Genomic DNA, 72,089 nt, shown 5'->3' on the forward strand with positions numbered 1-72,089 from the left:
GTTGAGTATGATGTTAGCTGTGTGCTTGTCATATATGGCCTTATCATGTTGAAGTCATTCTTTCTGTATTCAATTTGTTGAGCTTTACCATGAGAGGATGCAGTATTTTGTCAAATGCTTTTTCTGCATCTATTGAGATGATCATATGATTTTTTTATCTTTCATTCTATTAACATGGTGTATCACATTTATTGATTTGTGTATGTTAAACCATCCTTCCATCTCAGTGATGAAACCTGCTTAATCATGGTGTATGATTTTTTTAAGGTTCTGCTGAATTCAGTTTGCTAAAATTTTGCTGGTAATTTTTGCATCTATATTCATCAGGGATATTGGCATGTAGTTTTATTGTTTTGTAGTGTCCTTATCTGAATTTTGTATCAAGGTAACATTGACCTTGTAAAGTAAGTTTGAAAGAGTTCCCTCCACTTCAATTTTTGGGAAGAGTTTGAGAAGGTTTTGAGTTAATTCTTTTTTTACGTGTTTGGTAGAACCCATCAGGGCAACCACCTAGTCCTGCTTTCTTTGTTGGGAGGTTTTTGATTTCTGATAAATTCTACATACTCATTATTGGTCTGTTGAGATTTTCTGTTTCTTCATGGTTCAGGCTTGCTAACTTGTACATTTCTATGAATATATTTCTTATAGGTTATCCAATTTGTTGGTATATAATTTTTCATAGTATATGAGATTTTGTATTTCTGTGTTATCAGTTAAAATGTTTCCTTTTTCATTTTATTCATCTGTTCAAAAACCAGATCTTGTGGGTTTTTTTTTTTTTTGATATTTACTACTGATTTTCTGCTTTCCACTTCATTTATTTCTACTCTGATCTTTATTATTTCTTTCTTTCTTCTGATGCTGGACTTGATTTGTTCTTCTTTTCCTAGTTTCCTGTGGTGTAATTTAGGGAGCTTATTTTACATCTTTTTCTTAGTGCAGGTATTTATTACTAAAAATTTCTGTCTTAAGACATAAAGATGGCCAATAGGCATATGAAAATGTGCTCAACATTACTAGTTATTAGAGAAATGCAAATCAACACTACAATGAGGTATCATCTCACACCAGTAACAATGACCATCATTAAAAAGTGTACAAATAGGGACTTCCCTGGTGGTCCAGTGCTTAAAACTCTGCACTTCCACTGTCTGGGGCATGGGTTCAATCCCTGGTCATGGAACTAAGATCCCACATGCAGCATGGCCAAAGGAAAAAAAAAAAGTCTACAAATAATAAATGCTAGAGAGATGTGAAGAAAAGGGAACCCTCTTACACTGTTGGTGGGAATGTAAATTGGTACAGACACTATGGAAAACAGTATGGAGGTTTCTTTAAAAACTTAAAATAGAGTTACCATATGATCCACCAATCTCACTCCTGGGCATTTATCTGGACAAAACTCTAATTCAAGAAGCTACATGCACCCTAATGTTCACAGCAAGCACTTTTTACAATATCCAAGACATGGAAGCACCCTAAATGTCCATCGACAGATGAATGGATAAAGAAGATGTGGTATATACATACAATGGAAAACTATTCAGCCATGAAAAATGAAATAATAACATTTGCAGCAACATCAATGGACCTGAGGATTATTATACAAGTGAAGTAAGTCAAACAGGAAGACAAATATCATATGATATCACTTACACATGGAATCTAAAATATGATACAAATAAACTTTTTTACAAAACAGAAACAGACTCACAGACATAAAAAACAAACTTATGGTTACCAAAGGGGAAAGGTGGGGGAGAGAGAAATTAGGAGTTTGGGATTAGCATATGCAAAATACTATATTAAAATAGATAAGATCCTACTGTATAGCACAGGGAACTATATTCAATATCTTGTAATAAACAATAATAAAAAAGAACCTGAAAAGGAATATATCCATATCTATATCTGTATCTATTATCTATATTTGTCTGAATTACTTTGCTGTATACCAGAAACTAACATAACATTGCAAATCAACTAACCTTCAAGAAAAATAAAAAAATAAAAATTTCCCTCATAGAATTGCTTTTGCTGTAGTTCATAAGTTTTGGTATGTTGTGTGTCTATTTTGTCTATCTCAAGATTTTAAAAAATTTCTTCTTTGACCTATTGGTATTTCAGGAGTGTGTTGTTTAATTTCCACATATTTGTGAGTTTTGCAGATGTCCTCCTGTTATTGATTTCTAGTTTCAAACAAATGTGGAAGGAAAGACACTTGGAATGATTTCAGTCTTCTAAAATTTCCTAAGACTTGTTTATGACTTATCATATGATATATCCTAGAAAATGTTTTCTGTGTGCATTTGAGAAGTATTTTTCTGCTGTGGGACAGTATATTCTGTATATGTCTGTTAGGATGATTTGGTCTAAAGCATAATTCAAGTTTAACATTTCCTTATTAATTTTCTTTCTGGGCAATCCATCCATTGTTGAAAGTGGGGTATCATAATCCTATATTCTTTTTGTATTGTTGTCAATGTCTGCCTTCAGCTCTGTTAGTATTTGATAAATATATTTAGGTGCTCTGATATTTAGTGCATATAGTTTATGGTTATTACATCTTCTTGATGAATTGGCCTCTTACAATTACATAATGACCTTTTTTTGTCCCTTGTGACCATTTTTAACTTAAAGTCTGTTTTATCAAATATAAGTAAAGCTAGTTACTCTAGTTCTCTTTCGTTTTCCACTTGCGTGAAATATCTTTTTCCGTCCTTTCAAAACTTTGACCCCATGTGTGTCCTTAAAGCTGAACTGAGTCTCTTGTATGCAGCAAATAGCTGGGTTTAATTTTTTTATTCATCCAGCCAATCATGCCTTTTGATTGGGGAATTTAATTCATTTACATTAAGAGTATTGTTGATAGGTAACAAGTTACTAATGCTGTCTTGTTAATTGTTTTCTGGCTATTTTGTAGTTTTTTTTTGGTACATTTTCTCCTCACTTGCTACCTTCCTTTCTGAATAATTTTCCACAGCGGTATGCTTTTCTTCCCTTCTCTTTATCTTTCGTGTATCTTTTAGGTATTTTTCTTTGTGGTTACCCTGAGGCCCACATAAAATATTTTATTGATATAAAAGTCTATTTTATGCTGACAGCAGCTTAAGTTCAACTGCATACAAAAACTCTACCTTTTACTCTCTCCCCTTTAAGTTCATGATGTCACAATTTAGCTCTTTTCACATTGTGTATCCATTTACAGGTTATTGTAGCTATAGTTATTTTAATAATTTTGTACTCTAACCTTTATACCAGAGTTAAGTGGCTTAGACACCACCATATTACAGTATGAGCGCATTCTGAGTTTAACTATGTACTTACATTTACAATTACCTTGTGTATTTTCATATGTTTTCATTTTACTAAAATTAATGCCTTTTCATCAGCTGGAAGAACTCCTTTTAGCATTTCTTATAAGGCATGTTTAGTGGTGATGAACTCCTTCAGCATGTGAGTGTAGCTTCAAATGCAAACCAATCACTCCAGGGCCCATAGACCCAACAATCCCATTCACTGAGCTCTCAAACTCTGGGCCACTATCCGTCTGCCCTAATCATGCAAAGCCAGCCAGGTTCTAGACAACTGGTGACAGCCTCTCTGCCTTAGAACCAGTTGAAATTATTCAAACTAGCTAATCCTACACCTGCTTACTCTACCTCACTCGTTATTCCCTGTGGAAAACACAACAGTCTCTTGTCAAATTTCCCCCTCTCTTTTGGCCTCATAACCAATGCTAGTGCTTTCTTGTGTGGCCCCATGGTGTGGCATGCTTTCCTCTCTTGGTAACTGTGTATAAAAACTATTAAAAAAAGACATTATTTTTCTTTGGAGCAGATTAAGGCTCACAGTAAAACTGACCTGAATGTACAGAGATTTCCGACATATCTCTTGCCTCTTCACAGGCATAGCATCCCTCATTATCAACATCCCCCATCAGAGTGGTACATTTGTTACAACTGATGAACCGACACTGATACATCATCATCACCCAAAGTCCATAGATTACGTTAGGGTTCACTCTTGGTGTTGTGCATTCTTCCAGTTTGGACAAATATATAATGACATATATACACCCTTAGAGAGTCATACAGAGTAGTTTTACTGTCCTAAAAATCCTCTGTGCTCCACCTGTCCATCCATCCCTTCCCTAGAATCCTGCCAACCACTGATCTCTCTGACCATAGCAGACACATCATCAGAGAAAATGTGCAAATGGCAATTCAGCATATGAAAAGATGCCACATATTACCTGTCGTCAGGGAAATGCAAATTAAAACAATAATGAGACATCACTGCACACCTATTAGAATGCCCAAAATCAAGAACACTGATAACACCATGTGTTGGTGAGGATGCAGACTAACAGTAACACTTATTCACTGCTGTTGAGGATGGAAAATGGTACAGCCACTTTGGGAGATACTTTGGCAGTTTCTTACAAAGCTAAACATACTCTTACCATACAATCCAGCAATTGTGGTCTTTGGTATTTACCCAAAGGAGTTGAAATCTATGTCCACACAAAACCTGCACACAGATGTTTATAGCAACTGTATTCATAACTGCTCCAAACTTGGAAGCAACCAAGATGGCCTTCAGTTGGTAAATGGATAAATAAGCTGATATATCTAGACAGTGGAATATTATTCAGTGCTAAAACGAAAAGGCCTATCAATGCATGAAAGGACATAGAGAAAATTTAAATGCATATTAGTAATTGAAAGAATCCAACTCTATGACAATCTGGAAGAGGCAAAACTATGGATCAGTAGGGATATCAATGGTTGCTAGGGTTCCGGGGGAGAAAGGAATGGGTAGGTAGAACACAGAGCAGTTTTAGGACAATGAAATTATGCTCTATGATACTACAATGGTCATATATATAATGGATACATTTTTCCAAACCCACAAAATGACAACACCAACCCGAACATGTAAACTATGGGCTTTGGGTGATAATGATGTGTCAGTGCAGGTTAATGAATTGTAACAAGCATACCACTTTCATGCAGGTTCATGAATTGTAACAAGCATACCAGTTTTGTGGAGTGCACGTGTGGTAGAGAATATACGGGAAACCTTGGTACCATCAGCTCAGTTTTCCTGTGCACCTAAGACTATTTAAAAAAAAAAAATTTTAAAAATAGGAACGAAAATACTGTGAACACTTAGTTTCCTCTATTAAATCCCTTTCTGCTTGAGAAATTTAGGATTATTCATTTTTCTATGCCTGAGTGATGAAGTAGCGTACCTAAAATAATTAAAAATGACAAAAGACTGATAATTAGTTCAATATGATTCTAAAATACTTATGAATGACAATGAAAAGAATGCCCACAAATCTTTGCAGTGTGAGGTACATAATTCTTTAACATATTGTTACAATCAAATAGTGGAATTCATTTTATCCCATGCCAACTGGATTTACTGAGTCAGACTGATAGGTGTTGCAGAATGTCAGTTAATTTAGGGGTGAGAAAAGATTACAGGATTGTCTAATATTCCTTGGCTGTCAGGGAGCGGTGGGAAGATAGTGGAAGAAAGGGAAGTTATTTTCAGGAAACATTTGAAATTGGAAGGTTATAATTATGTTCAGATCAATAGGATGCACAGAGAGACTGCTGGCCAAGAGAGGGGATGATGAGCTCTTGGTGTGATTCTCAGTGTTAATTGTTTACCAGCTATGTAATATAAGAAAGTTATTTAACCTCTCTATGCCAAAGTTTCCTCATAAAAGAAATGAGATAATTTTGTAAAACTCTTAAAAAAGTGCCTAACATCTGAAAACGTGAGATGTGGTGATGATGATGGTGATGGCAATAGCTGGGTGAGGAGACCATTTAAATAATCTTGGCAGGAATAATATAGTAACAGAACAATAAAATAGAGGGAAAAGGGATAAATCTGGCTGAGAAAGAGACTTTTTGCTATTTCTTGTGACTTTTGAATTCATCTCTATTTGTCGGTGTACTCTCAAGTGTAAACTTTTATTAGTATGGGTAATATCGCTTTATAGAAAAGGATAAATCAATGGACAGTTCCCTTAAACGCATTGCTGCAAGTTCTACATATATATTATAATCAATATACATGTTTACCATAGGGCAAAGGATAAATTATATAAACAAACAGCTGATCCCAAAAGGAAAATAAAACAAGAACTTCAAACAAGCAAGATTCATGGCATGAGAGACGTGAAAGGGAAAAAGAGAAGAAGAAAAAAATGAGTAAATATATTCAACATGTCATGCTGAGAAGTGGTTGTTCTCTCCTCACGTGTGTGTAAATTTTTAGAGGGCTTTACCCCTGTATTTCTCTCCCAATTGTCAACATGAGAAAGAATGGTGACATTTGCACCCAAAGAGTTTTCTCCTCAGAATTTTCCACATGGCAGCATTTACCTCTTTGTTTCTCAAGCTGTAGATGAGGGGGTTCAACATGGGAATCACTGTGGTGTAGAACAAGGAGACCACATTCTCCTGGGTCAGGGAACTGGCCGTGGAGGGTTTCAAGTACAAGAATGTGGTAGATCCATAAAATAATCCCACAGCTGCAAGATGGGAGCTGCAGGTGCTGAAGGCTTTGGACCTACCCTCTGTGGAGTGGATACGGAGGATGCTGGAGAAGATGAAGGCATACGAAATAAAGATTGTTAAGCTGGTGAATATGATGTTAAATCCAGCCAAAAAGAAAGTTGTTATCTCAATATGATAGGTGCTAGAGCAGGAGAGCTTCATGAGTGAGACTACGTCACAGAAGTAATAACTGATGAGGGTGTCACAATAGGAAAGTTTCAGCATGAGGGCAGTCTCTGTAGTTGAGCCAATGAGTCCCATGGCATAGACCCCAGCCACCAGCAGGGAGCAGACTCGATGAGACATGATGATGTTGTAAAGCAAAGGATTACAGATGGCCACATAGCGGTCATAGGCCATCACTGTCAGCATGTAACACTCAGCAACGACAAACACCAGGAAGAAGTAGAGCTGGGACATGCACTCTGCATAGGAGATGATGTTCTTCTCTGACACAAAGTTCACCAGCATCTTAGGGGTAATGACAGAGGAGTAGCAGAGATCCAGTAGTGACAGGTTGCTGAGGAAGTAGTACATGGGGGTGTGAAGCTGAGTGTTCAGACAAATCAGTGTTATCACACCCAGGTTCCCTATCACAGTGACCGAGTAGATCCCAAGGAAGAGGAGGAAGAGAGGGAGCTGAAGCTCTGGCCAATTTGTTAAACCTCCAAGAATGAACTCTGTCACTGTAGAGTGATTTTCTCCAGCCATTCTCCTCTGTTTGGAAGCCCTGCTGAAAATAAGAAAGAAGAGCCTATGAAAGGATGTATACAGTCAGTCCTTGGTATCAGTGGGAGTCACAGCACAGGATTCAATCAACTCAAGATGGAGGACACAGAGGGCTGACTGTCTTCGTTGTACTATGTCATTTTATATAAGGATGTTGAGCATTGGTGCAGCAGCCCCTGCAGATACTGAGGAAAAACTGTGAAAGAGCCTATTTGGCGAGGCTAAGTATCAGCCTCTGTCTCTGACCTTGAACTCACTTTTTCATAATTCTTTGTCTCTTTACTTCATTCAATATTTTCTAGGATTTAGATGATTTTGGCAGGGCTTGAAGAATATGAAGGTGGGGAAAAAAGACCCCTGCCTGGAGCTTTCACCACCCTCGTTTCTCAAGTACCCTGGAGGTAATGACAAGTGTGTTTTATTTATGGGTTTGGAGTTGAAATTTTCTCCAGAAAGTTCCTTGTCATCTATGCAATCTCAAAATATTACCCATAAAATGAAAACATGTGGTCACCTTATCTCAAATCCAGGTAGTGTAGGCTGGTAGTTAGAGCCTTTCCAATTACTGAGTGACAAATCAGTTTCCACACTGGAGAATTAAATGCAGCACAATATTAATTTATAAGTTCAAAAATATAACGGGGAGCTTCCTAGGTGGTGCAGTGGTTAAGAATCCGCCTGCCAATGTAGGGGACATGGGTTCGATCCGTGCTCCAGGAAGATCCCACATGCTGCGGAGCAACTAAGCCTGTGCGCCACAACTATTGAGCCTGTGCTTTTAGAGCCCATGAGCCACAACTATTGAGCCCATGTGCCACAACTAATGAAGTTCATGCCCCTAGAGCTTGTGCTCTGCAACAAGAGAAGCCACGGCAATGAGGAGCCTGTGCACCACACAACAAAGAGTAGTCCCCGCTCCCTGCAACTATAGCAGAGAGCACGTGCAGCGATGAAGACCCAACACAGCCAATAAATAAATAAATAAATGCATAAATAAATTTGTAAAAAAATAAAATGGAATAATATACCTGGAAATATTTTACAAATATTCAGTTGCTATACAAATATAACTTTTTATTAGGTATCTGGAATTTGTCCAAATTTTTCCTTGAATCTGAGGCCCAAGGATAGTTATTCTTAGTTCTGATTACACATGAAAATCACCTGATGAGATTTAAAAAATAATGATATCAGGGTTCTACTTATAGTAATTCTGATGTACTGGCATTCTCTGGGCATTGAGTTCCATGTTTCTGGGCAGGTGGCACAGTTCAGCTAAAGGTTGTAAAAAATTTTTTTAAGTTTTGTGTTTACTGGAACCAGAATGATTTTGTTTTGTAGCTTGAAATTTTGGCATGGAATACAGTTTATCCTGAGTAAAATAAGCTCCTGAGGAAGAGTTTGAGATTGATTGTTCTTCACTGTGTTGAAAGGACTCAGGAAAAGTTTAGCTTTGATCAGGATTAGGAGTAGGTGGAAGTAGAAATAGAATACAACTTATAGATCAGGAGAAAAATGATTTGAGTGGGATGTGGACATTTTCCTTTGTGCCCTTCTCCAGTATCCTTAAATCCTGGTGTCTTCAGTGGCCAGTGGATCCTTGGCCACTTTCTCTCCTCACACCAAGTATATCCTCTAGAATGATCATGGTCTCTCTGGTTGCTTCACCATTTTTCTATTTCTATGTTGTTGACTTCCAAACTACTAGTTATTGTTTGTCTGTTTTAAGAATCAACATATTATCAATGCAGAGAAGATTTTTAGCTGATGGTAATTATATATAGATGTTCAAGAGACTCCCTGAAAGGAACCTTGGTCTATCTATGTCTAAATGGCAATTTAAAGTTAGTCTTGAGAAGCAACTCCTGTCACTGGGCATATCTTCTTGCGATGATTTTTCTTCCTGTCATTTTTCTTTCCAATGAGGAAAAACTGAAGGAAATATAACATATAAGAGCAGAGTGTATTTTTCTGCTGATAAATTGCCTTCTAGTTGTAATTTGGTTGATTCTGTTGAGAAATTGTCAAGTTGTATATGTAAGCCCCAGGAAGATCACCTTCTTGACCCTGGCTAAAGTTTCCCATATTCTAAACTCAATTGGTCATCGGATGAAAGGACCTTAAAACCACTCCAGTCCTTAGCTTTTATTATTCCAATTTATGGACGAGCAAAGAAAAGTTCCACGTGAGTGAAAAAAGACTTTTTTTTAATCTGAAGATTTCACAACATATTTAGAGTAAAGTTAGTGAGTGTGCTGGTACTTCCACCCATGAAGAGTGAACTCATACTAGTTGTATTTACACCATAAACAAACAGAAAACCAGACAAGGCATATGAAACAACCATTTCCAGACATTTACAGGCAGCACCAAACTGATTCCTGAGAGCAGGGAAAAATATATTGGAAGCCCTATGATTGCACCAGTTCACCCACCTGTAGGAATTTTCCATGCCACACTCCAGGTGGACAAATCCAGGAAGAATGCATATTATAAAATGTAGAACAACAATTAAATAATTAAAAAACTATAGCTAATGAGCTAATAGTGGAGATAAAATATAACCATCAAAGCAGTCAGTCCAGAAGTAGGCAAAGAAAAAGAAAGTGGAATAAAGGACAGCTGCAAGATGGTAGATTTAAACTCAACCATATTGATGACTGATTTAAATGCAAATAGTTTAAATATTCTAATGAAAATGCAGAGATAGTCACATTAGATAAAAGGGATTACCCAACTATATGCTTTCCCAAGAAATCCATTTTAAATTTAAAGACATCAATGGCTAAAACTATAAGTATTGAAAAAATATACTGAGCAAATATCAATGAAAGAAAGGTGAAGTAACTATATTAACATTAAGCAAAGTAGATCTCAACGTAAGGAATATTACTAGAAATAAGAAGGAACATTTCAGGACAATAAGGAAGTAAGTTCATTAAGGTGACATAAGATTCCTAAACAAGTTCACCTATTAACAGGGTTTCAAAACACATGAACCAAAACTGACAGAAGTGAAAAGACAATATACAAATCCACAATATGCAAGTCCAATATACAAGTTCAAGATTGCAATACTCTTTATTGTTATTAATTGACAGAACTAGTAGAAAAATTAGTAATGACATAGAAAATGCCCACAAATTGGCATTTTTGGAACACTCCATGCAGAAGCAGCAGAATACGCAATCTTTCAGGTACCCATGGAGCAGTCTTCAAGATAAAACCTATTCTGGGCAATAAAACAAAGAACTACACCTTTAAAAAATGGAAATCACATGTGGTATGTACTCTTAACAAAACAAACTATAAATAATTTATAGAGAGATATCTAGAAAATCATCAACTATTTGAAAATTAAACAGCTTACTTGTAAAATATCTTCATGTTCATTCAGTCCAAAAAGTTACAAATTAAGTTAGAAAATAACATTTTGAACTGAATGAACATGAAGATACATCAATCAAATTTTTGGAATGCTGTTAAAATAACTCTAAGAGGGAAACTTGTCATTAAATGCCATTTTAAAAGAGAAGGAAATTCTAAAATAATTAATTTGGGTTTCACCCTATTGAACTACAAAAAACATCAGAATTAAGAAAATATACACATATAATCACAGAAATCAATGAAATAGGAAACAAAAAAACAGTAGAAAGAAATCAGTGAAATAGAAATCAGTCTTTGAAAATATATTAAAAAAATGACAAGAAATATCTAGTCAGAGAGAGAGATCGGGCAGGGGGAGAGAGAGAGTGGGGGAGAGACAGAGAGAGAGAATTATATATAAAGTATAAAGAGCAGAAATGAGGTGGCATCTCAATGTCAAGACTGGGACCTAGGATAGAGGGGATCCAACAGCACAGGGGAGCAGCAAAGGGAGCTCTAGGAGAGTGAGTCCAGAAAGGACAGAGCATGGAGGCCTTCCACAAAGAAATGAAATTTGGAGATTGTCTCAATGTTTCAACACTTGGAAAATAATATTACTGGGTACTTAGATACTATGGAGCATGTGAAGCTATAAAAGAGTGATATTTATTACTAGCCAATTATTACAATTCCAGGAAACTTACAAGTAGTGCAAACAAGGAAACAATCAAAAGTACAATATTTGGCTCTGCAGTGATGATTCACTGAAGAATTAAGTATGATAATGAAGTCTGCATCACCATATTTCTAGTCTTGCAGGTGTTAACTACTGAGAATCAAAAATTGTGTTATAACTGTTTGGGGAGAAGAGGGAGAGGTACTGAGGCAGAGGAGTGTTAGATAATTCTGCAACTACATTAAGTGGAAGTAATGCATTGAATAATTATTTATTAATAGCTATTATATCTTAGGTCCTGTTTTAGGCCATGAATAATATCTAAAATAGTAAACTCCTCAAAGAGCACACTAAGCATATAATGGAGAAACACAGAGGTAAATACCAGAGGAAACAGATCTTTGAAAGTGGTTTCCTCTGGGTAGCAGAGTGGATGCAGGGGTGCTTGAGAAAGGTAACTGTTAGTTTTCATTACTACTCTTTTAGTAGCATTTGAATTTTAATCTATATGGCTGCATTATTTTAAAAATAAAAATTAATTAAAATACTGTATTCCCTTATATTTTTTTACTGGTGTCATTAATGTAGATCATGCTTTTATATAAAAAGCATAATTGTGTTAAAATATTAATTTGACATTTAATGTGGTAAAGATGTAGACTCAAAAGTCGGGGAGATCTGGGTTAAATTCCAGCTCTGACTTTCGCTATGTGATCTTAAGCAAGTTATGTAATCTTTTTATTTCTAATTATTTTTGTCTATAAATAGGGGATAATGATAATAGTAATATCTACCTCACAATGCACAGTTCCTAGCACATAGTAAGTACATATAGTAAGTAGTCAACAATATTTATTATTTTTAATTATAGCATTAGATCATACTATCAAACCATGGCTCTATTGTCTTCAAAGAGACAAAATACACAAGTAACAGTCATGCTCTCCAGGAGGCATGCACCAATATGTATAGAGATGATACTTAGAGACATCCTATCTCTGAGATGTATTTCTAAGCTGAAAAAAATTTATATTTCTGTTACTTTAATTTCCTCCTCAAATAATTATTATTTTTACAATCCTTTCTTGTATACACATTTATTTCAGTGATTAGTCTGAAGTGTGACTCAAAATCCTTAGTTGGGGAGAGAATATCTTTACAGCAGTAATTATTATCCCTATTTTAGTAATGGGAAGCTAAAGTGCTGAAATTTTTTTTACTCATTTGATAAAGTTTTATTAGAAACTATAAATCTTAAGAATTGAGGTATTAAATAGAAAAGAGACAAAGTTAAAATCAAACTGCCTTTCCCTTACTTTTATTTTTTTATTGAGGTATGATTGAGCTACAATACTATGTTAATTTCAGGTTGAAATGCTGAGATTTTAAGACTTCCTTAAAGGTCACAGAACTGCTTTCCTGGTAGAATGGCAGTTGAGTAGTAACAACAGAGATATTATAGACTGTAGCACCTAAAATACTTACTATGTGGTCCTTTGGAGGAACACTTGGAAACCCCTGCTCTGCGAAACATACTCAAGTTGCATAAGTCACCCACGGTCATGTGGCTAGTGAAAAGTAGAACTGGGCCCAGAACCCAGGAGTTGTGACCATCAGTCTGCTTTGTTCTCCACCAAACTGTGCTGTCATGCTATAACGTATTTCTTATGGCAGTTTATGTTTATATTTTAAGTACACTTAATTTAGTACATTAAGGCCAAGAAGGGATCTTATTGTTATATTTCCATGAACTTTTTTTTTAAGAATAGAAGCAATATCTCTGCGTTGTAGAAAAGTAACCATACAGATGGTAAAATTCAAATCATATTCTAACGACTGAGAATCTAAAATTGCTATGTATGTTCTACCAGATCTTCTTCTATACATATATGTATTTACATACATGTGCACTGATATACATGTTTCTTTTTTACTCAAAGCAAGCATACTATACATGTTGGTTTGCAGCTTGCTTTGTTGTGCAGCATTAAAAGACTGGCTCACTTGCTGTGTGACAACAATAACATTACTTGTGTTCACTTTGGTATTGAAGAAAAAGTCTGCATTCTCATAAACTTTATACCTTATATTATTGGCAGTGAGATATTTAACTTCTTAGTAACCAGTAACAGAATTTTGAATTGTATTTCAATTTTTTTAAAAAGGAGATAAATTTCATCTAGATAGTAAGAGTAGATTTAAAAGATATCTTACATATCCCCTTCCCTCCAATTTGTTGTCTCCTAATATGGTAAGGAAAAGAAAATCCACAAAAGTGTATCATTACCAGCATTCAAAGTTCCATGTAAAAGAAAATATTGCTATGAAGTAAGGATTTTATTACCTGCCTCTTGATGTGAACACCTTTTCTATTGAATAGAAAATTGTGGGCAACAAAAATCCAAGTTTTATTCCTGTAATCATCTAGCTAACTTGAAAATGATCCCAAAATTTTTTGTTAGTTGATAAAAATCTTACTATTAGTTTTATCAGCTGACCAGAAGCTCAGATTTGCTGCTAAACAACAGAATCAGGATTATAAAGACAACTATATTTCCTTTGCAAGTGGGGAAAGAGCACTGAGGAGAGAGATATAGGATAGAAAATAGTATGTATAGAAGTTAGAAATGTGAATTCATGGAAGATATCTTATTCTCATCTTACACAATTGCCTTAAAACTATAAGTGAATACCTGCATTGAGGAAAACTGGAACACTGTTACCTGGAAATCTTGGGAGGTGCTTGGTTTCCAGCAACCAAGAATTAAATATCAGAGAATAGAAACTACAAGATTTACAATTATTTCCAGTGAAAGGGGTCAACACACTGAGACTGGGAGTGCTGAGTATGTTTATATAGACAGGTAGGCTCTCTTCTGGAATGTAGCTGTTCCAAAGACTGGGTCCTCATTGAATGAGCAATTAGTGTGGGTTTACAGTATGAAAGATGTTTTACATCCCAGGTGTGTTAATGTTCTTCCTAGTGGGAGAGTTACCCTGCAGCCTGCTAAGTTTGGTACCTAACGCCAGCTCTAGGACATTTTTAGCTTCATCATCATCATCATCATTACCATGACCACTTCAGTCGTTAGCATGGATATCATCATCACCTTCACCAACAACATTGCCTTTGCCATCAGTCACCACCATCCTGGTTAATATTAATTAGCAGTTTTTCATCTTTATGTACAATGAACTATATTTATAATCTTTATTATAAAAAGGCTTTATTACTCTTTTTATTGAACATTTCTCCAAAAACAAATTCACTAAGTTTAGTAAAAAAGAAGCCTGTTTAATTTTAGTTAACTGTTTTTTTTCCAGTGAAATAGAATAAACCTTATTTTATTTTTTTATAATTAAGCTTGCTTAGTTTTATTATTTTTTATTTTATTTTTTCAGCTTTATTGACATATGATTGACAAATAAAAATTACATACATTGAAGTTGTACATGTGATTTAGGTGTACAGTGTGATGATTTGACATAAATATTGTGAAATGATTACCACAATGAAGCTAATAAACGTATGCATCACCTCAAATAATTACCTTTTTTAGTGCTGAGAACACTTAAAATCTACTCTCTTAGGAAATTTTAGGTGTGCAATACAGTATTATTAAGTATATGTACTATGCTGTACATTAGATCCTAAGAACTTATTCACCTTATAATTGAAATTTTGTACCCTTGATGAACATCTCCCTGTTTTCCCCATGCCCAACCCCTGGCAATCATCTGTCTTAGATTTAAAGGTAAATAAATACTTAATCCTACCCATGTATGTTTAGAGATTTTGGTTATCTAAATTTTGATTATAGCCAGAAGATCCCCTGAGTTTTTGTCAGTTAACAGTAGTGTATCTGCAGCTTTTATATTTCAACTCAGATTGGCTATGGAAAAAGTAATGATCTTTGGTTCACATTTAACTTTTTTGAGTATCTAAAATGTATTCATGCATTGACCTGGTATTGCAGTACCTCCGGGAATGGTGCACCCCTCTGGGAGACCAGATAAAGATGGCAGAGTAGAAGGACACGCGCTCACTCTCTCCTGCAAGAGCACTGGAATCACAACTAACTGCTGAACAATCATTGACAGGAAGACACTGGAACCCACAAAAAAGACACCCAATATCCAGAGACAAAGGAGAAGCTGCAACAAGATGGTAGGAGGGGTGAAATTGTGATAAAATCAAATCCCGTAACTGCTGGGTGGGCGACTCACATACTAGAGAACAATTATACCACAGAAGTCCACCCACTGGAGTGAGGGTTCTGAGCCCCACGTCAGGCTTCCCAACTTGGGGGTCTGGTAATGGGAGGAAGAACCCCCAGAGAATCAGACTTTGAAGGCCAATGGGATTTGATTGCAGGACTTCCACAGGACTGGGGGAAACAGACACTCCACTTTTGGAGGGCACGCAAAAGGTACTGTGTGCACCAGGCCCTGGGGGAAGGAGCAGTGACCTCCATAGGAGACTGAACTAGACCTACCTGCTGGTGTTGGAGGGTCACCTGCAGAGATGGGGACAGCTGTGGCTCACCACGGGGACCAGGATGCTGGTGGTGGGGGTTCTGGGAAATGTTCATGGGTGTGAGCCTTCCTGGAGTCTGCCACTAGCCCTGCAAAAGAGTCTCTAAGCTCCACTGCTGGGTCGCCTTAGGTCAAACAACCAACAGGGTGGATACTCAGCCCTACCCATTGGCAGATAAATGGATTAATGTTTTACTGAGCTCTGCCCACCAGAGCAACACCAAGCCCTACCTACCACCAGTCCCTCCCATCAGGAAGCCTGCAGAAGCCTCTTAGATAGTCTCATCCACCATGGGGCAGACAGCAGTATCAAGAAGAACTATAATGCTGCAGCCTGCAAATGAAAACCATAGCCACAGAAAGACAGAGAAAAGGCAAAGGCAAAGGCAAAGGACTTTGTACCAGATGAATGAACAAGATAAAACCCCAGAGAAACAATGAAATGAAGTGGAAATAGGCAACCTTCCAGAAAAAGAATTCAGAATAATGATAGTGAAGATGATCCAGCACTTTGAAAAAAGACTGGATACAAAGATTGAGAAGTTGCAAGAAAAGTTTAACAAAGACCTAGAAGAATTAAAGAACAAAGAGATAAGCAATACAATAATTGAAATGAAAAATACACTAGAAGGAACCAATAGCAGAATAATGGATAAATGACCTGGAGGACAGAATGTTAAAAATCACTGATGTGGAAAAGAATAAAGAAAAAAGATGGAAAAGAAAGGAAGACAGCCTAAGAGACCTCTGGGACAACATTAAATGCACCAATATTCACATTATAGGGGCCCCAGAAGGAGAAGAGAGAGAGAAAGGACCTGAAAAAATATTTAAAGAGATAATAGTTGAAAGCTTCCCTAACATGGGAAAGGAAATATCTACCCAAGTCCAAGAAGCACAGAGAGTCCCAGGCAGGATAAACTTAAGGAGAAACATGCCAAGATACATAGTAATCAAACTGACAAAAATTAAAGACAAAGAAAAATTATTAAAAGCAACAAGAGAAAAACAACAAATAGCATACAAGGGAACTTCCATAAAGTTAACAGCTGATTTCTCAGCAGAAACTCTGCAAACCAGAAAGGAGTGGCATGATATATTTAAAGTGATGAAAGGGAAGAAACTACAACCAAGAATACTCTACCCAGCAAGGATCTCATTCAGATTTGATGGAGAAATCAAAAGCTTTACAGACAAGCAAAAGCTAAGAGAATTCAGCACCACCAAACCAGCCCTACAACAAATGCTAAAGGAACTTCTCTAAGTGGGAAACACAAGGGGACCTACAAAAACAAACCCAGAACAATTAAGAAAAGGGTAATAGGAACATATATATTGGTAATTACCTTGAATGTAAATGGACTAAATGCTCCAACAAAAAGACACAGACTGGCTGAATGGATACAAAAACAAGACCCATATATATGCTGTCTACAAAAGACCCACTTCAGACCTAGTGACACATACAGACTGAAAGTGAGGGGGTGGAAAATGATATTTCATGCAAATAGAAATCAAAAGAAAGCTGGAGTAGCAATACTCACATCAGATAAAATAGACTTTAAAATAAAGACTGTTGCAAGAGACAAGAAAGGACACTACATAATGATCAAGGGACCAATTGAAGAAGAAGATATAACAATTATAAATATATATGAACCAATATAGGAGCACCTCAATACAGAAGGCAAATGCTAACAACTATAGAAGAGGAAATTGACAGTAACACAATAATAGTGGGAGACTTTAACGCCCCACTTACACCAATGGACAGATCATCCAGATAGAAAATTAATAAGGAAACACAAGCTTTATTTTTTTTTATTTTTTTAATTTTGTTTTTTATTTTTTTACAATAAACTGAATATATTTAGAGCATACAATTTGGTATCCCAATCTCCCAATTCATTTCCCCCCCCCCAACCCTCCCTGCTTTCCCCACTTGGTGTCCATATGTTTGTTCTCTACATCTGTCTATTTCTGCCTTGCAAACCAGTTGATTTGTACCATTTTTCTATAGTCCACAAGGAAACACAAGCTTTAAATGACACAATAGACCAGATAGATTTGATTGATATTTATAGGATATTCCATTTGAAAAAAACAGAGATTGCACTTTCTTCTCAAGTGCACATAGAACATTCTGTAGGATAGATCACATTTTGGGTCACAAATCAAGCCTTGGTAAATTTAAGAACATTGAAATTGTATCAAGCATCTTTTCCACCCACAATGCTATGAGATTAGAAATCAATTACAGGAAAAAAAACTGTAAAAAACACAAACACATGGAGGCTAAACAATACACTACTAAATAACCAACATATCACTGAAGAAATCAAAGAGGAAATCAGAAAATACCTAGAGACAAATGACAATGAAAACACAATGATCCAAAACCTATGGGATGCAGCAAAGGCAGTTCTAAGAGGGAAGTTTATAGCAATAAAGTCCTACCCCAAGAAATAAGAAAAATCCCAAATCAACAATCTAATCTTACACCTAAAGAAACTAGAGAAAGAAGAACAAACAAAACCCGAAGTTAGTAGAAGGAAAGAAATCATAAAGATCAGAGCAGTAAAAAATGAAATAGAAACAAAGAAAACAATAGCAAAGATCAATGAAACTAAAAAATAGTTCTTTGAGAAGATAAACAAAATTGATAAACCTTTAGAAAGATGCATCAAGAAAAAGAGGGAGAGGATTCAAATCAATAAAATTAGAAATGAAACAGGAGAAGTTACAATGGACACCGCAGAAATAAAAAACACCATAAGAGACCACTACAAGCAACTACATGCCAATAAAATGGACAACCTGGAAGAAATGGACAGATTCTTAGAAAGTTATAACTTTCCAAGACTGAATCAGGAAGAAATAGAAAATACGAACAGACCAATCACAAGTAATGAAATTGAAATTGTGATTAAAAATCTTCCAACAAACAAAAGTGCAGGACCAGATGGCTTCACAGGTAAATTTTATCAAACATTTAGAGAAGAGCTAACACCCATCCTTCTCAAACTCTTCCAAGGAATTTCAGTGGAAGGAACACTCCCAAGCTCATTCTACAAGGCCACCATCACCCTGATACCAAAACCAGACAAAGATACTACAAAAAAAGAAAATTACAGACCAATATCACTGATGAATTTAGATGCAAAAATCCTCTACAAAATACTAGCAAACAACACATTAAGAGGATCATACACCATGATCAAGTGGGATTTATCCCAGGGATGCAAGGATTCTTCAATAGACACAAATCAATCAATGTGATACACCATATTAACAAATTGAAGGATAAAAACCACATGGTCATCTCAATAGATGCAGAAAAACCTTTTGACAAAATTCAACACCCATTTATGATAAAAACTCTCCAGAAAGTAGCATAGAGGGAACCTACCTCAACATAATAAAGGCCATATACAACAAACACACAGCAAACATCATTCTCAATGGTGAAAAACTGAAAGCATTCCCCCTAAGATGAGGAACCAGACATGGATATCCACTCTCACCACTACTATTCAACATAGTTTTGGAAGTCCTGGCCACAGCAATCAGAGAAGAAAAAGAAATAAAAGGAATCCAAATTGGAAAAGAATTAAAACAGTCACTCTTTGCAGATGACATGATACTATACATAGAAAATCCTAAAGATGCCACCAGAAAACTACTTGAGCTAATCAATGAATTTGGTAAAATTGCAGGATACAAAATTAACCCACAGAAATCTCTTGCATTCCTATACACTAACAATGAAAGAATCCACACTGTGAAAATGACTTTACTACCCAAAGCAATCTACAGATTCAATACAATCCATATTAAATTTCCAATGGCATTTTTTACAGAACTAGAACAAAAAAACCTAAAATTTGTATGGAGACACAAAAGACCCTGAGTAGCCAAAGCAATCCTGAGGAAAAAATAAAAAAAATGGAGCTAGAGGAATCAGACTCCTGGACTTCAGACTATACTATAAAGCTACAGTAATCAAAACAATATGGTACTGGCACAAAAACAGAAACACAGATCAATGGAACAGGATTGAAAGCCCAGAGATAAACTATGGTTAACTAATCTACGACGAAGGAGGCAAGCATATGCAATGGAGAAAAGACAGCCTCTTCAATAAGTGGTGCTGGGAAAACTGGACAGCTACATGTAAAAGAATAAAATTAGAACACTTCCTTATACCATACAGAAAAATAAACTCAAAATGGATCAAAGACCTAAATGAAGGCCAGATACTATAAAACTCCAAGAGGAAAACACAAGAAGAACACTCTTTGACATAAATCACAGCAAGATCTTTTTTGACTCAACTACTAGAATAATGGAAATAAAAACAAAAATAAACAAATGGGACCTAATGAAGCTTAAAAACTTCTGCACAGCAAAGGAAACTACAAACAAGAAGAAAAGACAACCCTCAGAATGGGAAAAAATATTTGCAAACAATCAACAGACAAAGGATTAATCTTTAAAAGGTACAAAGAGTTCATGGAGCCCAATATCAAATAAAACCAAACAACCCAATCAAAAAATGGGCAGAAGACCTAAATAGACATTTCTCCAAAGAAGACATAGAGATGGCCAAGAGGCACATGAAAAGCTGCTCAACATCACTAATTATTAGAGAAATTCAAATCAAAACTACAATGAGGTATCACCTCATACAGTTTAGAATGGGCATCATCAGAAAATCTAAAAACAATAAATGCTGGAGAGGGTGTTAAGAAAAGGGAATGCTCTTGCACTGCTGGTGGGAATGTAAATTGATATAGCCACTATGGAGAACAGTATGGAGGTTCCTTAGAAAACTAAAAATAGAATTACCATATGACCCAGCAATCCCACTACTGGGCATATACCAGAGAAAACCATAATTCAAAAAGACACATGCGCCCCAATGTTCATTGCAGGACTATTTACAATAGCCAGGTCATGGAAGCAACCTAAATGTCCATCAAAGATGAGTGGATAAAGAAGATGTGGTACATATATATGATGGAGTATTACTCAGCTATAAAAAGGAATGAAATTGGGACATTTGTAGACACATGGATGAACCTAGAGGCTGTGGTACAGAGTGAAGTAAGTCAGAAAGAGAAGAACAAATACTGTATGCTAACGCACATATATGCAATCTAAAAAAATGGTACTGATGAGCCCAGTGGAAGGGCAAGAATAAAGATGCAGATGCGGAAAATGGACATGAGGACAGGGGGACGGGAGGGGGGCCACAAAGGGGATGCTGGGATGAAGTGAGAGAGTAGCGTTGACATATATACACCACCAAATGTAGAATAGATACCTAGTGGGAAGCTGCTGCATAACATAGGGAGATCAACTCGATGATTGGTGATGACTTAGAGGGATGAGATAGGGAGAGTGGGAAGGAGTCGCGGGAGGGAGGGGATATGGGGATAAAAAAAATAAAATATGTAAAATATAAAAAGAGTAAAGTGAAGAAAGTTTTGTTTTGTTTTGTTTTGTTTTCCTTCAGACAGTTAAGAGCTTAGAGAATTCATTGCCAGCATGTCTGCCCTATGAGAAATGTTGAAGCCAGTTTCTGAAACTAAAGGAAAATGATACCAGATGGATACTTGGGTATACGCAAAGGAATGAAGATTGCTGGGAATATTAAATATGTGTTTAAATATGAGATTTCTTTTCTTCTTTTAAACTTTTAAAAAAGATAACAGTTTATAGTAATTTTCCTTTTCTGTTTATCTCTACTTGCTAATTTTATGAAGTGAACACATAGTGCATAAAAAAAAACCTGAAAGTAAAATGAAACACAGCAAATTGGCCATTTTACAAATTAGCTATTCAGTGAGCTACCTTTTCACAAATTGCCTTGTTGGTAAATTAGTTTCAGTAATTGATTTTCAGGGAACTGGCATAAGTTCTTTAAAAGATAAAATCAACATAATTTAATTATTGATGGAGAATGGGAAGCGAGTACGAAAATGGTGCCATATTCTGAGGTAGGTTAATGCAGGAGGAGATCTTTTAGAGAGAAAATAATAAGCTCAGTATATTGAGTTTTTGGTGTCTGTGGAGCATTCAGGTGGAGACACGCAGTGGATTGCTGGTATTTCAGGTATAAAATCCCATCTAGAAACACAGATTTGTATTTCAATTGTCAAATCATTCAATGTAAGGAAGTGGATGAGATGGTTCAGAAAATGCAAGTAGGACAAGAGGAAAAAAGTTGAGGAACTGTTATCAACATTTATGGGCAGGTGAACAAGGAGCCTTGAAAGAGAATGCAAATAAGTGGCTGGAAGTTGGAGAAAAATCCAGAATGTTCAGGTCTCTTGAAAATGAAGTAGTCAACAGTATCGAGTAAAACGGAACCTCAAAATATCCACTTGGTTTAAAGCATCTGATTTAATTCATTCAACAACACTGTGACACAGACAAATCAGGTTTAATTATTGTTATTCTGTAGAGGGGGAAATAGCTAGTGAAGACAGCTTAGCTTTTTATTTAAGGCAGTACAATGAGAGCAGATCTTTAGATCTGATTCTTTCCACAGTAACACATTGCTTCTTGATTTGAGCTAGCCACCAGAATAAACTTACTGGGAAAATGCTTTGTAAAATTCTGAAACACCTTAAAGTGTGGGACTTCCATTTTCAATAAAGCTCTATAAATTGCAGATAATCTGTAGAATCTTAATTTCTATTGTGTAATACATTTGTTTTTAAAAATATTTTTGCTTGTCCATGGAGATGCCTTGTGTCCTCCAGTCCATTCTCTGAATCTGCATCCTTATTCTTGTCTTGTCACTTGGTTCATCAGTACCATTTTTTTTTTTTTTTTTTTAGATTCTGTATATATGAGTTAGCATAGAATATTTGTTTTTCTCTTTCTGGCTGACTTCACTCTGTATGAGAGACTCTAGGTCTATCCACCTCATTACATATAGCTCCACCTCATTCCTTTTTTAAGCTGAGTAATATTCCATTGTATATATATGCCACATCTTCTTTATCCATTCATCTGTTGATGGGCATTTAGGTTGCTTCTATGTCCTGGCTATTGTAAATAGTGCTGCAATAAACGTTACGGTGCATGTTTCGTTTTGGATTATGGTTTTCTCTGGGTATATGACCAGGAGTGGGATTACTGGATCATATGGTAGTTCTATTTTTAGTTTTTGAAGGAACCTCCAAACTGTTTTCCATAGTGGCTGTACCAACTTACATTCCCACCAACAGTGCAGGAGAGTTCCCTTTTCTCCACACCCTCTCCAACATTTGCTGTTTCCAGATGTTTTGATGATGGCTATTCTGACCGGTGTGAGGTGATACCTCACTGTGGCTTTGACTTGCATTTCTCTGATGATTAGTGATGTTGAGCATCTTTTCATGTGTTTGTTGGCCATCTGTATGTCTTCTTTGGAGAAATGTCTATTTAGGTCTTCCGCCCATTTGTGGATTGGGTTATTTGCTTTTTTGGTATTAAGCTGCATGAGCTGCTTGTATATTTTGGAGCTTAATCCTTTGTCCATTGCTTCATTGGCAAGTATTTTCTCCCATTCTGAGGGTTGCCTTCTAGTCTTGTTTATGGTTTCTCTCACTGTGCAAAAGCTTTTAAGTTTCATCAGGTCCCATTTATTTATTCTTGATTTTATTTCCATGATTCTAGGAGGTGGGTCAAAAAAGATCTTGCTTTGATGAATGTCATAGAGTGTTCTGCCTATGTTTTCCTCTAGGAATTCTATAGTGTCTAGCCTTACATTTAGGCCTTTAATCCATTTTGAGTTTATTTTTGTGTATGGTGTTAGGAAGTGTTCTAATTTCATTCTTTTACATGTTGCTGTCCAATTTTCCCAGTACCACTTATTGAAGAGGCTGTCTTTTTTCCATTGTATACTCGTGCCTCCTTTGTCAAACATAAGGTGCCCATATGTGCTTGGGCTTACTTCTGAGTTCTCTATTCTGTTCCATTGATCTTCCTTTCTATTTTTGTGCCAGTACCATACTGTCTTGATCACTGTGGCCTTGTAGTATAGTTTGAAGTCAGGAAGCCTGATTCCACCAACTCCATCTTTCCTTCTCAAGATTGCTTTGGCTATTCGGGGTCTTTTGTGTTTCCATACAAATCGTAAGATTTCTTGTTCTAGTTTTGTGAAAAATGCCGTTGGTAATTTGATAGGGATTGCATTGAATCTGTAAATTGCTTTGGGTAGTACAGTCATTTTCACAATGTTGATTCTTCCAATCCAAGAACATGGTATGTCCCTCCATCTGTTTGTGTCATCTTTGCTTTCTTTCATCAGTGTCTTAAAGTTGCTGCTGGATATTTACCAAAGTGAAATGGAAACATATGTGCCTAAATATTCATGGAAGCATTATTTATTTTAGTCTCAGATTGTAAACAATATAAATTTCCCTCACCTGGTGAATGAGTAAACAAATTGTGGTATAGTCATATGATTGAATATTCCTCAGCAATAAAATGGAATGAACTACCAATGCATGCAACAACCTGAATTCATTTTAAAACTATGCTGAGTGAAAGAAACTTAACACAAAAGAGTACATACTGTATGATTACATTCTTATAAATGCCAAAAAAAACAGGCAAAAATAATATATAGCGAATAAAATCAGAAGTCACCAGGACTAGGAGTGGGGGGTCATTCATTGTACCAGAGAACTTTTCAGGGTAATGAAAATGGTATATATCTTGACAAAGTGGTGATTGCCTGGGCTTAAACATTTGTTAAAAATCAATGAACTGGGACCTCCCTGATGGTGCAGTGTTTAAGAATCAGCCTGCCAATGCAGGGGACATGGGTTCGAACCCTGGTCCAGGAAGATCCCACATGCTGCAGAGTAACTAAGCCCATGTGCCACAACTACTGAGCGTTTGCTCTCGAGCCTGCAAGCCACAACTACTGAACTCACGTGCTGCAACTACTGAAGCCATGCACTTGGAACCTGTGTTCTGCAACAAGAGAAGCCACCTGCACTGCAACGAAGAGTAGCCCCTGCTTGCCGCAACTAGAGAAAGCCCACGGTGCAGCAACGAAGACCCACCCAGCCAATTAAAAAAAATCAATGAACTGTATAAATCCATAAACTGTGTTCATCTTATTGTATGTCAGTTATACCCCAATAAAGTAGATTTAAATACTCAAGTACAACATATGAATGGCCCAGGCAAAGAAACATAAAGTTAAATTCCTAAAGTCCAACATTATTTAAAGAAATATGAATTAAAATAATATCATGGCATTTTGGAGTCAAATTGGCTCAATTTGTTAGGAAACTGTTAGGAAAGACATGGCGGGGAAAGAAACACTTATACATTGCTCGTAGGAGTGTAATTGAACCTTTCATGAGAACATTTCAGCAATATTCTTAACAGAGGGTATATCTTTAGACTTAGCAATTTAACTTCTAGGAATTTATTCTCAGAAAATAAATGATTAGGTTTGCAAAAATGCACATTCAACTCAGCAGTATTTATCTTAGTCAAAATTGGACATAACAAATGTCAAAGAACTGACATACTAAATGATGGTACTTCCATTGAAGGCATATTATAAAACCATTAAGAACAATGCTGTTGAAGTTTATTTACTGGCACAAAAAAATGCCAAAAATATATACTTTTAATGAAAATGCTTCAAGGTAGTATACACAATATGATCTAACATCAAACATCATGCATCCAAAAGAAGATGTGGCACATATATACAATGGAATATTACTCAGCCATAAAAAGGAATGAAATGGAGCTATATATATGAGGTGGATGGACCTAGAGTCTGTCATACAAAGTGAAGTAAGCCAGGAAGAGAAAAACTAATACTGTATGCTAACGCATATATATAGAATCTAAAAAAAATGGTACTGATGAACCCAGTAGCAGGGCAAGAATAAAGATGCAGATGCAGAGAATGGACTTTAGGACACGCGGATGGCAGGGAGAAGGGGAAGCTGGGATGAAGTGAGAGAGTAGCATAGACATATATACACTACCAAATGTAAAACAGATAGCTAGCCGGAAGTTGCTGCATAACATAGGGAGATAAACTCAATGATGGGTGATGACTTAGAGGGCCAGGATAGGGAGTGTGGGAGGGAGTCATGGAAGGGAGGGGATATGGGGATATATGTATAAATACAGCTGATTCACTTTGGTGTAGCTCAAAAACTGGCACAACAGTGTAAAGCAATTATATTCTAATAAAGAGCTTAAAAAAATCATGCATCCCAATATTAATGATTGCGGGGATTTAATTTGCAGCTTAGACAGCTGATAGAAAGATTTTTGATCCTCTTCCTTAGTTCCCCTGTCCCTGGCGTTCAGCTTTGGTTTTGTCCCTGCCTCTGCGTGTGGTCCAACCACAGGAGTCTGGTGGTGTGGCTCTTGTGCTGAGTTCTTTTCCCCTATCTTTTTTTTTCTTTATCTTTAATACATTTTTCTTTTCCTTTCTTTTTTCTTTTTATATTTCCATTTATACTTTGCTTTGTTGTTGTTCTGTGTTTGATCCCTTTTTATTTTATTTTACGTTATTTTATTTTATCTTTTATTTTTAATCATCATTATTGGTCTGTTCTGCTTCCATCTTTATTCTTCAGGTGACACACTGCTTTGATTTTTGTTTTTAGGTTTTATCTTTATCTCAGTTCTAATTCTAATTGTTTGGTTTCATTTTGGGGATCTTCAATCTATCTGGTTGTTCTCGTGCTCTTTTAATATTTGGTCCTTGTTTCCGTTTGGTCCCTGTTATATTTGGTCCTTGTTTTCACCATTTCTCTGGCACTTTGTCATTTTTTTTAACTGTTTTTCCTTTTTCTTTTTTCTTCTTTAAAAAATTTTTTAATATATATTTCCATTTCTAAGTTGCTCTTCTGTTGTTCTGTCTTCTCTCCCCCTTCTCCTTTTTTTCTTTTTTTAAAATCATTCTTGTTGGTTTGTTTTGTTTCTCTGCATCAGTCTTTATTTTGTACTCTGCTTTTGTTTTGTTTTTTGGTTTTAAATTTCTGTTGGTTTTCTATTTAATTGTCTGATTTTGTTCTGGGGTTATTTTCTCTAGTTCTAGTGCTTTATGTTTTATTGGGTTCTGTTTTTGTTTCTCTTATGCATGTACCTGTTTTTCCTTGTTTCAGTATTTGTTTGTTTGATTTAACTTTTTACCATTGTTCTGGGGCTTGGTTAGTCTTTTTTAATCACCTTTATTGCTGGGACGAGTGACCTGCAGGGTCTTGATTCCTCCACCAGAAGTCAGGCTTGAGGCTTTGGGGTGGGAGCACTGAGTTCAGGACACTGGACCACTAGAGAACCTCTGGCCATAGGGAATATTAATTGCAGAGAGCTCTCATGGAGACCTCTATCAGAGTCTAATACTGGGCTCTGCCTGACTGCCTGCAATTGCCAGTGCTGGAGACACCAAACAACAAACAAGACAGGAACACAAACCCACCCATCAGTACACAGACTGCCTAAAGTCATACTAAGTTCATAGATACCCCCAAACACACCACCTGACATGGCCCTTCTCATCATAGGGAAAATACTCAGATCCACCCACCAGAACGCAGGCACCAGTCCCTCCCATCAGGAAGCTTACTCAAGACACTGGACCAACCCACCACAAGGGGGCAGAGAACAGAAGCAAGAGGAACTACAACTCGGCAGCCTAGAGAAAGGAGACCTCAAATACTGTAAATTAGACAAAATGAGAAAACAGAGAAATATATTGAATCAGGCTCCCTGACTTCAGACTATATTACAAGCTTACAATGATCAAGACAGTATGGTACTGGCACAAAAAGAGAAATATAGATCAATGGAACAGGATAGAGAGCCCAGAGATAAACCCACACATATATATCACCTTATCTTTGACAAAGGAGGCAAGAATATACAATGGAAAAAAGACAGCCTCTTCAATAAGTGGTGCTGGGAAAATTGGACAGCTACATGTAAAAGAATGAAATTAGAACACTTCCTAACACCATACACAAAAATAAACTCAAAATGAATTAAAGATGTAAATGCACAGCCAGACACTATAAAACTCTTAGAGGAAAACATAGGTAGAACACTCTATGACATAAATCAAAGAAGATCCTTTTCTGACCCACCTCCTAGAATAATGGAAATAAAAACAAAAATAAACAAATAAGAACTAATGAAACAAAAGCTTTTGCATAGCAAAAGAAACCATAAACAAGAAGACAACCTTCAGAATGGGAGAAAATATTTGCCAATGAGGCAACTGACAAAGGATTAATCTCCAAAATATACAAGCAGCTCCATATCAAAAAAACAAACAACCCTATACACAAATGGGCAGAAGACCTAAATAGACATTTCTCCAAAGAAGACATACAGATGTCTAACAAACACATGAAAAGATGCTCAACATCACTAATCATTAGAGAAATGCATATCAAATCCACAAGGTATCACCTCACACTGGTCAGAATGGCCATCATCAAAAAATCTGGAAACAATAAATGCTGGAGAGGGTGTGGAGAAAAGGGAACCCTGCTGCTCTGTTGGTGGGAATGTAAATTGGTTACAGCCACTATGGAAAACAGTATGGAGGTTCCTTAAAAAACTGAAAATAGAACTACCGTATGACCCAGTAATGCCACTACTGGGCATATACCCAGAGAAAACCATAATCCAAAAAAGAAACATGTACCATAATGTTCATTGCAGCACTGTTTACAGTAGCCAGGGCATGGAAGCAACCTAAATGCCCATCAACAGATGAATGGATAAAGAAGATGTGGCACATATATACAGTGGAATGTTACTCAGCCATAAAAAGGAATGAAATTGAGCTATATGTAATGAGTTGGATAGACCTAGAGTCTGTCATACAGAGCAAAGTAAGCCAGAAAAAGAAAAAGAAATACCGTATGCTAACTGATGTATATGGAATCTAAAAAAATGGTACTGATGAACCCAGTGGCAGGGTAAGAATAAAGATGCAGATGTTATGAACGGACTTGAGGACCCGTGGGCAGGGTGGGGCGAAGGGGAAGCTGGGACGAAGTGAGACAGTAGCATTAACCTATATACACTACCAAATGTAACATAGATGGCAGCTGGGAAGCTGCTGCATAGCATAGGGAGATCAACTCGATGCTTGGTGATGACCTACGGGCTAGCGAGGGTGGGAGGCAGGCTGAAGAGGGAGGGGATATGGGGATATGTGTTTAAAACACAGCTGATTCACTTTGTTGTACAGCGGAAACTGGCACAACCGTGTAAAGCAATTATACTCCAATAAAGATCTTAAAAAAATACAATTTATGGTATATATTATTTTGTTAAATAAGTAAAATTTTTTATAGTAATAGTAATAACTAACAAATTGGTTTCAGGATGGGCTACAACAGAAGGTAGAGAAATCAATTTTAATACTTTACACAAGCAGTAGGAACAGAAAAAGATGAACAGGACCACATATCATGATATTACGATGAAATGCCAAACAGGATTTAGTATCTCTACGACTTGAGAGAGAACAACAGAGATGAGAGGCACAAATCATATTTGATTAAGTTGTCAAGCTCAGGGGAAAAGCAGCAGGATGATGGAAATGGAAAAATAAGGAGGGTGTAGGGTAAGGTAATAAGGAGTATCTATAATGTATTCACCACTCTAACAGGTAGGTAATGTGTCTTAGAGTACCCCAAAGCTATAGGATTAAGAATTTTCCTTGAAGAAGTTTTTAATCTAGCTGGAGTTTATGGAATACAGTCTTGAAATAACCAATGAATAGTTGTAAGCTGTATCAGACTAAGGACAGTAAAAGTAATATGGAAAAATAAGTGAATACACTTACAAGAGAATGATGTAGTTCAAGGCTGTTTTTTGAGGTTTTTTTCCCCTTGGACTTTTTGCAATATTATTTATCCCTTACTCTTGACATTTTCTCTACTTTTGGCCTATATGACATTTTATAGACTCAGCTAATATTTACTAAGTACATATTCACTGGAGTAAAATTTAACCACACAAATATCTGCAAGTTAGGTATTGTTATCCTGTTTTTTAGACTGGGACGCTGAGTCTTCATTAGGTTAAGTGACTTATTCATGTTTGCCAGGACATAAAGAATATGCTTGGGGTTTAATTCTAGGTTTGTTTTCTCCAGTTCTTGCTCTTAACCACTACGTTTGCCTTATTTTGACATTTCCCTGGTCAATTTCCTTTTCTCATTATCTGTTTGTTGGCATTTTGGGAAAGTTCTATTTAATTTTCTGCTGTCTTATAAACCCTCCTCCTTGAAGCAATTTTCTCAATTTTCTGTAATCATCTTTATTCAGATGATTCCTCAAATTGTATCTTAATCCCTTTCATTCAGTCTCTGAGTTTCAGTTTTCTACTTTCTTGTCTTTGTCATTTGGAAGTCCTGCCAGCATTTGATGATTTTGTCTAAGATCCAGCTCTTTACTCTATCCCTTCCTTATTTTTCCATTTCCTGTTCCCCTGAGCTTGAAAACTTAATCAAGTATGATTTGTGCCCCTTCCTTTCCATTGTTCTCTCTCAAGCCATAGAGATACTAAATCCTGTTTGGCATTTCATCATAATATCATAATATGTGGCCCTGTTCATCTTTTTCTGTTTCTACTGCTTGTGTAAGGTTTCAAAATTGATTTCTCTGCCTTCTGTTCTAGTCCATTCTGAAACCAATTTCAGTCAAGGATATAGTTATTACTATTATTATAATAAATTTAATTTATTTAATAAAATAATATATAACATATAAATTGTTTTTAAATAATAACAATAAAATAGCTTCCTTTTGTATCTTCTTGTCCAGAAGGTGCATTATTTACTCATTAAAACAACCCTTTGAGTTGTGGTTATTTTACTAATTTTAAGATAAAAATTTGGAAACTCATAGAAAGGCTAAACAAATTTCTCAAGACCACATACCTACTAAGTAGTAGAATCAGGGTTTGTGCTGAGGTCTACTAGATTCCAAAATGCATGCTCTGAATACTTCTCATTCAACTAGCACATATTTCAGAGTGGAAGAAAACTACTCATCTTTTTTCTGGGATGATAGGCACAAATTGGGACTGTCCTAGAAAACCAGGGCATAGAATCTAGCTTTATGAATTCTACCTTCTACTTCCTAACCATTGGTGATACCCAGATAAATAATGGAGCAGCTGAAAAGACAGTTACTTTTGGAGAAAGGAAAATGTGTACATCTGTGTTCTTAGTGAGTTCAGGGATGACCACAGGATGGCCTCTTGGAAATATCTAAGAAAAGTCTGGATACACAAGAAAGGAGGTTAATAAAGAATTGAAAACAAAAGACACAAATTTGAGAGCCACTTATGTGGAGGGATTGTTGAAGCCATGAAACAAATGAGCTCATTGAGAACTTAAGTTAACAAAACAGTATGAAAGGTTAAGAACTGAATCCTGGGAAATGTGAAATATCAAGGGACAGAAATAGGAAGAAGAGCTTATAAGGGTGATGTCACTATTAGACTATAAGTTTCGTTTCGGCATGAATCATGTTTTCTTGCATCCCTGAACCTCACATATTACGTTGTCAAATACATTTAGTAAAAGCAATTTAGGGACTTCCTAAGTGGTGCAGTGGTTAAGAATCTGCCTGCTAATTCAGGGGACACAGGTTCGAGCCCTGCTCCAGGAAGATCCCACATGCTGCGGAGCGACTAAGCCCATATGCGACAACTATTGAGCTTGTGCTCTAGAGCCCATGAGCTACAGCTATTGAGCCCGTGTAGCACAACTACAGAAGCCCACGCACCTAGAACCCGTGCTCCGCAACAAGAGAAGCCATGGGAATGAGGAGCCCGCGCACCACAGCAAAGAGTAGCCCCTGCTCGACGCAACTAGAGAAAGCCCGTGTGCAGCAGCGAAGACCTAACACAGCCAATAAATAAATTAATTGATTATTTTAAAAAAAGCAATTTAACATTAACTATTATACAGACCCATATGACTATTGAAAGATGAATTTAATTCTGTCTACTTTCTCAGGAGTTAATGGAGACTATTTCACATGAAGGCCTCTCAGATGCCATCTTTTCTCTCTGGTCAGGTTTGTGCTTCTCATCGAAGCTGGGAATCCTATGATAAGTAGGGATTGGTTTGGGACCATACTTGTACAAGTCTGATGTACTACCAGAAGTCTGAGAGCTAATGCAAATGTATGAGATGTATTTGCAAGGACATTTTATTATATGTAAATCTTCACATGTCCTGTAATGTTTCATGTATAATATATAATTTAAGTTAGAAACAAACAGAAGGAAGCCATTTTTGTTCAAGTTTTGGATTCAAGTTTTGGAAAGGTGATGGTACTATACAAATAGAAAAACAAAACAGCTTTTTTTTTTTGCTTTTGCTTTCTGCTTGTATTGGAGCAAGGCAACAGGTAACATGGCTTTAGAGAAGCTCTGCTTAAGATGCATTTGGAAATAAGGTTGCCATGACAACTGTCTCTGAAGTAACAAAATCCCCTTAGAGCTTTCTGAGAACCACCTAATATCTTCTTTGTACTTGGATCTCAAGGAGAGCTTATTTTAATTTCATTACAATGAATTATGTTTCTCCTGTTTTTACTTTTATGTAGTGGGATTGAGATTCATTAGGGTTACTCTGGGATGTGGAAAATTCTGAACATATATCAAAAAGATGAGGCACCATCATTGCTGAGTCTCAGCTAAGGGTAAGCAGGTCCTCACTGATGTACGTGCACAAACTCTTAAACACACACAAGCCTGAGTGCAGTGATTTTAGTTAGACTTGCTTGAAGGCAGACTTCTACCTTTGTGTTTTGATTTCATAACTTTTTTTTTTTATTTTTTTTTATTTATTTACTTTTTTTGATTTCATAACTTTTATAAAAGGACTTCTGCCATTAACCCAGGACCAAAAAGCACTCTAATCCACTGGCACACCAAACATCAAATTTCCCCACATCAAGATTTATTTCTTGGCTATGATATGTCATCCTTAATATATAAATGCCCGTGGTAAGAGGTGCAGAGTACACAGTACAGGTTGCCTCTTTAGTCCCTATTTGAATGAAATTCCTTCCTGGGAACTATTTGAGAACGTATGCAATTTACAGTAGCCAGGACTGATGTATGGAGACAAACTGAGTGCCATCAGTAGCACACATTAAGTATCTATACTTAATATCCCTGGCCCCTATGAAGTTTAGAGTTAGACAGACCAGAGTTTGACTTAAGATTCTGGAACCTACAAGCTGAGTCTGTGTCTCACTTTTAAAGTGAAGATTAATAGGTCTAGCCTATTAATAGACTGTTGTGAGGAATTAATGAGATAAAATTGTGTACTGCTTTGGATCCTTCATATGAGGCCCTGGGTCAGACACAGTGTTCAGTAAGTGCTCAAAACAAGGTAGCAAGAATTATTTTTCCCACACTGCTTTGCCCTTAAATGTACTTAAAAAATGTAAACTCTATAAAGGGCTAGGCCATTAAAAGCCATGTCAAGCATTATCAAAGATATAAGTAAACATTTCTTCTTCCTTAGGGAAAGTGGTCTCTGGAGCAGTGATCCTGAGGGAGTCTCTTTTAACTAGGTAACCTGAGATCTCTAATTCAGAATAAAACTAGTCTTCTGTTATCCATGCACATTAGGAAAGGATGCTGTTTAATTCCTGGATGCTGGACAGGAGGATTGGGGCAAAGCCACAATCAAAGATCATGTTCTTTTGCTCAGCAAGAGAACCAAGATAAACTAGAGGTTTTGATCCTTAAAGAAGAGAAACAGAAGCAGAGGTATCTGAATTCCGAGTTTTCACCTTCTTTTCACCAGGGCATTTGAGTCTCCATGAAAGAGATGGATGAGAGCCAGTAGAGCACAGCACTGTGACTCCAAGCAGAAGGATGGTGAATGCCTGCCCAACCTGGTCTGTCCTATGGCAAAGTGGTTACAAGCTCAAACTCTGAGCCAGACCACCTGAGTTCACCTTCAGCTGCAACTTAGAAGCACTGGGACTTGTGCAAGTTACTTAAGCCCAGTGTCCTCATCTGTCATATGGGGATAATCATAATGCAACACAGCAGTTAGAACAATGCCTATCCCATAGTTAGTGCTCAGTAAGTGTTCCTTTTCTTTTTCCTAAAGTTAATTAATAACTTTACATTATGACTCCATTATTATTACCACATAATAATTTCACAGCCATTCCAGCCAAAGACCCTGGGCACACAACCACATCTTCCTGCTCTGCTGAGTTCTGGCCCCAAGGCGGAAGGTCTAGGTAGGGTCGAACAGCTTCCACGTCTCGAGTCACCCTAAAGAAGGGCCCCAGGTCTTACATATTTGACCAAAGGCTGTAGTGGGGAGGAAGTGCACAGAAAGGATCCTTACTCTGGAGGCAAATTTCACCCACAGTTACTAGGATGGTTCAAGGCACTTGGGGACCATGAAAAGAGAGACACACGTATGAAGAAATGCCATCTTCTTGAAGTTCAAAAATCTCTCTGTTCAAATGGCATTTTCAAGAAGGTTTTTTTTTTTTTTTTCTTCTCTCTGTCTCTGAACAACTCTTCTTCTTCCCTTACAGATTATCCTAGAGGAGAATGGCTGTAGACAACATCTCCTCTGTGACAGAGTTTATCCTCTCAGGCTTAACAAACCAGACAGGACTCCAGATCCCCCTCTTCTTCTTGTTTCTAGGTTTCTACATAGTCACCATAGTGGGGAACCTGGGCTTGATAACCTTGATTGAACTGAATTCTCACCTTCATATTCCCATGTACTTTTTTCTCTTCAACTTGTCCTTTATAGATTTTAGTTTCTCTACTGCCATCATCCCCAAAATGCTAACAAGTTTTGTCTCAAAGAAGAACATCATTTCCTATGCAGGATGTATGACTCAGCTCTTTTTCTTTTGTTTTTTTGTCTTTTCTGAATCCTTCATCCTGTCAGCGATGGCATATGACCGCTATGTTGCCATTTGTAAACCACTGGTGTACACGGTCACCATGTCTCCTCAGGTCTGTTTATTCCTTTTGTTGGGGGTCTATGGGATGGGGGTTTTGGGGGCTGTGGCTCACACAGGAAATATAGTATTTCTGACCTTCTGTGCTGACAACCTTGTCAATCACTATATGTGTGACATCATTCCCCTCCTTGAGCTCTCCTGCAATGGCTCTTACATAAATGTACTAGTTGTCTTTATTGCTGTGACCACTGGCATTGGGGTGCCTATTGTGACCATATTTATTTCTTATGGTTTCATTCTTTGCAGCATTTTCCACATTAGGTCCACTGAGGGAAGGTCCAAAGCCTTCAGTACTTGCAGTTCCCACATAATTGCAGTTTCTCTTTTCTTTGGATCAGGAGCTTTTATGTACCTCAAACCACCTTCTATTTTACCTCTTGATCAGGGGAAAGTGTCTTCCCTATTCTATACCATTGTTGTGCCCATGTTCAACCCATTAATCTACAGCCTGAGGAATAAGGATGTCAAATTTGCCCTGAAGAAAACCTTGGGCAGAAAAACCTTCTTTTGAAGAAATACTAGAAATTGAGAAATGGGATCCAAGAATTTTTTATTGGAGTGTTTATTACTCCCCCTCCTCCTGTTATTGTTGTTGTTGTTATTATTTGGTGTGGACTCCAAGCTCCAAAGCTTCCTTTCTATTCTATAAGTAGAGGAGATTTTAACTCTTTCCTAAGTGGATTTATCCTCCGCCACCCTCATTTCCTAACTCCTTCTTTATTTTACAAAAATAGCTGCTATTGCTATTCAATATTAGGGACTTAGGAATCATTTAATCCATTGCCTTTATAAAATACATCACACTTTGGAGACTCAGATATGTTTGTATGTTGCCCAAGAACATAAAACAACCTGGTGCCAGAGCTGGGACTGAAAGCCCAGCTTGAACCCCAATCTGGTTTGTTTTCCTTTATGCCATGTTTTCTTGCCTCATGTCTCTCTTGGAAGATTCTACTTCACATGTTTGTTGACCTAGCACATTGAACTTATGAATATATTCACAGTAATTCCATGCTACTTTTCACAGGATAATTTTAATATATCACATTTTGTAAGAGAGTAGGAGGTGAAAAATTTTGTTGAGCTCGTCTTGGCAAAACGACAAGATCAGTTCTGATGAATTTTGTACTGTGTAAGTGGGAAGTATGTTAGGTTTCAGACAGATGCAAGTATGGTGACCTCTGACTTGGTAGGTGGAGCCCTAGGGACATAGTTTAGTGAATTAGAACTTCCAGGTGAGAGAAATATAATTTTATAGGTTATAAAGATGTGGGGTTGAGGTATTATATGTTATTTCAAGACAGTCAGAATTTGGAGTTTCACTTCAAGGGTTAGCTTGGTTGTGGTCCGAGGTAACTGGGAGCTGCACTATCCAATACAGTAGTCACTAGCCATATATGGCATCCAGCACTTAAAATGTGATCATCCAAATTGAGACTTAGTGTAAGTGTGCAATGTGAGTGTAAAATACACACTGGATCTTTGAAGAATTAATATGAAAACTAATGTAAATAATCTCATTGATAACTATTTATATTCATTACATGTTGAAATTACACTTTCGATCTATTATGTTAAAGAAAATAGATCATTAAAATGAATTTATCTGTTTGGTTTTTTAACATATCTATCAGAAAGTTTAGAATTATATAGGTGGCTTGCATTATATTTATTTTAATAAATATAATGGTCTGGAGGATGTAACAGAGCAGTAAATGGCTGTGGGTACACGTTTAGTTATCAGGGCAGCACCAAGCTGCTGCTTTTTAGGAGAGGCAATTACTGTTGAATTTTCAGGCACTGACCATAGTCACCACATTCTAATAATGAGGCATACAGGAAAGGGATGTTGATCTCAGGATAAGTTTATAAATACACAGTATCATGTAATGGAAAATACAGTTTTATATAAAAAGTCAAAAGAAAAAATTTTTTGCTCTAAACTCACCATTAGTGGTAAAATTTTTTTGAGGACAATGACAAGTGAAGTGCTAGGGAAATATTTTTACTTATCAAGTTTTCCTTAGGAATGTTCTTCTATTAGGAAATTAGGGAAGTTAGGATAAATGTTTAATTTTGCCCTTTGATTCTGTTCAATGTTGCTGCAATGAAAAGAATAAGTATACAGAGAAGGATTGTACTTTAGATGAGGCTGAATACATCCTTAAATTCAGGGGACCTAGAATTTAGGAGTGGGGTTAGTATATTGGGTATGCAGTAGAATGTAGGTAATGAAAGAAAAAAGAAACCTTTAAAAAATTTTGTAGTCTAAACTTCATACAGTAAAGGGCACAAAGCTTAAGTGTATAGCATATTGAACTTTTGCATATATATATGTAACCACAACCTAGATCAAGATGTAAAACATTTCCACCCACATTAGAAGGTCTCCTCTTTCTCTTTTCCAGTAACAGCTACTTGCCCTCAGCAACCTTCCCTCACCCCAAGAGCTAACCACTATTCCTTTATTATCATAGATTAGTATTTGAACTTCATCTAAACATGTACTCTATTGTTTCTGGCTTCTTTCCCTCAGCATAAACCCTGTGATATTCATCTACATTGCTGCATATGTGGATAGATTATTACTTTTTAAGGCCATGTAGTATTCCATTATGTGTATATACAATTATTTAGTCTGTTAATGAACAGTTTCAAGTTTTTCCCTATTATTAATAAAGTTTCTATAAACATTTTTGAGCCTGTATTTTGATTAAAGTAGGCAAATATTTCTTTTGGATGTATACTTAGATGTGGATTTTCTGGATAATAGAGTAGGCATATATTTAGATGTTGTAAATACTGTCAAACTGTTTTCAAAAATATTTAGGTCAGTTTACACTACTATCAACAATGTCCAAGAGCTTCAGTTTCTCTGCATCCTCATTAACACTTAATATTTTTATTTTATCCATTCCGGTGTTGTAGCAGAATGCCTTTTTGTTTTAATTGTCGTTTTCCTGATGGGTAATGATGTTGAACACATTCTGATATGTTTATTGGCTATTTCAATATCTTCTTCTGTAATTATTCAAGTATTTTTCACATTCGAAAAGTAAGATTGTTAGTTGTTTTCTTATTGCCTCAAAGGAATTTAAAAAATTCTACATACAAGTCCATATATGTGCATGTGTGTATGTATATGTACATGTATGTATAACATATATATACACATACATACATACAGGTGATATATACATGTGTACACATATACACACATCTTTATCTCTGCCTGTAACTCTACCTCTGTCTCTCTCTCTATATATCGATTTTCTCCCAGACGATGTCTCACTTAATCTTAATGGTATCTTTTGATAGCAAATGTTCTTATTTTTCAAAGGTTGATTTATCAACTTTGCCTTTTATGGTTAGTGCTGTGTCTTGTTTAAGAGATATTTTACTATTCTTCCTGAGGCCAGAGGAAGAGAAATGTGAAGGGATAAGAGTGAGAAAGAAGCCATAGCAAATGTATGGCAGCTTTGGCTCTGTCAACATTTTGGGTGCCCTGACTCTGACTTCATCCTGTGCTTATATTATCTCTACCTCTGTTTGGTTGATGCTTTGAAGGGGTGGAGCAATTGAGGCATGAAGGTGCCAGGATTGCAAGTATTTTCAATTCAGTATATATGTATTTATCTGTTTATTATGTTTTAAGAAGGGTGTTAAGAAGATATAATTAATATACAAGTAACTACAAATGTTTAAACTGTAATTTTGATAAGTTTTGACATATGTATACACTCATGAAACCATCACAATAATCTTGTCCCTTTGAGAACTCTTCCATTCCCCCCACTTTTCCTAGGTAACCACTGATGTGCTTTCTTTCTTTTGTTTTCATTCTCAAGATTTTATATAAATGAAATTGTACAGTATGTATTCATTTTTGTCTGGTTTCTATCACTTGGTTCAAGTATTTTGAGATTCTTTCATGTTGTTACATCTATTAATAATTAATTATATTTTGTTGCTGAGTAGTGTATCCATTGAGTGGATGGATATACTACTACTACTGCTGCTGCTGCTGCTGCTGCTGCTACTACTACTACTACTACTACTAGTGTATATGGATACCCTATTACCATTTGTTTATCCTTTCCTCTGTTGATAGTCATTAGGGTTGTTTCCAGTTTGGGGCTATTACAAACAAAACTATCATGAACATTCATGTACAAGTCTTTGCATGGACATATCCTTTCATTTCTCTTGAGTAATACATAGGAGTGGAATGGTGAAGTCACATGATAGGTATATGTTTAATTTTCTAAATAAACTGCCAAATTGTTTTCCAAAGTGGTTGTGCCATTTTACACTCCCACAGTAGTGTTTGAGATTTTCAGTTCTGCCACATCCTCACCAAGTGGTATGGTCCACTTTTTAACTGAAGACATTTTAGTAGGTGTGCAATGGTATCTCAATGTGGTTTTAATTTGCATTTACCTAATGACTAATAATGATGAGCATCTTTTTATGTGGTCATTTGTCATCCATAAATCTCTGGTGAAATGTCTATCCAAACTTTTGCCCATTATTTAAAAAGTAGCTTTTTTTTTATCATTGAGATTTCAAGGTTCTTTGCATATTTTGAGTTCAAGTCCTTTACCAAATATGAGATTTTCAAATAGTCCATGAAAAGGCTTATCTTTTCATTCTATTCACAGAGATCTTAATTTCAGTGAAGTCCAATTTACCATTTTTTTCTTTTATGAATTGTAGCTTTGTTATATTCAAAAATTCTTTGCTTAAGACAGAATCATAAACATTTCTCCTAAATATTTGGTTCTGGAAGTTTTATAGGTTTTTACATTTGGATCTATAACTCATTTTCAGTTAATTTTTGTATATAGTGTACAGTATGGATCAAAGGTTTTTCTGGTGTGTGTTTTTGCACAAAAAGTGTCCATTGTTTTTTTTACCTATGCTAAAAATCAATTAATTTTAAGTGTGTGTGTGTGTGTGTTTCTGTTCTCTATATTCTGTTCCTTTCATCTACTTGTTTATTTTGAGGTCAATATCATACAGTTTTGATTACTGTAGGTTTACAATAATTCTTGAAATCAGTAAATGTAGGTCCTCTACCTTCATTCATAGTTTTCATATTTGTTTGTTTTGGCTATTTTAGGTTCTTTGAATTTCCATATGAATTTTAGAATCAGCTTGTAAATTCCTACAAAAGAACCTGCTGAGGTTTTGACTGGGATTGTACTGAATCTGTGGATTTTGGTGGGAGAATTGACATTTATTTTCCCTTTAGCAATAGTAAATGGGAAGGCCTACTTTCCTACACTCCCTCCAACATAGTATATGCTCAAAAATTTTCAATTTTTTCAACCTGATAAGTGAGAAATAGTTTTTAAGTATTGTTACAATCTGCATTTCTCTAATAATTAGAAACACTGGAGATTTTGTGGGTATTTAATGGCTGTTGGTATTACATCCTATATAGACTATCTTTTCACACCTTTCCCCCACTTTTCTATTGGATTTTGATCTTCCCACTTTTTAGGAGAACTGTATATTAACTATATTAGCTTTATGTCTGAGGTATAAGTTGCATATATTTTTCCTCCCTATTTATGATCTGCCTTTTGACTTTCCTTATGATATACAAATTTTAAATTAAAGATTTTAATCATTTATTGTTTCTGGTGTTTTAATCATAGTTAGAAATGCTTTCTCTCCTCTTAGGTTATAAAGAAATTCACTAATTTTTTCATAATGTTTGCATGATTTCATTTTTTTACATTTGAATGTCTGATCTTTTTAGAAATTGTACCAGTGTATGGTGTGAGGAATGGATCCAACTTTATCTTTTTCCATATGGCTATCCAGTTGTTCTATCACCATTTATAAAAAAAGTCCTTCTTTTCCCTGCTGACTTGAGCTGTTGCCTTTATTACATATAAAGTTTCATAGGCACTGAGTTATTTCTGTGTTTTCCATTCTGTTCTATTGGTCTATAAGTCTATTCATAAGCCAATACCACACTGCTTTAATTATAGAAGCTTCATAATGTTTTCATATTTGAAGGTAGCTTCCCACATATTGTTCTTATTTTTTTAGGGTTTTCCTGGCTATTCATTTTTAACCATAACCGTTATAATTAATCTGTCTAGTTTCAGAAAAATCCTGATGGCATATTAATTTAATGCTTCTTAAATTTATAAGTAAACTTAGGGAGAACTGACATTTTTGGATCTTCAGACTTCTCATCATCAAGTGTGGTATGTCTTCCCATTTTCTTCAGGTCTGCTTCAGTAACTTTTAGGAGTATTTGTAATTTTCCTCATTTATGTTTTGCACATTTCTTATTAGATTTATCCTTGGGAATTTTATTTTATTTTGTTACTGCAAAAAGAGTTCTAGCTTTCATTTTATATTCTGATTAGTATTTGTATATAAGAATTCTATTGAATTATATGTTAATTTTATACTTTGTAATACAATTTTTTTTTTTGTAGAAGTTTTTCCATGGATTCTCTCAGGTTTTCCAATTATGTTAATAAAATCTTCTATAAAAAGAAGTAATGTTGCCTGTTTTCTTCTGATTCTTAGCCTTTTATTCCTTTCCCATTTATAATTGCATTTCTAATACTCTTAATACAATGTTAAGTAATAGTGGGGACTGTATGCATCTTGGTTTTACTCCTAGCTCTAATCAGAAATGTCTTTATGGTTTTCAAATTTAGTTGCTGGTTTTTGGTCTGAGTTTCATATATTGTATCATCTTCAAGAAGTATATATCATTCTCCAATTAAAAAATATTTTAAAAACATGAGTGGATGTTGAATTTTATCAACTGCTTTTCATCTTCTTTGGGGTTTTATTCTCTCAAATTTTCCTCATCTTTCTTAGATCTTTAATATCTCCATCTCTACAGACTCTTCTGCTGCTAAACATATGCAAACCTGATTTACCTTTAAAAATTCCCTTTGATACTCCTCTCTTTGGCCTTTTCTGTCCACATTCACAGTCTCAATGATACTTTTAAAAATGTTATATAGTCTTTCCCATGTCTCTCTTTGTATCCCAGTGTCACAATGTAACACTTCTGTTCAGATGCATTTGTATTTTAAAATCTGATTTTTCCATGCCAGTGAAAACTCTGTGTCTGATTTTCAGGTCATTCTTAAATTCTAGATTCAGCTCCTGCTTATGTGCCTTGATTACTGTCTTAAAATTTAGGCATGAGGCCACTAGGTGGAAGGAATCTGTCTGTCTGACTTGAATTTGAAAGTGTTGTGTCCACTCCAATTATTCAATAGGTATGAAGTTTCAGTTATGCAGGATGAATAAATTCCAGAGATCTGCTGTACAACACTGTACCTATAGTTAACAATGCCGTATTGTACATTTAAAAATTTAAGAGGGTAGACCTTATGTTAAGTGATCTTACCACAATAAAAACAAAATAAAGAAGATACAGAAATAAGAAACATAACATAAAACCCCCACTATATTCCATGCCATTTTTATGAGAAAATATATAGCATTATTTAAGAAAGTAAATTCTAGAAAAAAAATGCACCATTATTCAGTTAACACCATGTTTTAGAGGAAACTTTTTACAGCAAGTGGGTATAATTTTTCAATTCTTTTTCAAATGCAGAAATGATGGGATTATGGAATAATTATTGAATAAAAGTATGAATCATTCATGTAGTGAACTTCCACCTTAGCCAAAATAATAGAGAATATGTACTCAGATTCTTGGCCTCCAAAAGTGAGGTATCTTTAGAAAAATGTCACCATGCCCATGTGTGATTCTTCCCTGCTGTCTCTACACAGCACATTCCTGCTTCCATGGAGTCAATGGTAATATAGCATTTACTTCTCTCACAGATTTTAAGCCACTTTGAGGCAGCTTTTATTGTTATTTGATAACCCAACGTCTTTGGTAGCTTTGAAGTTTCTATATAATTTTACTGAAAAAGGTAATGTGATGAGGGGCTTTGCCATGTTGAGTGTGTTAGGACCCTAACCAATTGCCAGGTCCACAGATTGTGTTACTGAAATTTGTCAATGTTCCCGAGAGCCAGCATAGGGATTGCCACCTAGAGTCATCCCTGCACCCTATCTATGGCTCTGGAAGAGGGGCTTCTGCTTCTACTTCTTGGATGAACAGTAGCTGGGGGACTGAAATTCTGTGCAGAAGTCAAAATGAGCTCTATCTGTGAAAAGTGTATTTTCTCGTTTCCTTTAGAGATGGCCCTCCTAGGATAGCACCTGAGGAAAGCTTTTTTGGGTTCCAGCCAGATATTGATATATACACATGTAAAAGAAACCCCCTTTTATTTATTTTATTTAAAATTTTTATTTATTTATTTATTTTTTTGGCTGTGTTGGGTCTTCATTGCTGCGCGGGCTTTCTCTAGTTGTGGTGAGTGGGGGCTACTCTTTGCTGCAGCGTGCGGGCTTCTCATTGCTGCGGCTTCTTGTTGTGGAGCATGGGCTCTAGGCACATGGGCTTCAGTAGTTGCAGCATGCAGGCCCTAGAGCATGCAGGCTTCAGTAGTTGCTGTGTGCGGGCTCAATAGTTGTGGCGCACGGGCTTAGCTGCTCTGCAGCATGTGGGATCTTACCGGACAGAGATCGAACCTGTGTCCCCTGCATTGGCAGGTGGATTCTTAACCACTGCACCTCAGGGAAGTCCTGAAACCCACTTTTAAATATCATTTTATGGCCTCAGTGCCATGGACAGATGATGTGTCCTTTCTTCAACTGGAGGGAAGTATCTGGTCATGGCCTTGATTTGAAATCCTGGTCTTTGGCTCAGAATTGATTCCAGGATAATGCAGGCATTAATTTTCTTGCTGTTACAAAAAAAAAAAGAAGTATATATGCTTAGGGTTCCCCTCTTTCTACACCATCCAAACTTTTTTCATTTTAGGGAGAGCAGAGACTGTAAGACTCTGTACTGATGGCACTATGCTGAACAAAGGTGAGTGACTGCATGGTGGCATCCCGTGTCTCTGTTTGTCCTTCTTTCTAATATGAAATTTGGAACTACCTCTTCCCCTAATTTTGTTCTGGGGTGAGAAGTGACTGAAGCAATGGAGGCAGAGATTATGATGTCTCTAGGTCTCTTCCCAGTTCTCATTCCTTATTCAAGATGTGGTTCCTTAGCAACCTGGGAAATTACTGAACCTCTCTGAGATGCTGCATCTCTGTCTTTGCTGTTTCCAGTGGAAGCAGACTGGGTTTCCAGTGCACACTCTAGCTTAGCTCACCCTGAATCACTGGCCTCCCTGAGCTGCTGACTGTGTTGGGACCTTTTTCAAACAGGGGGGGTGTAATCATAAGTGTAGAAAGAGACAGGAAGGCATTTTCCTGTGTTAAGACTAGTCATTCTCCTGTTACAGCAATAGAAATTCTCATTTCTGAGTCATGGAATTTTGGCCCATTAAGAGGTTCTTTTCTCCTGCCTGCTGAGATGACTTCCCTGAAGAGAGTGACTGTGGGAAATGTCTCAACAGCAACTACTTTATTTTTATTTGTTTCACAAATGGACGAGAACTCCATCCCACACTCTTCTTAATCCTAGAGCTTGGTCATTTTTACCGGGCTGAATTCTCTCCTCAACATTCTCACAGCTTGTCTTCTTAGATCTCTTCTATTTCCTTGTCATTTCACGTAAAATGATAATGAACTCTGTATCAGAGAGGACCATCACCACTAATTTGAAATGCAAGATTCTGCTTTTCTCTTCTGCTTCTTTGTCATTAGTGATCACTATCTTATTACTTGTGGCCTGGTGTCACCATGGGATCTATGTCCCTCAGGTCTGTTCTCTGCTGATGCTTGGTTTGTTTTGGGAGAGGTACTGGTGGTGTCATGCCCCACCCAGTGGCAATGGTCAACTTGTTTTTCTGGGACCACAACACCATCAACCACTGCATGTGCTGTAAACCGCTTCTCATCAACGTCTCTTTTATCAGCACTTGTTTCACAAGCTGGTGGATTTTGTAGTCATGAGCATTAGACTGACCATTTTCATCTCTTACATACTCAAGCTTTCCACCAGGCTCCATTTCCTCTCTCCTGAGGCAGAGCCAAAAGCTGTTTCTTTTTCTTTGGACCAAGGAAATGCTTGCACCTCAGTTTATCTCCTGGGACTGGGAGCTACAGTGGTGGTTCTCAAATTAAGCAAGAATCTGAATCACGTGGAGTGCTGCTAAAACATATGTTCCAGGCTCCATCCATAGCGTTTCTGGTTCAGTAAGTCTGGGGTAGACTCAAGAATTTTCATTCCTAGGAAGTTCCTAGGTGATGCTGCTGCAGCCGCTCAGTGTGAATCAACCACTGAGAACAACTGGGCAACACCATCATCTTCTACAGCAGAGTAGCAGCCATGCTGAACTATCTACTCAACAGCTAGTTTCCTGAGATGAAAACGCTGAGATTTTTCCTTCGAGTTGGAGAAATACTGGCATATTAATTGTGTTTTATTTTTGAATTTTTTTTATGATACATTCTAATATTTTCCTTCTAAAAAGTGATAGTCCTATTTTGTCCTTAGATGTTTTTTAATTACCTTTCCTTTGTGTGCAATCTTCTCCTATACTCTTCATTTGGTTTTCTTCCCCTCATTCTTGGATTGGGTTCCCCAGAAGACCCTGAGATAAAGATTCATATGAAAGTGATTTGTTAGGAAGTGTTCCCAGGTAAATCCAGTGCAGAATGAAGAAGTGAATTTGAGGGAGACTGAGAAAGTGTGTAATATTAAGCAAACTCTAATGATGGGCAACTTGGCTCAAAGCATTCATGGAGTCTTTGAAGACCTTGTGCGACATGCTTCAGAACTGTCCTGAGCAGGGCCAGGGATCTGGAGTATTTATACCCTGGCAAATAGCAATCATGGGTTCAGGGATACTCCAGGGGTGTAACTCACCTGGCTCTCCTGTGCAGGGAAAGTAGCTCTGGCATCCCAAGTGAAGCTCTCTGGCAAATAAAAGTAGGTGCTAGCTGTTGCGAGTTTGTGAAAGCTTACTTGAAGCTGGTGTGCATCAAAATGAGAACAGCATCTGAGGGGATGTACGTGGAATACTAACAAGTGTTTGGTACACTTTCCAACTGGAAGAGGTGTTTCTATGTTTCTGATGTGACATTAAGGAGAGAACAGTTGCATCTGAATTGGTCATTTGTCATTTGTCTCCCGAGCTTGCCTCCTTCTGGACATATTTGCTACTCTTCATACATGATCATGAACAAATTTCATAACAGAGTGTAACTATCTTTATCTTATGTTCTATGTGTCCAATAAAAGCTTGGGTTTGCTCACTGTAAATACATGATTCCCTCCTATAATGGAAGAGAAGAAGTCTGTTTTGCTGTTAGTGATATCCTGGCTTCTTCTGCTTGATTTCTTCCCAGATATTTAGAGCTGGAACAACTGATTCCTTCCCACTTAATCTGGTATTATTCCAACTCTGATAAAAACGAGCAGTTCTTCAATAGCTCTCAAACTTCTGGAGGATATTGGCAACTTGTTGCTTCTCCTAACTCTCCTGTCAGGTGTCCCCTAAGATGCTTTGGCAGTAGACAATCCAACATTCTATTTTCCCTGACCATCAAGGTTCCATTCACAGGGCTGCATTTCTGCCTATGCTGGACATTATCATTTGTCCCTGAAAGTCCATTCTCTACATTTATCCATCCTGCTCTCTCCCCAGGAGGCTGACTGATAAGAACTGTATTAGCAGACTCGTCCTCTCTCATTAGCAAGCAATGTGGGAAAAGAAGAGAGTAAGGGCAGGGTATTTATCCCCCCTGGCCTCCTCTCTGTGGAAGGGCTAGGGGTTGCATCCATCCACCAAGAGTCACACTTAAGTCAAGTGGCCTTCCCTACATACCTCACTCTTCTTGCCAGTAATTCAGGCCTAGAAGTGTTTCCTCTTTCACTAGTCCTGGCATAATGCACAGTCTCTTCTGAGTTTCCTATATCCTACCCATACTTTGGAAATAGCTCCTGTTCTCTCTGTTGAACCAAGTGGGTTTGTTCTTCTCTGGACATCTTGTGTACCCAGAGGGCCTAGCTGGTGGGCTATAGGATCAGTTTTTCAAAACCTTATCCAGACATCTCTGGTGCTCTTGACTACTTCACCCACCCACAGGACAGAGTGACAGATGGAAGCCAAAGATTACGATCAACAATTGCACATGTCTCTGCCCCTCTTTGCTCACACACAAAAAATGGCAGAGTTGAGTGCCCTGTGCCTTCTCTGAATTCAGGAACGTTATTGCTTGCAGGTAGGAAGTGCTGGTGAATTGTCCTAGAGCAGTGTCCACCTTTTCTCTTCCTAAAGTGACGTATGATTTGGGAAAGCAGACTCCTCAAATAGCTCTGATTTTGTGTATTTGCTTAAATTTTGCATAGAATGATCTGGGTTCCCAGAAGCAGGGCTGATAACTGACCAATGCATGGAAACAGATGGGCTGAAGAGGAAATAGTCTTTGAGAAATGGTAGTCTTCACATTTCTAGTTACTTTTTCAAGATGATTTGAAAAATAAATGTTTCCACAGCTAAGCAGTTCTGAGCTATATTTATGGACTGTTGGAAGCAAGAATTTAACATACAACTATGTGCATATGTGAAATATGTAATTATATGTTTATTCACAAAAGGCAACCTGGTTTGAGCAATTATTCCTCTTCTCTGTAAATGGGCCAATTCTCTCTGGCCAAAAGAGGATGATTTTTCTAAAATGGGTACCTGTCCTTCTGTGCTGTAGGAGAGTAAAGAATGGGAAGAAACTTTTTTCTTTATCCATATTCTTGTTCTTCTCCTCCTTAAGGGAGAGAAGTGACTCATTACTGCTGAAGTTGGGAAACCGAACTGGGAATGAATGGCCCAGTCCCCTTTGGGCTCTCTTTTTAGGACTGGCTTGTCCTCTGGACCAATATTTGTCTCCTCTTTCATGTGTCCCATCCCTCTTGGCAGCGAAGACCTGCTGCTGTTCATTTCTCCTATGCCTGGGTTCATCAGACTTATCTGGGGAAGGCAATGAGGGAATTAGAGAAACCCACTGTGGCTGCAGAGCTAAGCTGTATCCTCTAGTTAACTCTATTACTATTGTAGCTGATCTTTTGATCTTCCTTTTGTGAGGTTCCTGTGTCTCTTTTCTCAGTTCTCTACTGAAAGTGCAAAGAGTAGGATGAGGGATTATCCTTAACAGCTCCAACAATCTCCTTTCCTCCCTTTCACACACTCAGTGGTTCAGCTCATACTATCACTTGTCTTTGCTCAAATATGCAAGGCTTTACTGGACTTCCAGTTTTTGGTTTTTTTGAGTTGGTCTGCCTGTGATGCTCTTCTCCACCTTCTTCTGTGAACCCACTTATTATTCATGACTCACAGCAATATATTTCTAGTATGTCATAAACCTGGTAACACATTTTCTTAGTAACAATATAATAGTTATGTATAATAAGGCATAGTTTCTGAGTGACAATTTACAGTTATAATAAGTTAAAGATATAGCCATTAACTTGTTATAAAGGCAAAAATACACCTTATACTAAAACATATAATTATTTTACATCAAAAGCCAATTCTTTAACTTTGTGCAATGGATTTATTACCTAAGGAAACTAAATAGGCAATAAAGTGCAATTAGATGGCCAGGAGAAATTGACCTCTATGACTAGATATTTAAAAATGGAGTTCATAGACTTGTGGTTGCCAAGGTGGGGGTGGTGGTGGGGGAGGGAAGGACTGGGAGTCTGGGGTTAGCAGAGGCAAACTATTACATATAAGATGGATAAACAACAAGGTCCTACTGTATAGCACAGGGAACTATATTCATTATCCTGTGATAAACCATACTGATAAAGAATATGAAAAAGCATATATATATGTATAACTGAGTCATTTGCTATGCGACAGAAATTAAACACAATGTTGTAAATCAACTATACTTCAATAAAAATTTTTTTAAAAAGATTAATGGATAATAAAATATAATAGAAAATTCCTTCTCATGGAAAAAATAGAGTTCATGATATTGACCACTTAAAACATAATACTAGGTATGTTATACATTAAAGAAGCATTTAACTAACAATAATGTCATCAGCTTTAATACACATTAAAAAGAACTTGGAGATGCATTGATAGCATGCATTATTTTATAAATCTGCACCTACAACAATATCCTCCTCCACAGGGACATATTCCTACTTAGCCACCAATAAAATCTTTTGTAATCGAGCAGTCACTGTAATGCTAGGCACTGTCCACGAACCAGGATAATGGCAATGAGTTGTCAGTCTCTAGTCCCTATCTCACTGTATTTTTGATTGGACCAAAGTTGTTACTCCCTGCGTTGGTCCAGGTCCTCTGAGATGTGGATGCCAAGACAAGTTTAGATGTGTAACATCTGTCAGGGAAAATGAGGCACGAGCTAGAGGAAGCTGGGAGAGCTGTCAGACTGGTGAGGCTGATGGTAAGTCAGGCTGACAAAGAATTCTTGAGCCAAATTCATGGGAGGTGGCCCGTATTTGGCAAGAACATGCCTACTTTAAAATCCTTGTTCTTTTCAGTCATTTTATCTTGGGGTAGCCTGTGGGAAGCATGGCCTCAGTACTAATGTGGTGAGGATTGACTTCAGAGTGCAGCAATAGGGATAATCAGCTGTTCATACTTCCTGAATGAAGTAGTAGATCTGAGAAGTGCACGTTCATATCACCACAAGGAACTCAAATACAAAATGCAATGTTTATTTCATTAAAAATTATTTAAAAAGATAATTCACTGTTTAAAGCAAAAATGAGAACAACGTGTTATGGTGTTTGTAACATACGATGAAATAAAATATATGACACTGAGGATGGAAGAGAAAATGAAACCTTTTTAAAGGTTTTTAATATTTACAGAGTGCTAAGCTTTTATTTCATGATAGATTTTGATAAGATAAAGTTACATATTGTCATCACTATTAAAAACCACTAATAAAATGTGATACAGTTAATAAGCCAACAGAGGAGATAAAAGAGAATACTAGAAAGTACTCAACTAATCTAAAGAAGGCAGGAAAAGATGGGAGAAAAGGAACAAAGACCAGATGGGATAAGTAGAAAACAAATAGCAAGATTGTAGGTTTAATTCAATAATTACATTGAATATAAATAAACATGCCACTTAAAAGACAGAAAAAGTTACACTGGATAAAGAAAAAATAAAACTCTCAATTATATGCAGTTTAAATAAATCACATTTCAAACGCAAAAACAGATATTTTCTTGAAACAGACAATGGAGAAACGTATATTGTATAATAATTAATCATAAGAAATCTGAAATATCTATACATTTCTGACACAGTAAACCAGGACTTGAAATATTAACAAACATCATGAGCCATATTTCATGATAATTCAAGTATAAAGTAACAGAAACACATAATTCTAAATGTATTATACAAAACACGTTTAACACCACCTAACAACAGACCTTCAAATACATAAAGCAGATGCTGACAGAACTGAAAGGAGATACAAAAAAAGTCACAATTAAAGGTGGAGGTTCAACACTCCCCTTTCAGGAATTGATTAAACAAGTAGACAGAAGATCATTACAGACACAGAAGAGGTTACTAATTCTATCAACTGACAGGAACAAAGTGACATTTATGCAACAGCTCACTCAAAAATAGAATACAGATTTTTTTTCAAGTGCACATGGACAATTCACTAAGATAAACCATATGCTGGGACACTGAAGAAGTTTCAACAAATGTGGAAAAACCTAAAGTGTACAGAGTATATTCTGTGACTACTGTGGAATTAAATTGTAGAAACTAAGAACAGATTACTGCAAAAACAGTGTCAAGAGATAAATTCATGTAAGAACAGGATTTAGTATCTCTATGGTTTGGAAGAGAATTAAAGAGAAGAAAGAAGCACAAATTAAATCTAACTAAAATTTTGAGCCCAGGGAACCATGAGTGAGATGGCAGAAGTGAAGAAATAAGGAGTGGAGATGATAAGGAGTTAGATTTTAGGCTATTTGGAAACTACACTTTCTTAAATAACCCAATTTTGAGAAAGAAAGCACAATGGAAATTATAGAATATTTGCAAACTGAATAAAAAAATAAAAGCTAAGCATTGTGTGTTGTAGCTAAGGCAGTTTCTAGAGGGAAATTTATAATTTTAAATGTCTATATTAGAGGAGAAAAAAAGCTTAAAATTAACAACCAATGTTTCTCACCTTAAAAATCTAGAGATAGAAAAGCAAACTGAATACAAAATAAGAGAAAGGAAAGACATGATAAAGATGAGAGGATAAATTAATGAAATAGAATATTAGTAATTAATAGAGAAAATCAATTAAAATTTAAGAACTTTTAAGAGATCAAGAAAATTGATAAAATACTAGCTAGGCTCACCAAAAAATAAAATAAAACAAAAATTAATAATATCAGAAATGAAAAGGGGGCAATCACTACAGATCCCAAAGATATTAAAAGAAAAATAAAGAAATATTATGAACAATTTTATCCTGATAAAGTTGATAACTTAGAGGAACTAGAATGTTCTTTAAAAGATGCAAATTAGTAAAACTTACAAAAGAAGAAACAGAAATCTGAATGGTCCTAAATCTATTAAAAAAATTTAATTTATGAAAATCCTTCTCACAAAGGCAATTCCAGGCTTTAATACTGAATTCTTCTAAACATTTAAATGTATAAATACAGATTAACAGTGATATGGAAGAAATAAATTGGAATGCAAGGGTTTAATTTATTTAAGTTCATTTTCATTTCTTCTTCTTTCCCCCAGATGCACAGAAACATTAGTTAATTCTCATACTAGAAATTCTCTCTTTTTTTTTTTTGCCTTCTGTGAATTTCATGAATTTAAGAAATATTTACTTAACCTTTGACTATTCTTTCTTTAAATTTTCTGTTTGGAACAATTCATCACTCCTTTATGATCAGAGTATCCTAACTTGTAATTTTGACCCCTTTCTTGCAAGCTCTGTTCCTCCATTGCCAATTATTTACTTATTTTTTTCCTTTTGAAGATTTTTGCCAGCATTTTATCATCCAGTCTAAAATCTAGCTCCTTATCCTTTCCACTCCTTACTGATTCATTTCTGCCATCCTGCTCATGGTTCCCTGGGTTCAAAGTTTCAGTCAGATTTAATTTGTGCTTATTTCTTCTCTTTTCTTCTCTTCCAAACCATAGAGATACTAAATCCTGTATCCATGATCTTATCTCTTGATACTGTTATCACTTTACTATTTCCACTGCTTATGAAACCTTAACTGATTTTCCTGCTTTCAGTCTCTCCATATTTTAACTATTTCTATGTGCCACTGCAGTCTAAAATATTTTTCTCATTCAAAGATACAGGTCTGATTATGAATGATGGTAAGAACAATAAAAACAACAATAATAATTACAACAATATAATACTTCTTGTGTCTTCTATTTTCTTTGTAATGGAAACTACACCATTTATGATTATTATCTCCATTTTAAGATGCATGATTTGAAGCTCACGAGAGGTTAAACAAAGTTCCCAAGGCCACACAGCTAGTAAGTGTCTGAGCCTGGAATTGTAAAGGTTGGTTTGATTCCACACACAATTTTTCATTTAACTGGGATATATGTCAGAGTGAGAGAGGCTGCTACTACTACTGATTTTTCTGGGAAAACAGATGTTAACTAGGGCCAATTCAAACGAACTAGAACTTATAGTACCCCACTAATACTATCCTCTACTTCCTCTCCAATTAAGAAACTGGAAGGTTGGGCTGTCTGCTTTGGGGACAAAGATGTGTTACTTTTTGTACTTGTTGAGTTCAGGGTGACAACAGGACAGCATACTGGAACACTTTAATAGAGAGGTTGTATACACAGACAGGTAAATAACAGAAAGATGAGAACGAGAGATACAAACTTAGGAACTAATAATAAAGATGATGTTGTTCAGTTCTCAGAAGTTTGAAAACTAAACACTGGAAATTTTGAAATATTAAGGGAATAAACTGGTAAAGAGACAGAACATGAGATGCCTCTATCACACTGTAAACCCATCTGGGGCATGAATCATTTCTTTTGAATCACTTTACCTACCATTTTAATGTGCCAAATGAATATATGAAAACCCAACGAAACATTAAGTATAATACAGTCCATATGACTTCTGATAGATGGATTTAATTTTATGCCTGACCTTAGACCCTAACTGAAGTCATATCAAATGAAGACATTTCAGCTGCCGTATTTTCTCTCTGTATAGGCTCTTCAACTCTTTTTTTTGGTTGGAATTGTGGCTTATTCTTGTATTTCTCGTGTGGAGTGGAGGGTACTGCCCTCAGCACCACTCTGGTACTGACTGAATGTCTACCAGACGTTTGAGGGTTAACGAATGCGTGTGAGGCATATGTACATAGACACTGCATTGTACCGACATTTTCTGCATGAGTATGTTATTATAATCCATGTCTCACCTATATTTTAGTGTTAGCAGTTAATAGACAAGGAATCCGTTATATACAGATTCAACTTTTGGGGAAGAGTTCTGTGACAAAAGTAACTCAATCAAGAATATTTATTTCTAAGTTTCTCCCTGCTTATACTGCAGCAAGTGAACAGTGAAAGTGACTTTAGAGAAGTCCTGGTTCACTTGAAATAAAACCTTGATGCATTTAAAATAAATTCCCATGGAAACTGTCTCTGAAGTGACAAAAATCTCAGAAGAATTTTCCCTGGTGTTGCATTATGCCTGCAAGAACACTCTGAGATTCATAGAGGAAAGTGAACATTTAATGAACCTCTCAGGTCTTCTTTGCCCTTGGGTCTTAAGAAGCACTTAATTATGGCGTGTATTCCAATTTTTTGACAATGGATTGTTTCCCTCTGTTTCTTTTTTTTTGTTTGTTTATAATACATACATTATAATAATACTTAGCATTATGTATAGCTTATAGTAAGCACTCAATTTTAGGTCTTCACTATTTTGTGTGTGTGTGTGTGTGTGTGTGTGTGTGTGTGTGTGTATGTCTATGCTACTCTCTCACTTCGTCCCAGCTTCTCTGCCTTTTGGCTAAGATCAAGTGTAGTATCTATTCTTATCAGTTTAATCCCTCTATTTCTTAAATATGTGAAGTGGGATTGAGAATAGGGATTGGGATTCATTTGAGTCACTTTGGGCCATGGACAATTCTCAGTGTAAATAACACAGATGAGACTCCATCATTGCTGAGTCTTAGCAAGTTCTCATTCATGTATTGCACATACTAATAAACATACAGTGGTTTTAGTTGGACTTTCTTGGAGAAAGGTGGACCTCTGCTTTTGTATTTTTTTTTGACACACAATAAACTGCATATATATACAATCTGATATATTTTTTTCTTATTAGTAATGTATATATGGCAATCCCAATCTCCCAATTCATCCCACCCCAGCCCCGCTCCCCTGCTTTCCCCACTTGGTGTCCATATGTTTGTTCTCTACATCTGTGTCTCTATTTCTGCCTTGCAAACTGGTTGATCTGTACCATTTTTCTATATTTTGCATATATGCGTTAATATACGATATTTGTTTCTCTCTTTCTGACTTCACTCTGTATGACAGTCTCTAGGTTGCTTTTGTGTTTTGATTTCACAACTTTTCCAAGAGGACTCCAGCCCTTAACTCGTACCAAATATATATATATATGCTAACTTCCCCAAATAGAAATTTATTTTTTGGATAGAAAATTAACCATCCTTAATATTTAAAAGACCCTGGTAAAGAGTGTAGGAGGCAAACTGCTACATGAAATTTTATTAGGCTCTATATCAGTTTCAGTCAATAACCTACATTGTGTGACTGTCATTGTCTGATGAAACTTCAGCAAGGTTTCTTGCCCTTCTATCCTATTACTATGATCAGAATTTTATTCCTCACAGCCAGCAATTTGGGTTAAAGCGTTTCATTTAAAGTGCAGGACAAAGGCATGATGCCTTGGAAAGGTGCTACATTAAGCCATGAACACGCCATGTTTTGTTAGAGTAACTGTTCTTATCAGGAGAAGCCTTTCAGGTGTCTTTCAAGTCATCGCTCAAATGTCAGATTCCTCTGTTTAAACTTGAAATCTGTAACCCTTGTCTGTTCTTTCCTTATCCCTTGCTTTCTTTTTCTTCATCACACTTTTTATGTTACATGTTTTACCTCTTTCTTTCATGTGTTTTTTATCTTCTCCCATTTGAACGAAAGCTCCATGAGGGCAGGAATCCTTTTTTGTTTTTGTTTTTGCTTCTTTGCTGAAGAATCACCAGGTCTTAGAATGGTTTCAGGTACAGGGTATATAAATACTGAGTACGTATTTGTTGAAGGAATGCTTTTTTTGTTCAAAATCTTTCATCAACTCCCCTTTACCTGACAGTCTGGTGGCAGAGTCCGTTAGTTGTTATTGGTTATCTGACAAATATTTGTCTTTAATAATCAAGCTTAAGCTGTATGATCAAGTAGTGGAGAAAAATCAGAGAAAGTTTCCTTAGGTTTAAGCTTGGAGAAGGTGCAAATAATTCTTGGTATATTTTAGAGGTGATTGAGATAATGAATATCTTCCTCTGAAGTCCAGTGCCCCTAAATTTTACCCTTCTTAGCTCTAACACTTTCTACATTCTATTCAAATTATGTAAGTACTTGTTTCTAATCTACAAAGAACCTCATGAGATCCTACAAAGTAAAACTCCTGCTTCAGAGATTTCATTGTCACTTACAGGGAGGTAGTGCAGCCCAGTGATTATGACTAAGGAGTTTGGAGTTGGACAAGCAAGGTTTAGACTCAAGATTCTGGAACTTTCTAGCAGTGTGTGCTCCTCACTTTTAACGTGGCACTTAATAGGTCTAATATATAAAGTTGTTATGAGGAATAAGCAAGGTAAAGTTATTTGTGCATTGCCTTAGATTCTTGGTGTCAGTATGAGTGTCCTGTGTCAGATACAATGTTTGGTACACAGTAAGTGCTCCATACACGGTAGCAAGAATGACTTTTCCCACAACTACTTTGCTCTTAATTGTTCCTAAAAAAAAGTAACCTGAATAAAAGAACAGGTCATTAAAAGCCATGTCAAGCGTTATCAAAGATGTAAATAAACATTTCCTCTTCCCTAGGAAAGGTGGTCTCTGGGGCAGTGATCCTGAGGGATTCTCTTATAACTAGGTAACCTGAGATCTCTAATCCAGAATAAAACTCTTTAGTCTCCTGTTATCCATGCACATTAGGAAAGGATGCTGTTTCATCCCTGGACGCTGGACAGGAGGATTGGGGCAAAGCCACAATCAAAGATCATGTTCTTTGGCTCAGCAAGAGAACCAAGATAAACTAGAGGTTTTGATCCTGACAGTAGAGAAGCAGAAGCAGAGGTATCTGAATGCCAAGTTTTTACCTTCTTTTCACCAGGGCATTTGAGTCTCATGAAAGAGATGGATGAAAGCCAGTAAAGCACAGCACTGTGACTCCAAGCAGATGGAGGGTGAGTGCCTGCCTGACCTGGTCTGTCCTCTGGCAGAGTGGTTACAAGCTCAAATGCTGTGAACCAGATGACCTGTATTCATTCATCTTCTGCTGAAACTCAGGAGCACTGGGTTTTGTGCAAGTGACTTAGGCCCAATGTCCTCATCTGTCACATGGGAATAATCATAATGCCACACAGCATGTAGAACAGTGCCTATCCCATAGTTAGTGCTCAGTAAATGTTTCTTTTCTTTTCTTCTCCATCTCACCTCCATAATTTCAATTAACTTCCATAATATGTTGCCTCTATTTCATTCAGTGACTCTTTTCTTTTTCCCTCACAGATGCTTCTAGAGAAGAATGGCTGCAGATAACATCTCCTCTGTGACAGAATTTATCCTCGTAGGCTTAACAGACCAGCCAGAACTCCAGATCCCCCTCTTCTTCCTGTTTCTAAGTTTCTATGTGGTCACTGTGGTGGGGAACCTGGGCTTGATAACCTTGATTGGACTGAATTCTCACCTTCATATTCCCATGTACTTTTTCCTCTTCAACTTGTCCTTCATAGATTTTAGTTATTCCACTACCCTCACCCCTAAAATGCTGATGGGCTTTGTCTCAGAGAAGAACATCATTTCCTATGCAGGGTGTATGACTCAGTTTTTTTTCTTCTGTTTCTTTGTATTTTCTGAATCCTACATTCTGTCAGTGATGGCATATGACCGCTATGTTGCCATCTGTAAACCACTGGTGTACACGGTCACCATGTCTCCTCAGGTCTGTTTTTTCCTTTTGTTGGGGGTCTATGGGATGGGAGTGTTTGGTGCTGTGGCCCATATGGGAAACATAATGTTTATGACCTTCTGTGCTGATAACCTTGTCAATCACTTTATGTGTGACATCATTCCCCTCCTTGAGCTCTCCTGCAACAGCTCTTACATAAACTTACTGGTGGTCTTTATTGCTGTGACCATTGGCATTGGGGTGCCTATTGTGACCATATTTATCTCTTATGGTTTTATTCTTTCCAGTATTTTCCACATTAGCTCCACTGTGGGAAGGTCCAAAGCCTTCAGTACTTGCAGTTCCCATATAGTTGTTGTTTCTCTTTTCTTTGGGTCAGGAGCTTTTATGTACCTCAAACCACCTTCTATTTTACCCCTTGACCAGGGGAAAGTGTCCTCTGTATTCTATACTGCTGTTGTGCCCATGTTCAACCCATTAATCTATAGCCTGAGGAACAAGGATGTCAAAGTTGCCCTGAAGAAAACCTTGAGGGGAAAAATCTTCTGAAAATGATTGAGAAAGGAGTTCCAAAATTTCGTTTATCAGTTTTTAAAAATTTTATTTCAATGAAGGAAACAAATGCCAGCCAGTGCTTACTCTCCTACAGTTAGAGGAAAAATTTAACTTGCTCTTAAGCATTATACTTCTCTACTCCTAACTTCAGCCTAGCTATCCCAATCATTCTTTGTTTTATGAAAACAGTTTTCACAGTCACAGAGGGTTACTCTTGAATAGGTCTAAGAAATGATTTAATCCACCCCTTCATATGACACATTACACACTGGAGACTCATACATAAATATTTTGAGGTGGCCCATGGACACACATGCACCTGGTGCCAGAGTTGGGATCACAATCTAGGCCCTTCAATTTGAATCTACTTTGCTCTGCTTTCCTTTCGCCATGCCTTTTCTTTTTATAAATTTATTTATTTATTTTATTACTTATTTATTGGCTGCATTGGGTCTTCATTGCTGCACATGGGTTTTCTCTAATTGTGGTGAGTGGGGGCTACTCCTCATTATGGTGTGTGAGCTCTTCATTGTGGTGTCTTCTCTTGTTGTGGAGCATGGGCTCTAGGCACGCAGGCTTCAGTGGTTGTGGCACATGGGCTCCGTAGTTGTGGCTCACGGGCTCTAGAATATAGGCTCAGTAGTTGTGGTGCACAGGCCTAGTTGCTCCGCGGCATGTGGTATCTTCCTGAGGCAGGGATCGAACCTGTGTCCCCTTCATTGGCAGGTGGATTCCTAACCACTGCACCACCTAGGAAGTCTCGCCATGCTTTCTTGATCCATCTTTTCCCTGGAAGATTTTAAAGGTTGTGTGTGTCTGTGTGTGTGTATGTGTGATTTTTTTTTTATCTTTTCGCTCTTTTTTTTTTTTTTTTTTTTTTTGCCATGCTGCATGGCATGTGTAATCTTATTTCCCTGACCAGGGTTGGAACCCGTGCTCCCTGAAGTGGGAGCACAGAGTCTTAACCATTGGTCTGGAAGGGAAGTCCCTCATTTCAAAGGTTTTTTTGTTTTGCTTTGGTTTGATGTGGTTTTTTTTTTTGGCTGTGTTGGGTCTTCATTGCTGTGCGTGGGCTTTCTCTAGTTGTAGCAAGTGGGGGCTATTCTTCGTTGCAGTGTGTGGGCTTCTTATTGTGGTGGCCTCTCTTGTTGCAGAGCACAGGCTCTAGAGCACAGGCTCAGTAATTGTGGCACACAGGCTTAGTTGCTCTGAGGCATGTGGTATCTTCCTGGAGCAGGGATCAAATCCATGTCCCCTGCATTGGCAGGCAGATTCTTAACCACTGCGCCACTACGGAAGTCCTCAAAGGTTTTTATTTTTGCATTTAAAGAAACCTAATACTATTTACAGTGATGTCATGCAATTTTTCAATGGTTAATTTTTGGAATATCATTTTTGTAAGAATGTTGGAGGTGAAAAATTTGGTGATTTTTGTCTTGGCAAAATGATAAAAAATGTTTCAATATTTTTGGGTAGGAAATAAAGTTCCATATAGAATCAAGCATAGTGCCCACTGAGGTGGTGTACAGAGCGCCAAGGACACAGACTAACTTATTAGACTTTATACTTAGAGATACACAGGTTTGAGGGAGTTAAAGATGTTGGAGATGAACCTCACTCATTATTTCCACACTAATATGATAGAACTTGGAACCTCACTTCAAGGGTCTGAATGATGTAACTGACTAATAGATAGCTTCAGGTGGAAGTGAGCCATTAGAACAGTAACAACCAACCAACTAGTTATTAGGAAGGCAGATGTCATTGTATTTTAAGGCACTGCATATATCTATGATCTTTTAATAGTAGGGCATAAGGGAAACAGATGGTGGTCTCAAGACAGGTCAATATTCACAGCATTGGGCAAATGGAGGTACAGCTTTATATAAAGACTCAGAAGAACTTTTTTTTTTTTTAGTCTGAGCACATTATTAGAAGCAACAGCATATGAACTGTTTGAAGATAATTTGACTTTTGAACTCTTCTTAGAAAAGTTCTGTTCCATTAAAAAAAGTGAGACAGTAGCATAGACATATTTACACTACCAACTGTAAAATAGATAGCTAGTGGGAAGTTGCTGTATAACAAAGGGAGTTCAACTTGATGATGGGTGATACCTTAGAGGGTCAGGACAGGGAGGGTGGGAGGGAGTTGCGGGAGGGAGAGGATATAGGGATATATGTATAAATACAGCTGATTCACTTTGGTGTACCTCAAAAGCTGGTAGAAGAGTGTGAAGCAATTATGTTCCAATAAAGAGCTAAAAAAAATTCAGAAAGTTTGGAATGAATTGGGAGATTGTGTTGCAGAGATCAGTCTGTTGAGAAACCAAGCACCACACTTGGAGGGCTGGAGAACTCAGGTTTATTAAGCCGGCTGCCCCAGACAAGCTAACGCTCCAAAGTTCTGGGCCCCGAACTCAGGGTGAGCTTTACTTTTATAGTGTACACGTTTTCAGAGCATGGAAGTTTCCAACAGAAACTTACAAGAGCAGGTGCAGAACATTCCATTTTTAGCAAAACACCTTAAAATTACATTGGATTGTTAGGTCATCCTGTTTTTCTGTTTTTCTCCGCACAGCAAGCATATTTCACAAAAGCAAAACAAGCATGGAGTTATTTTTAGGTGAGTGTAAGTTTCTAAATTTTCTCTTCAGTTGGGGTTACCATATTTACATTAGTAACAAGAAAAAAATTCAAATTGTACACTTTAAATATATGCAGTTTATTGTATGTTAATTTTATCTCAATAAAAGGTCTTGAAAAAAATTTAAAAAAAGGAAAGTTTGGATACACGTTTAGTTTTGTCCTTTGACATGGTTCTGTTCAGTGAAGATTTAATAAAAAGAATGAAAGTGCAATGGAAGATTGTGCTTTAGACTATACAGCAAAGAGGAAGATAGCTGAATTCAGGATATTTATGGATTGAGGATGCAGTGGGGGTGATGGAGAATCAGTATAATATTGATAGGTAAAAACTAATCGCACCTCCATTTAAATTGAAGCATAAGCTATATACAGCAAAGTGCACAAATTTTAAGTGCTCAATTAATTTTTTCACATACATAAGGCTATGTAACCACCACCTATATGAAGATATAGATTTTTAACATTTCAGAATATTCTTGCCTGCCCTTTGCCAGTAAATATTACTACCCACTCTCTTTCTGGAAAGACCTGCTATTCTTACTTTTGTCATTACAAGATTCATTTTATTTGTTCTCGAGCCCCTATAAATGTTAAATATTGCATTTAATTTTTCAAAAAAATTTCTGGCTTCTTTCTCTCAATATGAAGCATAGTGTAAAATTTATCTCTAACATTGAATGTGTGGGTATTCTGTTCTTGGTTACTGCTGTTTAGTATTCCACTGTCTAGATATAGAGCAATTTATTTTTCAATTATCCTCTTAATGGACATTTAGCATGTTTTCAGTTTCTGCATATTATTAATAAAACTTATATGAACATTCTTGAACATGTAGTTTCTTTGAAATTTACACTTATCTTGCTTCTGTAGCTAGATGGGGATTATTGAATTAAAACTGTGTTAGTCTTTTTCTTATCAACTTGAGCTTTAAGAACGCATATCATTCTGGATATGAGTTCTCTTTCAGACATATACATTGCCATTATTTTTGCTCAGCCTCTGGCCTGGCCATTTGCATGGCTATTCTTAGCGATGTTTTGTGGTAATAGATCTTTTAATTTTAATGAAGTTCAATTTATCATACTGTTAGTGCTGTGTCTTGTTTAATCTTCATTTATTACAAAATTACAAATATATTCTTATGTTTTCTTTTGAAAGCTTTATTGTTTTTACTTTAATATTTGTATATTTTATCAATTTTAAATTAGTTATCATGGTGTGAGGGAATAAGTAAGTTTATTTTTTTCATGAGATTACACATCATGAATACACGTATTTTTTCAAGATATTAAATTGCTTCAGGATCATTTATGGAAAAGGCCATCTCTCCTCTTTACATTGTATTGGCTTTATGTAGATGTATTTGATGATCATGTAACAACGGTTTTATGGGACCAGATGGAGAGAATGTGGCTTGGAGCCAAGGTGGTATATCCTACCAGTACAATAGTCTCTGCAAGTGTTAAGAAAAGACATTCTTGTCTTGTTTTGAAGTTGACATTATATTTATCCCTAGGAATTTGATACCTTTGGCTACTTTAAATGGCTTTTTTAAAAAAGAATTCATTTTATTTATTTTTTAATATTTCGGGTGCATTGGGTTTTTGCTGCTTGTTGCGGAGCACAGGCTCTAGGCATGTGGGCTTCTGTAGTTGTGGCACGTGGGCTCAGTGTTGTGGCTCACAGGCTTAGTTGCTCCACGGCATGTGGGATCTTCCTCGACCATGGCTTGAACCCATGTACCCTGCATCGGCAGGCAGATTCTTAACCACTGCGCCACCAGGGAAGCCCTAAATGGATTTTAAAAATTTAATTTTCAGTCATTTTTCTACTAGATTAAAATACAATTGATTTTTACATATTGATTTTGTACCCAGTAACCTTGCTAATTTTGTTTATTAATTCTAGTTTATTAATTCTAATTATTACTTTAACAGAAGAGGAAATAGGAAATCTTTTTTTTTTTTTTGTATTTCTACACACACAATCATGCCATCTGCAAATAAAGACAGGATTAATTCTTTCTTAATGATCTTTTATTTTCCTCATTGCATTAAGACATTCAATAAATGATGAGTAGAGGTAAGAATAATGGATTTCCCAGTCTTGTTTATAACCTTAGTGTAAAAGCATTCAGGCTTTTGCTCCTGCATCTGATGTTTGCTGTAGGTTGTTTGTTTGCTTTTAGATAGCAATATTTGAGTGGGTGATTACCTTCCACTTAAAAAGTAATATTCTTTTTCAAGAGAATACATGGACATAGTAAAAAATTAAACAGTACAAAAAAGAATGCAGTAAAAATAAGCCTTTCTTTTCCTTTAGATAGTTCTTCCATGTCTCTGCTCTTCCCTTAGATGTAACTAATCCTAAAAATGGTATAGGCACATACAAGCATATCTCTATATCTATTTATATTTATTTACATATCTATCTATATATACACATCTATCTATATTTACACATATAGAGGCCCCTTTTTTGTTTTAAAATTCTATAAAAGGGTGTTTAAAGGTGTATCTTCCAATAGCAATGGTTTAAAGAGGTATGAGCAGAGGACATTGCTGTGCAAGAAGAAGAGGAATCAAATACAGAAGAGACAAGGGACAGGGTGTGAGTAGGAAAGAAGAGAAAAGAAGAGGCAACACAGCAAACTCATGGTAGCTTCAGCTCTGGTAACATTTTAGATTCTCCTGATTTTTCTGTCCCCACCCCATGGTTGGACTAATTGTACCTTTGTTTGCTCGTTGCTGTATTGGGGCCACTGTCATTGAATACATAAGGTGCTAGAATGGCAATCACTTTCAATTCAATAAACATTAGTATATTTTCTCACTTATTTATTTAAAAAAATAAGGGTTGGTTTCAGTTCCTAGAGGTAAAGAGCTTGGAAGTCATCACACTCACTCTCACAACAAGAAAAAATCTGAACAAACTGAAAATCAACTACTCTTCTTAGATCCAACAGAGAACTGGGGTCACAGGACAAACTGACCTCTAGAAAACTGGAGAGAGAGGTGAGAATACAGAATCACAGTTTACTTGGAGCAGAAGCTGCTGGAGCTAGTATACATGTACCTGTAGTAACACTTAAATGGTAACTGATGAATTGCTGGAGGATGATTATGGATTATCTTGAAATGTAAAAACTCTTGGGGACTTAGCCTTAGGGGAGCCCCAACCCTTTTGTGAATTTTACCTCCAGAAACACCACCAGTTTCTCATGAGGAAGAGTGAGGGAAAGGCTCCTCCAGCTTTGGGTGAGGGTGGGGGTGGGGGTGGGGGTGGAGTAAGCATTTTGAAACACACTCATGGCTTTCTGTTCTCTGCCTGCCCTCAAGGGAAACTGCTTTACCAGTACCTAGACTATGTTGGAGGTGGGAAATATCCAACTCCTGATCCTCCTGTTCATTCTAGTCTTCCTGTCAAAACAAGTCTTCTTTTAACAGGGTGTAGAGCTGAAAGAACTGCAAGGCTCAGACTCCAAATGAGAAAGAGTTTCCAGGAAAGTCAAAAGACAAAAGGGGAGACAAAAATGACACTAGAGAAAATTAAAGCCTCAGACACCTACAGCTATAGCAAATAGTAAACACAGCATGAATCCTAGCCAGGTAAACATAAAACCTCACACTAAAATCCTATTTATCTCAGTTCCTATTACCCAAAACTTCATGCATGTCTTTCAACAACAACAACAAAAAAATAGCAAGGTACACTGAAGGGCAATATGAAACAAAATCTGAAGAGACAAAGCAACCAACAGTACCAGACTCAGATATAGCATAAATGTTGGAAATCTCAGACCAAGAATTTAAAACAATTATGATTAATGTGCTAAAGATTCTAATATAAGCAAGAACAGTGGGTAATATAAGCAGAGAGATGAAAACTCTATGAAAGAATCAAAGGGAAATGCTAGAAATCAAAACACTGTGACAGAAGTGAAATGTGGGAAGACATTCTGGAACCTTTTTGAAACATTGAAAATGTTGAAGTATGTGGGCCGAGCGATGGGATTCAGAATGTCCTGCTTGAGCAGTGGAGGAGCTGAGGGTGCGGGGCATGGAGACTAATATCACCCTGTTTGGTCCTGAGGGATGGCTGGTTAGCCAAAGACGGGTAAGATTCCTCAGAGGAGGAACAACCTAAGACAGGCACAGCCGCAGAGGGGCCAACAGGGGTGGTGCATAGAGCCTTCCTTATATCACCGTGTTTGGCCCTGGAGGATGACTGGTTAGCCAGAGACGGGTAAGATTCCTCAAGGGAGGAACAACCTAAGACAGGCACAGTCGCAGAGGGGCCAACACGGGTGGGGCACAGACCCTTAATCCTTCTGAGAGAGGTCTCCTGCCCCCAGGGCTGCTTTGCTCTCCACGCCCAGCTCAAACCCATGCCACGCCCAGCTCAAATCCACACCCTGCTCAAATCAGGACCCAGGAGGCAAACAAAGATCATTGCCCCCAGTCATGTGAGGCCTTTGATTGTTTATGGGATTAACCTGGGAGTGTTAGACCCTTAGGCTATGCCGAGAACTCAATAAAAGCAACGTGGGATCAATCAGCGAGGCTCTTGATCCTAGAGGTCTTGAGTCCCCCGGTCCCATCTTTCTCTTCAATCTGTGTTTGTCTTTTCTTCAAGCTTGCGGCACCCGTCACTCACCTCGAGTCGCCGAGTTGTTCCCGGCAGTGAAAAATGTCTTTGATGGGCTCATTAATAGATTGGGCATGGTAGGGGAAAGAATAAGTGATGTTGAAGACATGTCAATAGAAATTTTTCAAACTGAAATGTAAAGAGAAAAAAAAATGAGAAATATGGTGCAGACTATCTAAGAACCATGGGACAATTATCAAAGGTATAACATACAATAATAAGAATACCAGAAAAGAAAAAAGAATGGAATTGAAGAAAAACTGAAATAATAATAGCTGAGAATTTGCTAAAATTAATGACATTCGAAAGGCAGAAAACTAGACAAAGAGAAAATCTTGAAATCAGACAGAGGAAAAATACCTACCTTACCTGTACAGAAACATGGATAAGAAGTACAAAAGAATTCTTTTCAGAAACCATACAAGAAGAGACTGGAGCGCTGTATTTAAAGTATTGAAAGAAAAAAATTCCACCAATCTAGAATTTTGTATCCAGTAAAATTATACTTCTCAGAAAAACAAAAACTGAATTTGTTGCCAATAGACCTGCCTTGCAAGAATGTTAAAAGAGCTTTTTAGAGAGGAAACTATGTCAGAAACTGAGATTTACATAAAAAAGGAGTAAATATTAAAATAAAACTTTTAATTTTAAATTCTTAATTGATCTAATAGATAAGTATTTGTTCAAATGATAATAGCATCAATATAATGGATAATGGGGTAACCATGCTTATGGATAGATGAAATGAATGACAGTAATGTTATAAGGAATGAGGAAGAGGAACTGGGAATACTCTGTTATAGGGTACCTTCAATATCCATGAAGTGATACAGTGTTATTTGAAAGTAAACTTAGGTGACTTATAAAGGTAGAATTCAAATTCTGGGACAATCACCAAAAAATATAAAAAGAAATATAATTGACATGCTAAGAGAGGAGAAAATGGGATAATATAAAGTTCAGTTAAAACTAGAGAAGGTATGAGATAGAATGATAATGGAAAGTAAAAAAGAAACAAAGAACAAGTGCAGCAAATAGAAAACATTCAAATTTTGTAGACTTGCATTCAACTATGTCAATAATTACTTTAAATATGAATAGCCTAAATGCACCAATTAAAAGAAAGAGACTGACAGAGTAGATAAAATAATAAGACCCAGTGATATGCAGTCTATAAACAATCCACTTTAAACATACGGATACAGATTAAAAGTAAAGGGATGGAGAAAGATATGCCATGCTAACACTAATCAAAAGAAAGCTATATTATCTATATTAATTTCAGACACATCAGATTTCAGAACAAGAAAATTCTCAGGGATAAAGACAGCATTACATAATAATAAAGGGGTCAATTCTCCAAGATATAAGAATTCTTAAGTGTACCTACTGGAAAACAAAGCATCAAAATATATGTGGCAAAAAACTGATATAATTGGAAGGAGAAACAGATGAATTTGGTATTATAGTCAGAGACTTCAACATCCCTCTACCAGTAATTGACAGATCCAGAAGCCAGAAAATCAGTAAAATACAGTCGTACTGAACAATACCAACAATCAACTTGATCTAACTGATAGTTATAGAATACTTCACCCAACAACAGCAGAAGACATTCTTCTCAAGCTCATATGGAATTCTGGATCATAAAACACATCTGAACAAATTTAAAAAAATAGAAATCACACAAAATATGCTCTCAGACCACAATGGAATTCAACAGAAATCAACAATATGAAAATAGGAGAAACATTCCAAAATATTTTGAGGTTAGATGACACACTTCTAAATAGCACATAAGTCAAAGAAGTCTCAAGAAAAATTACAAAATATTTTTAACTAAATAAAAATAATACAACTTATTAAAATTGTAAAAGTAAAAGCAGTGTGAAGAAGGAAATTTATAGTACTGAATTCATATATCATAAAAGAAGAAAGATCTAAAATCAATAATCCAAGCTTCCACCTCAGGAAACTAGAAAGAAGAAAAGCAATATAAACCTAAAGCAAACAGAAGAAAGGAAATAATAAAAATTAAAGAAGTCAGGGAATTCCCTGGTGGTCCAGGGGTTAGGGCTCCACGCTGTTACTGCCAAGGGCCCAGGTTCAATCCCTGATCAGGGAATTAACATCCCTCAAGCCACTTGGCGTGGTCAACAAAAACAAAACAAAACAAAACAAAAAAATTAGAGAAGTCAGTGAAACTGAACACAGAGGAATATTAGGGAAAATCAACAAAAATAAAAGTTGGTTCTTTGAAAAGATCAATAAAATTGAGAAGCCTTTAGCCAGGTTCACCAAGAAGAAAAGAGAGAAGACAAGAATCACTAATGTCAGAAATAAAAGAGAGGCCAACTACTAATCTCATGAACTCTATGCCTGCAAATTTTATAACGTGGATGAAATAGACCAATTCCTTAAAAGACACAATGTACCAAAATTCACACACAGAGAAACAGATAATCTGAATAGGCCTTTATCTATTCAGGAAATTGAACCAACAATTAATAACTTTCAAAAACAGAAATTATCAGGCCCAAATTGTTTCACTGGTGAACTCTATCAAATGTTTAAGAAGGAAATGATACTGATTCTCCACAATCTCTCCCAGAAAATAGATCCAGAAAAAACACTCTGTAATTCTTTCTATGAGGCCAGCATTACCCTAGTACAAAAACCAGACAAAGACATTATGAGAAAGGAAACCTACAGATCAATTTCGCTTGATTATAAATGCAAAACTCCTCAACAAAATGTTAACAACTTGAATCCAACAGTGTGGTAAGAATAATTATTACAATGACCAAGTTGTATTTATTTAAGGTATATGAGAATGATTCAACATTCAAAAATCAAGTAATGTAATCCATCACATCAACAGGATAAAGAAGGAAAATCACATGATCTTACCAATAGATGCACAAAAACATTTGACAAAATCCTACACCGATTCATGATAAAATTCCCAGCAAACTAGGACTAAAGGAAGACTTCCCCAACTTGATGAGAACCTTTACAAAAACCTACAGCTAACATAATACTTAATGGTGAGAAACAAAATGCCTCCCGGCCAAGACTGGAACAAAACAAAATGTCTCTTCTCACAAATTCTATTCAACATTGTGCTGGAAATCCTAGCTAGTGCAATAAGACAAGGGAAAAAAAAGGTATACAGATTGGTAAGAAAGAAATAAAACTCTTTTTGTTTACAGCTGACATGATTGTCCATGTAGAAAATCCCAATGTATTGACATTAAAAACTCGTGGAATTAGACAGTAATTATAACACAGTAGCAGGATACAAGGTTAAGATACAAAAGTAAATTGATTTCATATATACCAGTAATGAACCATTGTGATTTAAAATTAAAAACACATTTACATTAGCATTAAAACAAAGAAGTGCCTAGGAATAAATCTAATAAAATATGTATAAGATCTCCATAAGGAAAAATACAAAACTCTGATTTTGAAATCAGAAAGAAGATGTAAATAAATGGAGAGACATTCTATCTTCATGTATAGGAAGACTAAACATCATTAAGATGCCAGTTCTTCCCAAGTTGATCTACAGATTCAATACAATCACAACCCAAATTTCAGCAACTTATTTGTGGATATAAACAAGGTGATTCTAAAGTTTGTACGGAAAGGGAAAAGACTCAGAATAGCAAACACAATACTAAAGAAGAAAAAGAAAGTCAGAATACTGACCCTACCCAACTTCAGGACTTACTATAAAGCTATAATACTTAAGACAGTGTGGTACTGGTGAAAGCACAGACAAATAGATCAACGGAACACACTAGAGAGCCCAGAAATAGATCTACACAAATACAGTCAATGGATATTTTGACAAAAGGCAATTCAATGGTGAAAGCATTCTTTTCAACAAATGATATGGGAACAGTTGGATATCCACATGAAAAAAATTGAATCTAGACACCGACCTTACACTTTTCACAAAAATTAACTCAAAATGGACCACAGACGTAAATGTGAAAAGCAAAACTGTAAATCTTATTATGGAAGATAACACAGAGAAATTCTAAGTGACCTTAGGTTAGTCAATGAGTTTTTAGATACAACACCAAAAGCATAATCTATGAAAGAAAAAATTGATACACAGCATTTCATTAAAATTAAAAACTTCTGCTTTTCAAAAGATACTTAAAACAAAGTAACAAAGAAAAAATATTTGCAAGCCACACATCTAATTAAGTACTTATGTCCCAAATATACAAAGAAATCTTAGAAGTCAACAATAAGAAAACAACCTAATTTTAAAAAATAGATAAAATTCTAAACAGACACCTCACTGAAGAAGATATACATATAAAAATAAGCATTTGAAAAGTTGTTCAACATTATACATCATTAAGGAATAGCAAATTAAAATGACACTGAGATACCACTATACACCTATTAGAAAGGATAAAATCCAAAAAAACCTGACAATACCATATGCTGGTGAGGATGGGGACCAAGAAGAACTTTCATTCACTGCTAGTGGGATTGCAAAATGGTACAGCTATTTTGGCAATCTTTCCATTTGATTCAGTAATCACACTTTAAAATATTTGCCCAAATGAGCTGGAAATTTATGTCTACATAAAATCCCGCATATGAATGTTTATACCAGCTATATTCATAATTTCAAAAAAAAAAAAAAACTTGGGTTGAAGGAATCAACTAACATGTCCTTCAAAAGGCAAATGCATAAACAAACAATGGTACATCCATACAATGGATATTATGTGGTTATGAAAAGAAATGAGCTATCAAGTCATGAAAAGACATCAGATGACCTTTAATGCCTATTGCTTAGTGAAAGAAGCCAATGTGAACACGCTACATATTGAATGATTCCAATGGGAAATCATTCTGGAAAAGGCAAAACTATAGAAACAGAAAAAAGATCAGTGGCTGTCATAGGAGAAGGGGAGAGGGATGACTAAATGGAGAACAGAGTAATCTTAGGGCAGTAAAACTACTCTGATGATACTGTAATGGTAGATACTTGACACTAGGCATTTATCAAAGCCCAGAGAACCACACAACAGAAAGAATGAAACAATGTAAACTATGGACTTTAGTTAATAATAGGGTATTACCATTGGCTTATATACCATAATAAGTGTACACTTCACTAATGCAACATATTAATAAAGAAAACTGTGAATGAGGAAGAAGAGGTATATGGAATCTCTACTATCTACTCAATTTTCTCTAAGCCTAAAACTGTTCAAAAAAAGTCTATTAATTAAAGAAATAACAGTTGTGATCATTTTCTTTTCTGAGTCTTGAAGTAATACAAACTTATTTAGGAATTTGGAAAGTAAGAAAAGTGCTAAGAAAGAAATTTACCCTTAAGACTACTAAGCAAAGGTCAGGAAAGATTCTCACTTTGAAGCATTTTCTTTCAGTAGGATTCTACTTTATATTTTATGTTACAAAATGTTTCTACTTGTAATCCTAATATGAGTTTTTCCTTGATGTTAATTATTCTTTATAGTTTTGCTACATATGATTTTATCATATGACTGTATCATTCTTTATAACATTTTTGTCCTGTTTCAAATCCTCCAATGTTTTATTAGTATAACTAATACTGTTACTATCACCTTTATGTAAAAATCTTTGGCTAGATTTATGGCAATTTCCTTAGGATAGATTCTCCACAGGAAATTGTAGCATTAAAGGCATGATGTTTTTTATTTTATTTTATTATTTTTTTAAATTAATTAATTTATTTATTGGCTGTGTTGGGTCTTCTTTGCTGCACATGGGCTTTCTCTAGTTGCAGAGAGCAGGGGCTACTCTTCGTTGTGGTGTGCAGGCTTCTCCTGTTGTGGAGCACAGGTTACAGAAGCGCAGGCTTCAGTAGTCGTGGCATGTAGGTTCAATAGTTGTGGCTTACGGGCTCTAGAGCACAGGCTCAGTAGTTGTGGCACACGGGCTTAGTTGCTCCATGGAATGTGGGATCTTCCCAGATCAGGGATCAAACCCGGGTACCCTGCAATGGCAGGTGGATTCTTAACGACTGCACCACCAGGGAAGCCCTGGCACGATGTTTTGAATTTGATATTTCTTTCCCCGTGAATTCATTCCAATTTAAACTCCCAACAGTAGATTAATACCTTTATGAAATGTTTACTCTTTGCCAGACACACTGTACAAGTAAGGTTATATGTAGCTCATAAAAAGTAATCACCCTGATTAAACATAGTTTACATTATTCTCTTTTCTTTACTTGTCTCTCTTAGTAGGATGACAGTGAAAGGGCATTGTACATCTGTCTTTTCTTCCTGTTTTTCTCTCTGGATACATACACCTTATCCATTAAGACTTAACCTCATTAATTTTACCACAGTTTTGGGATCCTTCAAATTGGAGGAGGACAGAAATATAAGGCTTTGTGAAACATGACACTTTGTCAGTTATAATAAATTGTTTAGGGATTTGTAACATAAATACCCATTTCTTCCTTTTCCCATTAAGACTAGGTGCCTCTATACGTGCTCCCACATCACCCTTCACTTAACCTGTTAGAACATTTACTGCACATAAAGCAGCGGCCTATTTATGAACGGCTGATCCTCACACAGAATACAAATTCAGTGAGGGTAGTGCTTGGGATGTCTGTCTGGTTCTCAATGTTGCTGAGGAAAGTAACTGGCATACAGTAGATGCTTAATAATTATTCAGTGGAGAAAAAAAAACGAAGACTCCAGGAGACTGAGAAGATTATTTTTTAAAAGGCCATGTCTAATTTCCCGATCTGTGATTTTAGACACACTTGAGAACAAATAGCATTTCAAAACAGAGGTGAATGGTGCACTTTCCCCTAGCAATTGATATCTGTCCTTGCTGGTTTGTCTGGATACAGGCTATCCCTCAACCTCCTCTACCCTGGATGAGAAGGGCCTTTTCCTAGCTCAGGTGACTCAGGTCTAAGTGTGATGTGTAATGCACACTGTTGGAAATTAGCCTCATTTAGAGTGGCGTTTTGTAAGAAGTGCAGATTCTACTTAAATGTTTTTGTCAATGCTCACCGGCCATGATCTTTCAGTTTATCTTACATCTTGGAGCTGTCCTCATTAATGCTCAG

At 36.5% G+C, this 72,089-nt stretch overlaps 3 protein-coding genes and 1 pseudogene across 3 annotated transcripts; 3 read left to right on the forward strand and 1 right to left on the reverse strand.

Moving 5' to 3' along the window:
• Positions 1-6,332: 6,332 nt before the first annotated feature.
• On the reverse strand, positions 6,333-7,295 carry LOC130860922 (olfactory receptor 151-like). Its single transcript, XM_057749457.1, has one exon. The coding sequence runs from the start codon at positions 7,290-7,292 to the stop codon at positions 6,333-6,335; it is 960 nt and encodes a 319-aa protein (XP_057605440.1). The 5' UTR covers positions 7,293-7,295.
• A 27,205-nt stretch (positions 7,296-34,500) lies between these two features.
• LOC130861566 (olfactory receptor 8B12-like) lies at positions 34,501-35,436 on the forward strand. Its single transcript, XM_057750575.1, has one exon. The coding sequence runs from the start codon at positions 34,501-34,503 to the stop codon at positions 35,434-35,436; it is 936 nt and encodes a 311-aa protein (XP_057606558.1).
• Positions 35,437-53,961: 18,525 nt separating this feature from the next.
• On the forward strand, positions 53,962-54,074 carry LOC130829594 (U2 spliceosomal RNA; annotated as a pseudogene).
• A 2,670-nt stretch (positions 54,075-56,744) lies between these two features.
• Positions 56,745-57,677, forward strand: LOC130861555 (olfactory receptor 8B12-like). Its single transcript, XM_057750561.1, has one exon. It carries the CDS (start codon positions 56,745-56,747, stop codon positions 57,675-57,677), a length of 933 nt encoding a protein of 310 aa, XP_057606544.1.
• Positions 57,678-72,089: the final 14,412 nt, after the last annotated feature.

The sequence above is a fragment of the Hippopotamus amphibius genome, chromosome 9 (genome assembly GCF_030028045.1).
Source record: "Hippopotamus amphibius kiboko isolate mHipAmp2 chromosome 9, mHipAmp2.hap2, whole genome shotgun sequence".
Taxonomy (NCBI): Eukaryota; Metazoa; Chordata; class Mammalia; order Artiodactyla; family Hippopotamidae; genus Hippopotamus; species Hippopotamus amphibius.

Coding starts and splice junctions, on each gene's coding strand:
- LOC130860922 (XM_057749457.1), bottom strand. CDS start 7,292: ATGGCTGGAGAAAATCACTCTACAGTGACAGAGTTCATTCTTGGAGGT.
- LOC130861566 (XM_057750575.1), top strand. CDS start 34,501: ATGGCTGTAGACAACATCTCCTCTGTGACAGAGTTTATCCTCTCAGGC.
- LOC130861555 (XM_057750561.1), top strand. CDS start 56,745: ATGGCTGCAGATAACATCTCCTCTGTGACAGAATTTATCCTCGTAGGC.